This window comes from Acipenser ruthenus, chromosome 45 (genome assembly GCF_902713425.1).
Source record: "Acipenser ruthenus chromosome 45, fAciRut3.2 maternal haplotype, whole genome shotgun sequence".
NCBI classification, from domain to species: domain Eukaryota; kingdom Metazoa; phylum Chordata; class Actinopteri; order Acipenseriformes; family Acipenseridae; genus Acipenser; species Acipenser ruthenus.
The window spans coordinates 1462202-1534290 of NC_081233.1; the positions used below are offsets into that span (position 1 = coordinate 1462202).

At 40.2% G+C, this 72089-nt stretch overlaps 3 protein-coding genes and 1 long non-coding RNA gene across 7 annotated transcripts in view; 3 read left to right on the plus strand and 1 right to left on the minus strand.

The window, feature by feature from the left end:
• The first annotated feature begins 6282 nt into the window (after window positions 1-6282).
• On the plus strand, window positions 6283-7445 carry LOC131720908 (uncharacterized). Its single transcript, XR_009319757.1, has 3 exons — window positions 6283-6300; window positions 7206-7277; window positions 7432-7445. It is a non-coding gene; the product is annotated as an uncharacterized LOC131720908 (long non-coding RNA).
• Window positions 7446-18865: 11420 nt separating this feature from the next.
• LOC131720906 (phospholipase A and acyltransferase 4-like) lies at window positions 18866-40384 on the plus strand. Of its 2 annotated transcripts, XM_059013345.1 has the most exons (6): window positions 18866-18971; window positions 19465-19507; window positions 38748-38791; window positions 38982-39090; window positions 39331-39578; window positions 40117-40384. In XM_059013345.1, the coding sequence occupies exons 3-6, from the start codon at window positions 38774-38776 to the stop codon at window positions 40192-40194; spliced, it is 453 nt and encodes a 150-aa protein (XP_058869328.1). In that variant the 5' UTR covers window positions 18866-18971; window positions 19465-19507; window positions 38748-38773; the 3' UTR covers window positions 40195-40384. The 2 variants fall into 2 exon arrangements, with proteins under 2 accessions (XP_058869328.1, XP_058869329.1); XM_059013346.1 differs by lacking the exons at window positions 18866-18971; window positions 19465-19507 and adding an exon at window positions 38226-38524.
• A 1832-nt stretch (window positions 40385-42216) lies between these two features.
• LOC131696735 (zinc finger protein 135-like) lies at window positions 42217-50330 on the minus strand. Of its 3 annotated transcripts, none has more exons than XM_059013340.1 (4): window positions 50261-50330; window positions 48298-48555; window positions 47179-47601; window positions 42217-43373 (listed from the first exon to the last, which is right to left on the minus strand). In XM_059013340.1, exons 3-4 carry the CDS (start codon window positions 47234-47236, stop codon window positions 42274-42276), a joined length of 1158 nt encoding a protein of 385 aa, XP_058869323.1. In that variant the 5' UTR covers window positions 47237-47601; window positions 48298-48555; window positions 50261-50330; the 3' UTR covers window positions 42217-42273. The 3 variants fall into 3 exon arrangements, with proteins under 3 accessions (XP_058869323.1, XP_058869324.1, XP_058869325.1); XM_059013341.1 differs by having other exon boundaries at window positions 50289-50315; XM_059013342.1 differs by lacking the exon at window positions 50261-50330 and adding an exon at window positions 48632-48868.
• A 9352-nt stretch (window positions 50331-59682) lies between these two features.
• Window positions 59683-72089, plus strand: part of LOC131720903 (uncharacterized) — a 20821-nt gene continuing 8414 nt past the window's right edge. Inside the window, exons 1-3 of the mRNA XM_059013337.1 lie at window positions 59683-59789; window positions 61379-61420; window positions 65959-66141. Of these exons, the coding sequence (XP_058869320.1) occupies window positions 59720-59789; window positions 61379-61420; window positions 65959-66141 (295 nt within the window). The 5' untranslated portion in view covers window positions 59683-59719. The remainder of the gene's footprint in view (window positions 59790-61378; window positions 61421-65958; window positions 66142-72089) is intronic.

Below are 72089 nucleotides of genomic sequence, written 5' to 3' on the forward strand. Positions count from 1 at the left end.
ATTCTAAAGGTTTCTTGCAATCATCTAGAGGTATTGGGGGTAATTCTAAAGGTTTTCTTGCAATCATCTAGAGGTATTGGGGGTAATTCTAAAGGTTTTCTTGTGTTCATCTAGAGGTATTGGGGTAATTCTAAAGGTTTTCTTGTGTTCATCTAGAGGTATTGGGGGTAATTCTAAAGGTTTTCTTGTGTTCATCTAGAGGTATTGGGGGTAATTCTAAAGGTTTTCTTGTGTACATCTAGAGGTATTGGGGTAATTCTAAAGGTTTTCTTGCAATCATCTAGAGGTATTGGGGGTAATTTCTAAAGGTTTTCTTGCAATCATCTAGAGGTATTGGGGGTAATTCTAAAGGTTTTCTTGTGTTCATCTAGAGGTATTGGGGTAATTCTAAAGGTTTTCTTGTGTTCATCTAGAGGTATTGGGGTAATTCTAAAGTTTTCTTGTGTACATCTAGAGGTATTGGGGGTAATTCTAAAGGTTTTCTTGCAATCATCTAGAGGTATTGGGGGTAATTCTAAAGGTTTTCTTGCAATCATCTAGAGGTATTGGGGGTAATTCTAAAGGTTTTCTTGTGTTCATCTAGAGGTATTGGGGTAATTCTAAAGGTTTTCTTGTGTTCATCTAGAGGTATTGGGGGTAATTCTAAAGGTTTTCTTGTGTTCATCTAGAGGTATTGGGGTAATTCTAAAGGTTTTCTTGTGTACATCAAGAGGTATTGGGGGTAATTCTAAAGGTTTTCTTGCAATCATCTAGAGGTATTGGGGGTAATTCTAAAGGTTTTCTTGTGTTCATCTAGAGGTATTGGGGGTAATTCTAAAGGTTTTCTTGTGTACATCTAGAGGTATTGGGGGTAATTCTAAAGGTTTTCTTGCGTTCATCTAGAGGTATTGGGGGTAATTCTAAAGGTTTTCTTGTGTTCATCTAGAGGTATTGGGGGTAATTCTAAGGTTTTCTTGCAATCATCTAGAGGTATTGGGGGTAATTCTAAAGGTTTTCTTGTGTTCATCTAGAGGTATTGGGGTAATTCTAAAGGTTTTCTTGTGTACATCTAGAGGTATTGGGGGTAATTCTAAAGGTTTTCTTGCAATCATCTAGAGGTATTGGGGTAATTCTAAAGGTTTTCTTGCATTCATCTAGAGGTATTGGGGGTAATTCTAAAGATTTTCTTGTGTTCATCTAGAGGTATTGGGGTAATTCTAAAGGTTTTCTTGCGTTCTTCTAGAGGTATTGGGGGTAATTCTAAAGGTTTTCTTGTGTACATCTAGAGGTATTGGGGTAATTCTAAGGTTTTCTTGTGTACATCAAGAGGTATTGGGGGTAATTCTAAAGGTTTTCTTGCGTTCATCTAGAGGTATTGGGGGTAATTCTAAAGGTTTTCTTGTGTTCATCTAGAGGTATTGGGGGTAATTCTAAAGGTTTTCTTGTGTTCATCTAGAGGTATTGGGGGTAATTCTAAAGGTTTTTCTTGTGTACATCTAGAGGTATTGGGGGTAATTCTAAAGGTTTTCTTGCAATCATCTAGAGGTATTGGGGTAATTCTAAAGGTTTTCTTGCGTTCATCTAGAGGTATTGGGGTAATTCTAAAGGTTTTCTTGTGTTCATCTAGAGGTATTGGGGTAATTCTAAAGGTTTTCTTGTGTTCATCTAGAGGTATTGGGGTAATTCTAAAGGTTTTCTTGTGTTCATCTAGAGGTATTGGGGGTAATTCTAAAGGTTTTCTTGTGTTCATCTAGAGGTATTGGGGGTAATTCTAAAGGTTTTCTTGCAATCATCTAGAGGTATTGGGGGTAATTCTAAAGGTTTTCTTGTGTACATCTAGAGGTATTGGGGTAATTCTAAAGGTTTTCTTGTGTTCATCTAGAGGTATTGGGGTAATTCTAAAGGTTTTCTTGTGTACATCAAGAGGTATTGGGGTAATTCTAAAGGTTTTCTTGTGTTCATCTAGAGGTATTGGGGGTAATTCTAAAGGTTTTCTTGTGTTCATCTAGAGGTATTGGGTAATTCTAAAGGTTTTCTTGTGTACATCAAGAGGTATTGGGGTAATTCTAAAGGTTTTCTTGTGTTCATCTAGAGGTATTGGGGTAATTCTAAAGGTTTTCTTGTGTTCATCTAGAGGTATTGGGGTAATTCTAAAGGTTTCTTGTGTTCATCTAGAGGTATTGGGGGTAATTCTAAAGGTTTTCTTGTGTTCATCTAGAGTTATTGGGGGTAATTCTAAAGGTTTTCTTGTGTACATCAAGAGGTATTGGGGTAATTCTAAAGGTTTTCTTGTGTTCATCTAGAGGTATTGGGGGTAATTCTAAAGGTTTTCTTGTGTTCATCTAGAGGTATTGGGGTAATTCTAAAGGTTTTCTTGTGTTCATCTGAGTTATTGGGGGTAATTCTAAAGGTTTTCTTGTGTACATCAAGAGGTATTGGGGTAATTCTAAAGGTTTTCTTGTGTTCATCTAGAGGTATTGGGGGTAATTCTAAAGGTTTTCTTGTGTTCATCTAGAGGTATTGGGGTAATTCTAAAGGTTTTCTTGTGTTCATCTAGAGGTATTGGGGTAATTCTAAAGGTTTTCTTGTGTACATCTAGAGGTATTGGGGGTAATTCTAAAGGTTTTCTTGCAATCATCTAGAGGTATTCGGGGTAATTCTAAAGGTTTTCTTGCATTCATCTAGAGGTATTCGGGGTAATTCTAAAGGTTTTCTTGCGTTCATCTAGAGGTATTGGGGGTAATTCTAAAGGTTTTCTTGCGTTCATCTAGAGGTATTGGGGGTAATTCTAAAGATTTTCTTGTGTTCATCTAGAGGTATTGGGGGTAATTCTAAAGGTTTTCTTGCGTTCATCTAGAGGTATTGGGGGTAATTCTAAATGTTTTCTTGTGTACATCTAGAGGTATTGGGGTAATTCTAAAGGTTTTCTTGTGTACATCAAGAGGTATTGGGGGTAATTCTAAAGGTTTTCTTGTGTTCATCTAGAGGTATTGGGGTAATTCTAAAGGTTTTCTTGTGTTCATCTAGAGGTATTGGGGGTAATTCTAAAGGTTTTCTTGTGTTCATCTAGAGGTATTGGGGTAATTCTAAAGGTTTTCTTGTGTTCATCTAGAGGTATTGGGGGTAATTCTAAAGGTTTTCTTGTGTACATCTAGAAGTATTGGGGGTAATTCTAAAGGTTTTCTTGCAATCATCTAGAGGTATTCGGGGTAATTCTAAAGGTTTTCTTGCATTCATCTAGAGGTATTCGGGGTAATTCTAAAGGTTTTCTTGCGTACATCTAGAGGTATTGGGGGTAATTCTAAAGGTTTTCTTGCGTTCATCTAGAGGTATTGGGGGTAATTCTAAAGATTTTCTTGTGTTCATCTAGAGGTATTGGGGGTAATTCTAAAGGTTTTCTTGCGTTCATCTAGAGGTATTGGGGTAATTCTAAATGTTTTCTTGTGTACATCTAGAGGTATTGGGGTAATTCTAAAGGTTTTCTTGTGTTCATCTTGAGGTATTGGGGTAATTCTAAAGGTTTTCTTGTGTTCATCTAGAGGTATTGGGGTAATTCTAAAGGTTTTCTTGCAATCATCTAGAGGTATTGGGGTAATTCTAAAGGTTTTCTTGTGTTCATCTAGAGGTATTGGGGTAATTCTAAAGGTTTTCTTGCGTTCATCTAGAGGTATTGGGGTAATTCTAAAGGTTTTCTTGCGTTCATCTAGAGGTATTGGGGGTAATTCTAAAGGTTTTCTTGTGTTCATCTAGAGGTATTGGGGGTAATTCTAAAGGTTTTCTTGTGTTCATCTAGAGGTATTGGGGGAAATTCTAAAGGTTTTCTTGCGTTCATCTAGAGGTATTGGGGTAATTCTAAAGGTTTTCTTGTGTTCATCTAGAGGTATTGGGGGTAATTCTAAAGGTTTTCTTGCGTTCATCTAGAGGTATTGGGGGTAATTCTAAAGGTTTTCTTGCGTTCATCTAGAGGTATTGGGGGTAATTCTAAAGGTTTTCTTGTGTTCATCTAGAGGTATTGGGGTAATTCTAAAGGTTTTCTTGTGTACATCTAGAGGTATTGGGGGTAATTCTAAAGGTTTTCTTGCGTTCATCTAGAGGTATTGGGGGTAATTCTAAAGGTTTTCTTGCGTTCATCTAGAGGTATTGGGGGTAATTCTAAAGGTTTTCTTGTGTTCATCTAGAGGTATTGGGGGTAATTCTAAAGGTTTTCTTGTGTACATCTAGAGGTATTGGGGGTAATTCTAAAGGTTTTCTTGCAATCATCTAGAGGTATTGGGGTAATTCTAAAGGTTTTCTTGCGTTCATCTAGAGGTATTGGGGTAATTCTAAAGGTTTTCTTGTGTTCATCTAGAGGTATTGGGGGTAATTCTAAAGGTTTTCTTGCGTTCATCTAGAGGTATTGGGGTAATTCTAAAGGTTTTCTTGTGTTCATCAAGAGGTATTGGGGGTAATTCTAAAGGTTTTCTTGCGTTCATCTAGAGGTATTGGGGTAATTCTAAAGGTTTTCTTGCGTTCATCTAGAGGTATTGGGGTAATTCTAAAGGTTTTCTTGCGTTCATCTAGAGGTATTGGGGGTAATTCTAAAGGTTTTCTTGCGTTCATCTAGAGGTATTGGGGGTAATTCTAAAGGTTTTCTTGCGTTCATCTAGAGGTATTGGGGGTAATTCTAAAGGTTTTCTTGTGTTCATCTAGAGGTATTGGGGGTAATTCTAAAGGTTTTCTTGTGTTCATCTAGAGGTATTGGGGTAATTCTAAAGGTTTTCTTGTGTTCATCTAGAGGTATTGGGGTAATTCTAAAGGTTTTCTTGTGTTCATCTAGAGGTATTGGGGTAATTCTAAAGGTTTTCTTGCGTTCATCTAGAGGTTTTTTTAGGGGGACGTCTGGCAACACAGCAGAAAATACGCTGCGCATGCCTGAAGAAAAATTAAAATACTGTAGCTCCTAAATTACTTTATCGATTTCTTCGGTTCCAGAAAAAGGCAATGAGTCCCTGCCTGCCAAATACGGGGTTTAAAAACACAGCCGTTTTTTTTTAGCGGTTCATCAAGGTCACTATCATCTGAAATTTGAAGTTTTTTTGTTTTCTTTAGGTACTCTCTTTTTAGGAGGGGGCATTTCCGTTAGGTCATTAAGTTTTCTTCTTAGCTAGCCTTCTTTTCCTAAAATAAAAATAAAATAAATAAAACCCTGCATTATGTCCAGATATTTGGGGATTATATTTATTTGTCATTAAAATACTGCACTTTGACCATACAAATTAAGATGGACAGCCAACACTGAATCAAAACCGAAGTTAAATTAAATCTGGTTTAATTTATTTTGTGGGTTTGGGGATTTTATTGTAAAGCACAGCACACAGTAAATAGTTCTTACAAATGCGAGTCGTCAAGTGTGACGAGTTCTTAGCGCCCTCAGCACCACCTACCATGTTATAACAGTATGAACGAAGTACAACAAATAATAAAATAAACCTTCATTTCAAATACACTGTGATTATATATATATATATATATATATATATATATATATATATATATATATATATATATATATATATATATATATATATATATATATATATCAAATACCGTGTAAAGACTTTTTTTTAAAAAAAACATACTTACCAGTCATAATGATCTGTGCTTCATGGACAGGTCATCCACCTTTTGGAGGTTTGTTCGTGTCCCTCCACTCTGCTCTGAAGCTTCGAGTAGTCTCTTCGACATCATCAGCAATGCTGAATAAATCAAAATTTCGAATCCAAGCAGTTGGAATCACGCTGTAAGAGTCTTTGTCGACCCCGCTTTCCCACTTCACCAACGCGTGCATCACCACCATACTACCTTCACCTTCTCGTCCGTTTTTAAATTTTCTGCGCGGTTTCTTTCCCCCAACAGGTCACTGCACAAAAAACAGTCCCGCTCTGCATTCTGGTACTTGGCGTTCTTAATAACACCAACAGGGTGTAATCGCATAGACCACTGAAGTATAAAGTACTACATATCCCAGCAGTCACAGTTTTTTTCCTTCTTCTGAAACTGCAAGCGCACTGCATAAAGTTTTGCAAATGAAGAGATTTGGATGATGAGTTTACAATCTTATAAACAGTATTTAAGTAAACCTAGATATGCAATTCCAAAAAGAACAGCATCGAGATGGAGAAACAGGTAAAACAATAATAATAAGATGTTTATGCTTTTTAAAATATTTTAATTACGGTATGTCATTATTGCCTTTTGATTTACATTTACAGAAAAAGAACGGCGGGAAACATGGACTACCCAGCAAGAAGCACCAAAGTTACTAAAATATCAGATTCTCAGGTAAGCTTCATGCAGCCATACACGTACAATTATAAAATCAAAACATAGACCTTGTTTACCTACAACTGAGTTTGAGTGTTAGCAGTGTGGAGTAGTGGTTAGGGCTCTTGACTCTTGACCGGAGGGTTGTGGGTTCAATCCCCGATGGCGGACACTGCTGTTGTACCCTTGAGCAAGGTACTTTACCTAGATTGCTCCAGTAAAAACCCAACTGTATAAATGGGTAATTGTATGTAAAATAATGTGATATCTGTATAATGTGATATCTTGTAACAATTGTAAGTCGCCCTGGATAAGGGCGTCTGCTAAGAAATAAATAATAATAATTCTATTTAAGAGAAAAAAAATTCTGAACTAATAATCTGTGAACATTCAATTATCTCTATAATTTTAATAAATACATTTATTTTACTATTTTACGGTGGAACATTATATTTTTATTCAGCTCAAATGATTTCACATACCATCAATTGTTCTGTTAATAAATGTGCTAAAAAAAATTCGGATGGATAGGCCCCTACATATGAAGATTAAGTTAAAGGCTAGAGTGATCAGTGTTCTTCACTTCCAGTCCTGGAGTGCCACAATCCAGCTCTTTGTAACTCATCAACAACAAAAGACCTGGGAAAAGGTTTAAATGGCTTCAGTTAAGCCAATTAGGTAATTAAGAGCTCAACGGGAACAAAAACCAGCAGGCATAGGGGTACTTTAGGACCACAGTCACTGACGTAACTGACAATGTTGTTGTAACGAAAATCAGCAGACACAGTGGGCCTCCTCCAGGACCAAGGTTGAGAAGAACTGGTCTTGAAGACAACAATAACAATCGACCTCAAGGGCTAGTGATATTCGAGGTGATGCTAAACCAGTCCTGAATGTTTAAATATAATGTTATTTTCTTGTAGTGTGCCGTTGCTGTTAAGGCAACCAGTTAAGTGGAGCCATCAGAAATAGAAGCTGACGAAAGACATCAACATGTAAGTTTAGTTGTAAATTTAAAGTGTGTGTGAAAAGTATTTTGTATATGGAGATTAACCCATAGTTTCATAGATAAAGTAGTTGTGGACTAGTGATATTCAGGATATTCAAAACAAGTCCTGAATGCTCAAATTGAACGCTTCTTTTTTGTAGCTGTTTCGTTGCTGTTAATGCAGCCAGTGATGTGGAGCCATCAGATACAGAAGCTGACGAAAGACAACATGTAAGTTTCCTAAATTAAAATGGTGTCTCAAAATACTTATTTAGCACTTTCAACTGTTTCTTTGTGATTCCTAAAATTACTTTCCATCTACAGTAGTAAGGATATACACTAGAAATTGTTTGCCTTTTGAAACAGTAATGTCAGGATCTTTGCAAAATCCACACCCGGGTACCTATTGCAAACTAGGATACATCAGAAAGTGAGGATAATTCACACCTGAAGTTAAATTAAAAAGGAAAGTATGTTTCAAGGGAAAATTATGGTATTACATGTTATGATTACCCTTTCAGCCAAATAGAAATAATACATTTCTTTTGAAAATGATTGTGAATTTGTTACAACTTTCAATAAAGTTTAATTTTTCAATCAAAGTTTGAATTATCTTGTGTGTATATATATATGTATCTTGTGTGTGTATGTATTTAAGACTTTATTGTTCTTGTTTTTAGAGAAGCATACCTTTAGAGCTTAAAGATGCTGGAGTTGAAGAAAGCATTACAGACAGTCACGTAAGCGATAGGTAGCTTGTCTCTGCATATTAACATCATAAAACATCTAACAGTTCTGCAAATTTTTGAAACCATTTTTGTGCCTTCCGTCTTCATAGGGTACTTCTTGTTATCATGATAGTCTGACTTTACTTTTTTTATATATAAATAAAACACCACATTTTTACACCTTAATTGTATTCTTAACAGTAATACTACTTTTGCTTGTTTCCAGGTACCTTCAGACATTCTCAAAATCACAGAATCATCTCTTGAACAGAACCAACTCCTACTTCTTGCCCTGAAAGCTAAACATCAATTAACCAGTGAAGCTTTAACCGTCATTATGAAAGTTATAAATGTAATATGTGTAGAAAATGTGATTGCAACTTCAAAATACTTATTTGAGAAGCAGATTTCAGATGTTAAAGAAGTCATTCGTGTTTGTTATATATGTAAGAACTGTGGCTCTAATTTAGATAGCTGTGTTACATCAGGAATTTGCAGTGTTTGTGATGAAGTATGGACATCAAAAGATTGTATTGAAAAAGGGATTTTTTTCTTTTACATTCCACTAAGACACCAACTTCAGAATCTTTTAAATGACTTAGCTGTGCACAACAGTTTTTTAAGAAGTGTCTGCAGTGAAACTGATGTGCTTTCAGATAAACATGATGGAGTACTATATAAACGGTTGTTAGTTGATCAAGGCAGCCAAGAAGGACCACTTGACCGATTATCTTTGAGTTTTAATTGCGATGGAGTGCCAGTCTTCAAGTCTTCTTCACCAGTGTTGTGTTCTTTAAATGAGCTAACGCCCACTGAAAGACTGAAGAACATATTAATGGCTTCCTTGTGGTTTGGGAAGTGCAAGCCTGACATGAATGTGTATTTAGAGCCTTTTGTAGAAGAGTGTTGTAGTTTATGGTCAGATGAGTTCAATGGGTAGATCCACTTAGTGGTAATGACCGTATATCAAAGATATACACAACTTGTGCAGTCTGTGATTCTGTAGCTCGACCTCTAATGCACAATATGATGCAGTTTAATGGGTACCAGGGGTGTGGATTTTGCAAAAATCCTGGTGTCACTGTTTCAAAAGGTAGAGGATTTGTCCGTGTATATCCTTATCAGAGAGAATCTACTTTGAGGAACTACATAGAAACAGTTGAATGTGCTGAACAAGCACTAGACTCTCAACAACCAATCTGTGGTGTGAAAGGTCCAAGTGTTCTGTACAACATACCAAAATTTGATATTGTGGAGAACTTTGTACCAGACTACATGCATTGTGTGCTTCTAGGTGTAGTGAGACAAATGATGGCCCTATGGTTGGATTCACAGTATCACACAGAAAGATATTACTTGGCAGCTCACATAGACAACCTAGATTTTAGACTTCTATCTATTAAACCTCCTTGTAACATATCTCGGGTGCCACGTTCAGTAACATTGCGTAAATATTGGAAAGCCCATGAATGGTATGCATGGTTGATTTTTTATAGTGTTCCAGTACTTAAAGGAATTCAACCTCAAAAGTACTTTAATCATTGGTGTTTACTAGTAGAGGCAGTTTCAATTATGCTTGGTAAAAGCATTTTTACGAACCAGCTTGACTACTGTGGTGATGTACTAGTTCGGTTTGTTTTTTTACTCGAAAAACTCTATGGAGTTCAGCATGTGAGCTACAATGTACATTTACTGTTACATCTGGTGAAAAGTGTCAAAGACTGGGGTCCATTATGGGCACATTCAGCTTTTTTATATGAATTCTACAATGGCTGTTTACTCAAGATGATTAAAGGAACACAGGGAGTGCCTTTGCAAATTTGTAAGAAATTTCTGATTGAAAAGGCTTTGCCTTTGCATGCTACTGAAATGGCTGGGACACCTAAAGGGGAGTTACTCAACTACTTCATAGGCACAAACAGAAAGATTAAGCTTGCTGAGGAAATTGAAGGTGGAGCTGCTTTGGGACGATCTTGTCAGAGAGTTCTTAAAAGGGAGCATTATCTTGCACTGCACAGCTTTGTTAATGAAGTGGATCCAACAATAATTGCAACTTATAATGACAGAATTGTTATTGGAAAAGAAATTGTTCACACAAAACTATACAGAAAGGCAAAGAAGAGAAACAGCTATACTGTTATATTGAAAGATTCTTCTTTTTTCTCAATAGAAACATTTGTAATTTTGGATCTTGGCTGCGGCAGAAAATGCTATGCATTAGGAAGGTTCTTTCAGAACAGGAATTTTAAAATATGTTCTGATAATGCATTAAACATAGGATTAAGTCACATTTTCCCAGTTTCTCCTGAGTTGGGCCATCTTGTTGCAGTGGAGAGTTGTGTTATACAGCAGAAGTGTGTTTTTGTATATATACCTGGCCAAACTGTTGCTTTTGTTTGCAAACAGCCAAACCGTTTTGAACTGTGCAGATAGGTTTCGACTAGTTTCAATTTGTGTCATTTCATGAAAATATGTTCAAACTGGAGATATAATAAAATATAATTATACATCTGATCAGAGGTGGAAATAACACCCCTAATGCATACCTGTTTGGTCCATTTTAGGTTTTACTGACTGCAGGTCCTTGTATAAACTGTACTGAAGAAGCAGAAAAAACAAGAGTCTGCAGCTCATAAAACACAAAATGGCTCCAACTGCTGTGCAGTGGGAGTCTTATTTCCATCTTTGTCATCTAGATGAATGAAACAGTAACAATCCAAAATACAGTAACTGTTCACACTGCATAACCCAGGTATTTCTGCCACACCTGACAGGGTTATAGAATGTTCTTTTTTTGCAAATGTGTTGCAGTAAATTATGTGCAGCATTTTCTATTCTCAAGGATTACTGTTATGTAACAATTGCAATGGGGGATGCAGTCTGTGGTGAAAGCAGCAGGGCTTCTTTTGTGTAGAGGAAAATGTGAGTTACAAAAAGTCAGGTTTGAAAAAGTACTTGCTCTGTAAACATGTCTAAAAATTGACAAATTAAAGAATAAACCAAATAACGTATTTGAACAAAATTATATTAGGTGGTTTTAGTTTAGATAAATTAGCAGACATTTATAATTAGAGTTAAAGACTAGAGTAAACAGGTTGAAAATATGCCCCAAAAGATTGGAGCAACTGATAGAAAATCTCATAGTTATTGAGGATTGATCTTTAGTAAAATGTTAACATTAAATTATGTTGGTGTTAAGGTAGCTTTAATTGTGTCTTGTGTAACTAAGGTATCTTGTATCTTATGTAACCTGTATGTATTTGATATATGCTTTTTAGATTAGCAGATGTGATTTTACACGAGTTATGAAAATGTGGTGTGTGATAAAAATACTGATACTTTCATTTACTTAATAAACATCAAAAATATTGTAATTTTCTTATTTTCATTGTTTTTATTTGGAATAAGTGCAATAACTCACATTTTTGTAAATAAATGTGTAGAATATATTTATGGCATACAAATCAAGTTACATCATATTTTTAAACATATATGTTCACAGTTTGCTTTTTTTTTTTACATAAATATACGGATATGTGCTGCATATAGGTAACATATAAAACAGTGTACAATGACTATATTTATAATATTGAAAATATGTGTTCTTTCCGTATGGGCAGAGAGCAAATAATAGTTATTAGTTCCCAACATACCCTCCGCATTTAAACTAAACAACCCTGCTTTCATTCCTGCTGGGGACCAAGTCTGCTTAAAATAAATGCTTCCAATTCCAATGCTGTACTACAAAGCGACTTGGATCTGAATCATTTCAGCACAGTTCAGAGTAATAGTAACACTAAGAAGAAAGAAGTGTGTCTCCTTCTTAACTATATAACCCGATGCTATTGGAGTTTACATTCAAACCATCCGCCAGTTGCAAAAGCATGTCTCTTGTTTCTCACTCATTATATTCCAACTCGAGATTAACTACCAAATAATAATCTTACCATTAGGGACAATGGCTGCTTTTTCATATTTTACAGCATAATTTAAGGTTGCTCATATTAGAGTGAATTTATCTAGATAGACCTCCCTCCACACTTAAATTATTCACCTGCGTAGTTAGTGTAGCGGCAGAGGAAGAAGTAAATACAAAATAAACACAATATTCTAATATTCTAAGTGTCCATTAATTATACTTTAGAAGTATAGTAAAGCTAAGTAAAAAAAAACAGCAGTGTGAGTGTCTCTTGTCTTGGGTTACTTATCTGCTGATCGTGGCAACATAGCTGAATGAGTCCAACTCCAGTCCAACACAAAAGTCTGCTATTTAAAAAACAAACGTCAGGGAGAAAATCTTCGGCTATACCCCCTCAGGTTGTCAGTTCTTTTCCATCCCCCGAACACATTTTTCAGCTTCATGTGGTGAAATGAAGAACCTCTTCGTGCCTTGTACTCCACCCTGAGTTTAGCCGGGTACATCAATGCATATTTCAGTCCCTTTTCGTTAAGCTTCCTCAATGCTGAAATCTGGAAAGAGAAAGATCCTTTTGCCGTTGTAGTAAAGCTCACCTATCTCTCTGGCTAAGTGGAGGATTCTCTCTTTGTCTCTGAAATTTAAAAGTTTCATGATGATGGATCTCGGTCTATCCGCATTCGCTGGCTTGGGCGCTCTCTCTATAATGAGGGGATCTTTAAAGTGGTCTTGTCCCACCAGCTGAGGTATTAGTTAGGCAACGAAATCTACTGTGTCTCGCCCCTCGGAGCCTTCCGGAAGACTGACAAGGCGAATGTTTGATCTTCTTCTTCTGTTCTCCTATTTTGTCTTTAAGAGACGATATTTCTTTCTCCAGACGTGTAATTCAGCCTGCAGCGTCTTGTAGGTTGTCTTCGTTGGAGTTTACTCTGTTTTCAACGTCCGCTACCTGTTCTGCCAGAGTTGAAAGCGAGCCTTGTATGTGTGTCAGTTTAATTTGTATGTCTGCTGTTTTGGTGTCAATATGTTGGAATAAATCTGATTTCGATTGTTTAATTGCTTTCCACAGCGCTTCTAGAGTTATCCGATCCTGCTCTTCCATGGTAGTTTTCAGCGGGGATGATGCGGCCTGTACATGCGCTGGAGAACGAGATTTATTTTTTGCTGTGGATCTTTTATTTCTTCGCAAATTGCAGTGTGCCATGAAACTTTATGCTACTCATGTTATATTACACCATTTAAACAGTGGATGTCGAGTATAATTGTAGAATTAATTCAGACAAGGATCCCCAACAACAGAGCTCACAGAAACATGTCCTTCATGGTCGGCTGCATCACGTGACCCCCACCCCCTCCGCTTTGCAATATTTATAGTTAAGAATAAACACGCTCATTAACATTTAAACGTGAAATGGGGTTTCCATGTCAAACTGGGTGTGGAATTTCTCATGTGTTTCTTCATTCACATGAGTAAATGAGATTTACCCTATCCCTCTCTTTGGTCGTTTTTTTCAACCACAAACCTGATTTACACGAGGAATTCTCCCAAACGTGCCCGCGCATCGCCATTTCACGTGTAAATTGACCCGCACTGAAACCCCTTGACTATCACTGCTTTGGAAACCAGAGACAAGTGATCAGAAAGCAGACTTAACTCTCGCCTGGCATTCTGTGTTAGAAAGTGGTTACAAATTAAAAACTCAAAGCAAGATCAGTGACTTTCTTAAACCAGCTTCCTCCGCCCCTGAACAATGGATATAATATACTGGTAGGTGTGTAATGTCACTTTGTTGGCTGTCGGCACAGGGATATATTGTCATGCGTACTAATCTGTGTTTTTCACTTATTCTGGCACACTTCGGTCCCTATCTGCACGAATTAAAGTGTGTCTGCTGTGTTTACATGAGATATAAGCAAGATCTGCATGTATAAAGTGAATGGGGGGGGGGGGTTTGACAATGCAAACATTTGTGATCAAAAGTAAATTGAGCTTGGTATACCCTGTATTCTGTATCGCTACTGAAACCAATATATTTAAAGTGGTAAAAAATACATCTTTCTACGCATCCTAATAAAGAGCAACTTGGAAAAGAGCTGGGATGGTCCTTTCTTGAGAGGTTTTTACTTCATAATGAACTCTTTCTAAAAAAAAAAACAAGTTTATTTAAAGGGGGATTTGGGGTTTTCCTAAACATAGCTTTAATTAAAGTTGTATTCTCTTGCTGTTTAAAAATGTGATTAAAAGTGTGATTTAATATAGATTCATTTTTTTAATCGCACGATTAATCGAGATAATTTTTTTATCGTTTGACAGCATTCATCACTTTAAGAAATGGCCGTCTGAGAGTAAAAACTACATGTCCCAGGATCCTCCATGGCAGAGACAGGATGGGCGGGGACTCCTGGGTATATAAGGAAGCAAGCTGAGAGAGTCAAGGCAGTTCGTGGGATGTTGCTTCAGGGAACAGACTCCAGATCGCTTGGATTAATACTGGAATACCAAAACCTGTTACAAGCTTGAAAGGGGTGTGTGATTCAGGACTGCCGTTGTCTATGGAATTACGTTTATAGTTAAATCTGTGGGTGAGTAAAATCGCCGAGGTTAATTTGCTAAAGTAGGGGAAAATCAAACAAATAATTATATTACCAGCCAAATAGGGAACCTGAGAGTGAGGGGTAAGCCTGAAGACATGTGACTCTGTAATTTATTATAAAAGTAACCACACACTCGTGAGAAACGTAAAAAACAAACAACATACAAAAAAAAACTTTATTTGTTGAACACTATTTCTGTGGGGAAACCAGAAATTCCGCCCTCTTCACACCCGGGAGTTTTTGATCGGACATCTCGGCCATGTAGGAAGCGTCTGACCTTTTGGAGCGGTTCCACCCAAAGTGTCCTGATACTCACCTGGGGGCAAACCGCTCGGACCTGAAGTAAAAGGAATGAAGAGGGAACTGAAATAGGGAAAAGCAAGAAAAGAACTGAATGACTGAAGCACACGTGGCGCGACTGAGTCTCCACTCACCTTACACAAATCCATACTACCCTGTTGGTGAATGGGGGAAATACTTGACTACAGACTCAAGCCGTGTTTGTTTGTTTGTTTGTTTGTTTGTTTGTTTGTTTCTCTGTGTAGTGAGGGACAAAGAAGAAAGTCAGTTAGGCCCGGAAAAGAGCTAGGCATGTTATTTTAGTTTGTTTGAGGGCCTCCGCCACCTTCACCGGCAGGACACTACACGCCTCCGCCACCTCCACCGCCAGGAGCAGAGCAGCAGGAGCTGCCTCTGCCTCCGCCACCTCCACCGCCAGGAGCAGAGCAGCAGGAGCTGCCTCTGCCTCCGCCACCTCCACCAGCAGAGGGTGAATGCTTGCTGGGTCACTGTCCACCAGCAGAGGAGGAATGCCTGCTGGGTCCCTGTCTACCAGCAGACGGTGAATGCCTGCTGGGTCCCTGTCCACCAGCAGAGGAGGAAAGCCTGCTGGTACCACTTCCCCCACCAGCAGAGGATGAATGCCTGCTGGTACCACTTCCCCCACCAGCAGAGGATGAATACCTGCTGGTATCACTTTCCCCACCATCACGAGGAGAGGAGCGGGAGCTGCCTCTGCCTCCATCACCATCAGGGGGAGAGGAGCAGGAGCTGCCTCTCCCTTCACCAGAAGGACCAGGACTAGATGCTGGTGGTCCTCAGCAGCCCTTGCATAGGCTGCTGAGGAAAGCATGGGGAAGAACCGCCTGGCCGCAGTGGCCGAGAAGAGGGCCAAAACCTGCACCCCAGCTTGTCCTGACTCCCTGCCTCGCTTCGCCCAAGGATGCCTGCCTCGCTTCGCCCAAGGATGCCTGCCTGGCATCTGCTGGGGTTGCCAGCCGCTCTGCATCGCCTGGGGTTGTCAGCCGCTCCGCATCGCCTGGGGTTGCCAGCCGCATCGCATCGCCTGGGGTTGCCAGCCGCATCGCATCGCCTGGGGTTGCCAGCCACTCCGCATCGCCTGGGGTCACTGGAACTGCTTCGCCAGGGGTTGCAGTCAGCTCTGCTTGGCCGCAGGGGTCAGTGTGGCTGGAGCCCCACCAGAGGGAGCTGCTGGCTATGAAAAAGGGGGGAGAGGTCAGGAGTCCACCTTCCCCCACAGCAGTTTTGCTGCAGGAGTTCTGGGGGCTGGAGTCCCCCCAGAGGGAGCTGCCGGCTATAAAGGGGGGAGAGGTCAGGAGACCACCTTCCCCCACAGCAGTTTCGCTGCCGGAGATCTTGGGGGAGGTCTGGAGACCACCAACCCCAGCAGCTTTTCCGCTGCTGGACTTGCCCCGGCTGAAGGAGTCAGTCTGGGAGCTGTCAGCACGTCTGCTGACAGCCGCACCATTGGCAGCATTTCCGCGGCCAGTGGTACAGTGGGAGGAGAGATTTGCCCCACTGTCAGCACGTCTGCTGACAGCATGGCCAGTAGCAGCCTGGCTACTGGCAACATTGCCGCCCATCAACCCCTTAAAGTCCCTGTTCTTGGCCCAGGACTTTGAGCGAGACTTTTGGGATTTTAGGGGGGGAGGTGGCCATTGAGGCCATGTGTGCTTTGCACAGGGGGGGGGGGGGGTATATGTGACGAAGTGCCTGCCCCTGTGTGTATTTTCTGTTATATGTTGCGTGTTGTGTGTTAATGTTGATATACAGTCATTGGTACACGGGATATAAACAGGTCTGTGTAACACGAGTGTTTAAAATGTATATTTGTATTTTGTCACGAGGATTGCACAGCACTTCACGTGCAGGTAAAAAGTAATAATATGTGAGCACGGGGAATTGCACTTTATTAATTCACGTGCAGTTGTACCGCGACTCCAATTGAATGATTGATTAGCAGTCGAGTCTCGGTACAGCTGCATAAAAGCAGCATGTTTTCACCCTCTCAGGGTTGTGTGTTCGGTGAGTGGAGAACGGGATTGGAGATGGAGGTAATTGTGATAATTGTAAGAAAAATAGAAGCTCACCGTGTTTGTCTGTGTAGTCCGTTTTGTTTGTCTATTTATTTTGGCGAATGTGCCGTGTCCTGTTTTTGTATTGTTACAACCGTTTATTTTCTGTCTGTCTGTTCATTCATTAAATGCTGATTGAGACCATTCGCTCAGCTCCATCAAACTCCACCTCTCTCTTTGTTTATTTTCCTGTATCTGGTCGGACGTCACCCACTCCGTCCGTCTTTGTGACACGTGTATATAGTTCATTTTGGTATTTTTCAGTTAGCTTTAGCTGAAAAACGTTTGGGGAAATACAAATGTAATAACATAACTGTAAACATATATGTAAATGCTTTTAACTTAATGTACAGTAAAGTGTTTTGAGCTTGAGAGTGTTTTGAAAGTACTTGAGAGTGTTTTGAGCATAGAAGTAGAGTGTTATGAACGGGACCTGAGTGTTTTGAAAGTGACTAGTAGAGTGTTACGAACGTGACCTGAGTGTTTTGAAAGTGACTAGTAGAGTGCTATGAACATGACCTGAGTGTTTTGAAAGTGACTAGTAGAGTGCTATGAACGTGACCTGACTGTTTTGAAAGTGACTAGTAGAGTGTTACGAACGTGAACTGAGTGTTTTGAAAGTGACTAGTAGAGTGTTACGAACGTGAACTGAGTGTTTTGAAAGTGACTAGTAGTTTTGAGCGTACTACACCTGTACTAGATCAAAATACACAGCAGCGATCCTCGTGCAGTCCGTCAACATTCTGTTGGAGTCTATCAGCATTTAGAACTGGGCAGACACATGGCAAATGACATTTAATAGAGAAAAGTGTAATGTACTGCACACAGGCAATAAAAATGTGCATTATAAATATCATATGGGAGATACTGAAATTGAAGAAGGAATCTATGATAAAGACCTAGGAGTTTATGTTGACTCAGAAATGTCTTCATCTAGACAATGTGGGGAAGCTATAAAAAAAGGCCAACAAGATCTGATTGAAGCATTCAAAATTCTAAGAGGTATTAACAGTGTCAACCCAGAGGACTTTTTCGACCTGAAAAAAGAAACAAGGACCAGGGGTCACAAATGGAGATTAGATAAAGGGGCATTCAGAACAGAAAATAGGAGGCACTTTTTTACACAGAGAATTGTGAGGGTCTGGAACCAACTCCCCAGTAATGTTGTTGAAGCTGACACCCTGGGATCCTTCAAGAAGCTCCTTGATGAGATTCTGGGATCAATCAGCTACTAACAACCAAACGAGCAAGATGGACCGAATGACTGGGGAGCGTCTCATAGGACCTGTCCCAGGCCCCAAAATTCCTGGCTGCGGCCCTGATTAAGATAACCGGCAACTGTTGGTGAGTGCTGCCTTATCTGGGGAGTATTGCAGCCACTTAATCACATTCTGCAGAATATGTTGCATAACCTCTTTGACAGAGGAACTCCACCTCAAAGTTCCTGAAAAGGAAAGCTAAAGTTTTGAAAGCACTGAAATTAAGAAAAAAAGAAAGAAATGTTTGCTGTGGGTGTTTGTGTTCTATTCTTTCATTTTACAATTACAATTATTTTAAAGATGGCAAGTGACCAACCAACCTCGTTCACATTATTGGCCTTTCAGAAACACTTTTGCATCAATGTTCTGCAACCAACTAATGTGTAGAATTGACACATGTGGTGCTAGTAACTCAGTTATGCAAACTGAAATCTTTTAAAAAACAATAAACACATTAATTTAAAAAAAAAATCTAATTTATTCAGTGACGAAACATAAAACAGAGCCTCGTACCAGCCGCAATGCAAACACAGTTATGAGGGGGAACAAAGTTAGGAAGGTGATTTTAATTCAACAGTTTTATTTTTTAAACATAGTTAAGACAATGGCGATACCTGTTGTTGAAATGAGGGAGGATACATTGTAATTACTAGCACTGCCCCCCCCCCTGTATTGGTAGATGGGTGTATTTTGCAGATCTACACGCCCACATGAGAGGATTATTTAAGGAAGCACACATTCCCTGGCAGTCATCTGTTTAACTAGCTGTTAACAGGTAGCATATCTCTTCTGAAGAAACTACAGCAACTTGTTGCTCGCAATTGTCCTGTAAGTATTCTTGATACTGCAGATTTTATTGTATGTGATGATGGAATGTTTCTGCTTTAGAAAATATTTTGAGCATTTAATATCCAGGTGTGTGTTGAATTGCTTTGTAGCACAATGCAGGATATGTGAATACGTTTGTTACTAATTCTAATTGATTCATGGCAGTCGTACAAGTTTTGTTACAGTAATCAGAGCTCTTCTAGTCATTGTAAAGAACAAAGGGTACAGCAATAGTCCAAATACATGACTGAACAATAATTCAGTGAATGTCTGTGTTACCATGAAATATTAACATCCTTCTACTAAAGAGACAGAGACGGAGGTATAGACAGCAGTCCAAGACAGAGATAAAGAGAGACAGACAGAGGTATAGACAGCAGTCCAGTCATGAAAGACCAGCAGAGTGTACACTCCTCAGGATGCTCCACACAGCACAGTGAAGTCATTTAAGAGTCAGCTGAACCTTCACTAATGCTCTTGTTTTCCCTACCAGCTTGTGCAGCTCCGAATCAGGAATTCCAAAAGCCACCCAACAGGTAAGTTGATTAAATGTCTTCATTTATTCCTGTAACACTGTAAAGGTTATTTTAAAGACAAACGGACTAAGAAATGTAGAGAACTAGAGGGGGAGTCGTATGGATGATGTGAATTGGAGAGGAGGGTTGTTCTGCCACGGCTGGACACTGTCTCGCGGTGGTGCACAGGGCTGAATGGTTTCAGATCTGAAGCCAGCCTCTCCCTCTATAGTCAGGAGATCGACTCCTGGAAAGAGCTTCTCTGGCATGATACTGGCTGGTGTAAAAGGGAAACACTGTTCAGAGAGTGGAGGCTGGAGGGAACCTGCATTATCCTCTGGGCCTCTTCACTGACACTAAGGGAGTCTTTGTGAAGTGGTGCAATAATTCAAACTGGGAGGGGAGAAAATAGAAAAATAATTGGTCACAGTAAATTAAAAAAAAATCTTCTGGATTCCTTCAAAAGTAAAATACTCAAACATACATGAAAAGGGATCAGATCCTATACAATATAATGTATCGCTTATCAAATAATTGTAAATAACTAAAAGAAATGGAGATGGTATAAAAATCTTATTATTAACACTAAAGACACACCTTGCGATCGACACCAGACTTCTTTGTTAATGTTATCTGCATGCTTTTAAGATGAAGGGTTTTAAGTCATGAATGATCCAATAGTACATGGTATATTACAGTCATGTGAACATTGCTGCTTTATTTTCCATTAGCCTACCATGCCTTCCATCTATTAATGCTATTAAACAAGTTTTTAATTAAAATGCTGAGAAGGAATTGTGTGAGCAGGTCCAGTTCTTTCTACGTGTTCTTGATTCATTATCAGCACTGTTGGCAGTATAGCTTGAGCTAATGAATTCTACCCTACACTGAATTAAAACTGTTATCAGTGTTCTGCGTTTTTAGAAAAGCAAACACATCATTGAAACAAAATAAACTATTTTAAAACACTTCTGCCTTTAAACTGAGTTTATATATCATCATAAATAAACAAGATAGAGGAATGGAAAACTGTTGAAAATGTAGCATTTGAAAACGGATGGCTCCCTTTGAAAGAGGGGCCACAGACATGACTCTAGGAAGTTCAACCCGGCTTCTAGGCCATGGGATCATTGATATATGACCCTGAGAAGGGTCATTTTTGGAAATTTTTCACATTTTGGACCCACCGTACCAATTTTCAAGTCTCGGGGACCCCCGAAACCCGAGATATAGCACCCTGAAAAATGTCTATGGGGAAATCCCATTATAAAACACCTTTGGGGCGAAGCCCGCCATCTGGCGCCGGGGTTGCGTAGGAACCCGTGGTCGGCGATTTTCTTTAGCTGAGAGTCATGTGCACATGAAGAGATGGCTCCCTACTTCGTTGCCCCAGGGGTCGTGGAGATATGAGGTACGATAAGAGACCACCCCCTCCCTATGGCAAATCCCATTATAAAAACACCATCGGGGTAAGGCTCGGCAAATGGCGGTCTTGGGTCGTACGAACTTAAAGGAACCCAATTTCTTTAGCTAAGACTGTTGTGCATCTAAAGAGAGTACTAGCGAGTTCATTGGCGAGGATTTGTGTGAAAAATGTGCATTATATATGCAACCTGAAACATGCACATATTATAGTGTATTCATGCAACAGGAGCACCGATTAAGTCCATGTGAAGTGTTTTGGGATCACAATCTTGAGGTTTTATCTTGAGGTAAACATTTTCAATGTCACACAATTATACGGAGATGGGAAGTAAATGTTACCGTAAAAAAAAAAAATCTCCATTGCACACTATTGTGTATTATTCATACTAACTTTGCCGAATATAAAGCAAATACGAATGTTTCCAAAGAGATACCAAATACTTGTCTTTTTAATTCTGTGCATCCAAATACTTGTAATTAAAATAAAAGGTTTAAGAATTAAAGCTACTGTTTGTTATTCTGTCCTAAACCAGCAGTTTGTACCTAAACTGTTGTGACATTAAATTATTTATTAAATAAATATGGGGGGGGGGGGGGGGGGTCATCAGATTATTCTCCATTTTATTGTAACTGAGGTACCGTTCAGTTGAATGAAAATTGTAAAGGGGTACCTGAGCTGAAACCTCCAGGTAGAAGGGGTACAGTTTCAAAATAAGATTGAAACACTCTGGCCTAGAGTATAAACTATCAGGAATAGATAAGGGAAATGTTGACTAATACAATACAATAAGATTTATTTGAAGTTGTTGAAAGTCTCTTAAACCCAGAAGCTCTGATAAACCCCTACGCAGATCTATATACTGATGGGCATTATATAAGCAAATGAAATGTCTTTTTTTTTGTTTGTTTGTTTTGGAATACAATGTTCCTTCTCAAAAGTGTTTTAATATTAGCCTTTAATAAAGGAAAACGTCTGCTTTAATTCATGTTCATGTATATTTCAAGTTTCTTCATTGTAATAAGAAATACTTTAACATTTACATTTTATTTATGTTTCTTCACAAGAAAAAAAGTTTTCTTGGAAGAGTAAAACATACATTAGCTTTGATTCATGTACTCAGGGTTACTCTCAAATGAATTCACGATCCAGTTTATGGTAAACTGCGCATGCATGACTTAGAAACTCGGTTGTCAGCTGAGCAGAATATCCCAAAAACTGGGCTGAATTCGAAAATACAGAATTTGGGACGTTATCAGAGCGGCCCGGAATTTGAGACATTATCTGCAAACCAAATCGGCCCAGAATTTGGGACATTATCAAAAGCAAAGCGGCCCGGAATTTGGGATGTAAATGAAAACAGGGGCAGCCTATATTTAAAAGTGTGATTACATTTGAAATAAACTAATGTATCCTGTAACAAAACTGCAATAGTGTATATATTTGGTATTAAAATACATTGCGCAAACGATTATAGGTAAATGCTGTTTGAAAGAACAGTGTACACCACTACAGAAAAAAACAATTCTTATATTCGTGCACAACATGATAATTCATATAAAGTAATAACCCATAGTTTGTTATATTAGTAGAGAAAAATACGATGTTATATTTTAATTGAAAGGTAGTGGAAAGCAGATCTTCGATCTTCGCGCAATCCCCTCGCTAAATTTGTGCCTCGCAGAAAAAATAGGGCTTTGGCACAAAATGAGAGATATTCCAAAATGGCACAAAGCAGTTGAGCGACATTGGAATATAGCATATTTTTTAACAATTCGCAAATGTCTGCAGTCTCGCTTTGCTGTTGTGTGCAGTTGCTATATTGGTAGTGAATGCGCAGGCAGTTTTGCGAGGCACAAACAGATTTGCAACGCAGCTCTCGCTATTCCTTATCCAATGCTGCCATCGTGTGGCCCTTTAGTAGAACAGCCGGTTCAATACAACTACTGTGTTTTATTGTTAAGATGTCACAGAAACGCGAGACGGCATTCTTTCCATGTAACTCGCTGAAGAGGCGCCTCTGTTATTTTTTATAATCCACGGATCCCCTTGTGATGCTGATATTAAAGAAGACGAGGTTCAGCGGTACAGTCGGGTGTTTTTTTAAGCGTCGTGTTTCAGGGCTGTACAGACGTTCTGTCTCGTTATCCGTGTGCGCTTCAGCTTTATTTGGATGATTGCCTTTACCTTGTTTTAATTTCCCGTTCCTCTCCAGTTTGTGAGATACGAATGTACCAGCTTTACATCATTTTTTTGGAACATATTCTCATTTTGTTGATAATTAATGAACATTTCTGTACTGTGGTTGTTGTCGAGAGTCATTGAAAACGAGTCATTTTGTGTTTGAATTGAAAGTGATGTTCTCGAGCAATCGAATTTTCCTCTAGAGGAATGATCACTTTTTGACGTCACTGCTGTGTTATTATGCGTTTTTTTGGAATGGCTCGGGATGCAAATCTAGCCTTCATCCATGTATTATATATACAGGCTCCCTTGAGAAAGACATGTACAACATATCGAAACGCTGGGCAGCTGGCTCTGTGAGATATATATATATATATATATATATATATATATATATATATATATATATATATATATATATATATATATATATATATATGAACACAGCTCAGTTGTCCTTTTGAAATGACTCAAATTAACCTTAACCTCTGTGCAAAAACAGACATTTCAGATACATTCTTAAAATACAGCAAAATGAATATTTACAGGATAACCAGGAGAGTACTGTGTGTATAAATAATACAGTTTTGTGTAATTGCACTTATTTGAAATCATTCTCATGCATTTATCATGCTTGCTACGTGTTCTTACTGGACTCATATCAGCAAATAGTTACTATCAGGTTTAGCTGCTCTTATCGAATTCGCTCTTATAATTTACTCTGTGTGCTTTGTTTTGCTCTTTCTTGAATTGCTCTTATTGTTCTTTTATAACTGCTCTTGTATTGTGGTGTTCTCTAATGTGATATTTTCTAATGAGATGCTTTGTACTGTGAGAACTTGTAACAAGTGTAAGTCGCCCTGGATAAGGATGTCTAGAAAGAAAGAAAGAATAAAGTAATTGTTGAATATCACAATTATGAGAAAACAGGTAGAACTCATCTAATACAGAATAAAGACAATCCATGTGTATGAGATTAGAAAGAAACAGTGATTAATACATATCCAATAATATGAGAAAACAGGTAGAACTCATCTAATACAGAATAAAGACAATCCATGTGTATGAGATTAGAAACAGTGATTAATACATATACAATAACATGAGAAAACAGGTAGAACACATCTAATACAGAATAAAGACAATCCATGTGTATGAGATTAGAAAGAAACAGTGATTAATACATATCCAATAATATGAGAAAACAGGTAGAACTCATCTAATACAGAATAAAGACAATCCATGTGTATGAGATTAGAAAGAAACAGTGATTAATACATATCCAATAACATGAGAAAACAGGTAGAACACATCTAATACAGAATAAAGACAATCCATGTGTATGAGATTAGAAAGAAACAGTGATTAATACATATCCAATAATATGAGAAAACAGGTAGAACACATCTAATACAGAATAAAGACAATCCATGTGTATGAGATTAGAAAGAAACAGTGATTAATACATATACAATAATATGAGAAAACAGGTAGAACACATCTAATACAGAATAAAGACAATCCATGTGTATGAGATTAGAAACAGTGATTAATACATATACAATAACATGAGAAAACAGGTAGAACTCATCTAATACAGAATAAAGACAATCCATGTGAATGAGATTAGAAAGAAACAGTGATTAATACATATACAATAACATGAGAAAACAGGTAGAACACATCTAATACAGAATAAAGACAATCCATGTGTATGAGATTAGAAAGAAAGAAACAGTGATTAATACATATACAATAACATGAGCAAACAGGTAGAACACATCTAATACAGAATAAAGACAATCCATGTGAATGAGATTAGAAGGAAACAGTGATTAATACATATACAATAACATGAGCAAACAGACAGTACACATCTAATACAGAATAAAGACAATCCATGTGTATGAGATTAGAAACAGTGATTAATACATATACAATAACATGAGAAAACAGGTAGAACTCATCTAATACAGAATAAAGACAATCCATGTGTATGAGATTAGAAACAGTGATTAATACATATACAATAACATGAGAAAACAGGTAGAACACATCTAATACAGAATAAAGACAATCCATGTGTATGAGATTAGAAACAGTGATTAATACATATAAAATAACATGAGAAAACAGGTAGAACACATCTAATACAGAATAAAGACAATCCATGTGAATGAGATTAGAAAGAAACAGTGATTAATACATATACAATAACATGAGAAAACAGACAGTACACATCTAATACAGAATAAAGACAATCCATGTGTATGAGATTAGAAAGAAACAGTGATTAATACATATCCAATAATATGAGAAAACAGACAGTGCATATCTAATACAGAATAAAGACAATCCATGTGTATGAGATTAGAAACAGTGATTAATACATATACAATAACATGAGCAAACAGGTAGAACACATCTAATACAGAATAAAGACAATCCATGTGTATGAGATTAGAAACAGTGATTAATACATATACAATAACATGAGAAAACAGGTAGAACACATCTAATACAGAATAAAGACAATCCATGTGTATGAGATTAGAAACAGTGATTAATACATATACAATAATAATACTATTTATTTTAAAGAGGTAAACCACCTGTTCATTTTACAAAACTAGAACCACACAGCTGAGTGATACACTGTATTTCAAGCCCTCTTCAGCGCTCTCAGTGTGTTTATTTTTTCATGTTGTAACATTAACATGATGTTTTGTCCTTTTTTAAATCAATAGCAGTTAATTAAAGGCTGGAGGAAGCGCTTTGATAACGCGTCCCCTCGAGTCTCACAGAGCAGCGCACTCCTTGGCGTGTCTCATTGCTGGTGACTCTTCTGCTGCTGTGGACGCGGCTCTGTTGCCTGGTTTAGTTCGCAGCGCAGTCTGAGGAAGATTCTAAATCTGTGCCGCTGGACAGCAGGGAGGAATACTGTCCTGGATAAAGAATAGGAGACAATCATACAGTTTAAGAGAAACTAAATAAAAGCATGGGGTAGAAATAGCAGAGGTTACTGCCTGGAAGTTTACTCGTAAAGAATGACCTTTCTGCGACCCTGTGCTGTATTTACCAAAAACAAGTTCACACGCACTGAACCTCCAAGACTAACGAAGAGAAAGCTGAGAAACTGCGCGCATGACTACACCATTGTGGATCTGTTTGTGACAACAGCGCTCAACTTGAATTAACCTGATATACTTCTAAAAAACATTACCAGGGGTATAGCGTTAGTGTTTGAACATTTCGTTCTGAAGAAGAGGGCAGAAAATATAAATATTGACACACAAAACACAGACTATTTATCTGCGAAAAACTCGCTGCATCGGTGCTGCTTCAGTCACAGCGTCACGGCTGATAATATAACTCCCGTCGCGGTCAACTATCACGGTAGAGCCCTCATCGCCGGGCACTCTCTCAAATATCTTTTTTTAATTTTTTTTTTAATTATAATCTGCAAATTCTTAGACAAGACGGATAATTACTCACAATAAATAGCACTGGTGTACACACACAGAAGCAGCTATGAGAAATAAAGACATGAACCATTTCTTTCCATTAAATATATTGGTTAATTGTGGGCTCTAGTTGTTAACATCACTGAGCCCCTTGTGCCTGTGGATTGCAACCACAATGTGGAAACATATAGAGAATGTATGGGAATGGCCAATGAACACTGATTTCTAATACTGGACCCTGTCTTAATACTGTATTACATTCTGAATATGAATATAGCTGAGTTATTAACTGTAGATAATACTTATAATACCAGATACACATTTAGCATTAAAAAGCAATCCATGTGATTTCTTTAACAGCCAGTCAGTCTGCCCGGACTGCACCTGAACCATCTTAAAAACACGAAGCCTCCAATAAGCTCATTTGTAAAAGTTAGTAAAGAATTGCGCTATACAATATAACAAAGCTAAATTTGAACTCCTAGCTGGTGCAACGAGAGGGAGAGATGGCGGGGTAGAGAAGGAGTCTCCTCCATTTGCATGTTGGAAATGCCTCGTTTGGCTTTGGGATAGAAAAATGCGTTGTGGGACCGGCCGATATTTCCACATGAACATTGGATCGGGGTTTGGTTTGGTCACAATTCCGAGATACTGGCCAATACTCATCAAGGGTTTAATATCAATTCGAAATTACCGACACTTTTTACATATTAAATAAAATACAAATTCAAGTTAACACACATACGTTTTGTCACTTTTCATTCATTTATATGCACTGTACGGTTTGTTTGATAGGACACACTGCTCAGCTGACTGTGGCGAAAACTGCCTTTGTGATCCAGCACATGCTGAAGTAAAATGTTGAACAGTCTTTATGACAGTTTACTGCATAGCAGTACAAGCACATTTATTCTTTTTAGAAAGTGTTGCTAATTGCGAATTGGTGTAAAACGATTTATGAATACTGATCACTATCTCAGAAGTCTGCTATTAAAATTGAACTTTTTGGCCTAAATGCAAAGCGTTATTTTTGGTGCAAACCTAACACGGTGCATCAACCAAAGAACACCATCCCTACTGTGAAGCATGGTGGTGGCAGCATCATGTTATGGGGATGTTTCTCATCAGCAGGGACTGGGGCACTTGTCAGGATTGAAGGGAAAAATGAATGGAGCAAAGTACAGAGAAGTCCTTGAGGAAAACCTGTTGCCCTCTGTAAGAAAGCTGAAACTGGGATGGAAGTTCATCTTTCAGCATGACAATGACCCAAAGCATACAGCCAAAGCTACACTGGAGTGGCTAAGGAACAAAAAGGTAAATGTCCTTGAGTGGCCCAGTCAGAGCCCCGACCTAAATCCAATCGAAAATTTGTGGCATGACCTGAAGATTGCTGTTCATCAACAATCCCCAAGGAACTTGACAGAGCTTGGACAGTTTTGTAAAGAAGAATGGTCAAATCTAGGTGTGTGCAAAGTTGGTAGACCTATCCCAACAGACTCACAGCTGTAATTGCTGCCAAAGGTGCTTCCACCAAGTATTAACTCAGGGGGGTGGAGACTTAACCAATTATGATCTTTCAGTTTTGTATTTGATATATATACCAGCAGAGACACTGCAGCATTGGCCCTCCAGGAACTGAGTTTGATTGATTTTAATTATTTTAATGTAATTTAGTTTAAAGTAATTACTAGAAACTAAAAGTTAATGTTAAAGTAGCTACAACTTGTGTGCAATTTTTATTGATATTCCAGTTTGTTTACATTTACTCAAGTAAGATAGAGACTGTCTTTAAGACATTCATGAATGGAAGGAAGTGTGGAAGGTCACAGAAGCAGAGTTGAGAAAGTAGAAGGCGTGTAAAATCAGGATTCAAGAAGAAAGTTTCTTTCCACACATTGCTCCAACCTACCTGCTGCTGAGTAGAAATCAGAACATCGTTTAAATGTAAAGAGATACCGCTTGCTTTATTGAAAAGATTCAAACTGGGACTGTGCCAAAACCAAGTTGTAATCGAAAGAAGAGAATGGACTGGTGCAAGTTTCTTTAAGGGTGCATGTGGCAAAGTGCCCCGCCCCTGTGTGCATTTGTGTGTTCTTTGTTGTATGTATGGTGAGTATGTTAATGTTGGTGTATAGATTGGTACACGGGATATAAACGGGTCTGTGTTTCACGTGTGTTTAAATTGTATATTTGTATTTAGGCACGGGATTGCACATCACGCACGTGCATTTAAAATATAATATGTGAACACGGGGTTTCACGTAATGAATTCACGTGCTGGGATTCAAGTGAGTAATTAATTAGTAATTGAATCCCAGCACAACAGTATATATAGATGCACGTTTCTGTCACTCGGGGTTGGGTGTTCGGAAGAGGAGAACGGGAGAGAGAGAGAGAGAAGGAGAAGGAGAAAGAAAAGCAAAGTAAAATCGTAAACGTAAAGTGTTTGTTCTCACCGTGTTTGTTTGTCTCTCCGTGCACCGTTTGTTTAGTGTTAGTCCGTTTTGTCTGTCTGTTTATTTTGGCTACAAGTGCCGTGTCCTGTGTTTTTGTTACAACCTTTTTATTTTCTGTTCTGTTTATTAAATGCTGAGTGCGATCACGCGCTCAGCTATACCAAAACCCCAAGTCTCTCTGTATTCCTTCCTGCTTCTGGTCTGACGCCACCCACTCTGGCCGTCTTTGTGACAGTGCAATATAAAATACCAGCAGAGCTGCTATACAGAGTGTTGTGCACAGCAGAGCTGCTATAGTGTTCTACACAGCAGAGCTGCTATACAGAGTGTTGTGCACAGCAGAGCTGCGATAGTGTTCTACACAGCAGAGCTGCTATACAGAGTGTTGTGCACAGCAGAGCTGCGATAGTGTTCTACACAGCAGAGCTGCTATACAGAGTGTTGTGCACAGCAGAGCTGCGATAGTGTTCTACACAGCAGAGCTCCTATAGAGCATGTGCACAGCAGAGCTGCTATACAACTTGTTAGGCACAGCCAGTATAGCAGTTCTGTGTACATCGGTGGTTCTCAATCCTGGTCCTGGGGACCCCCTGCTGTGTGTCTGCTGGTTTTTCTTCCAACTGATGAGCTGCTCTCAATTACTTAAACCCTTAATTCAATAAAAATATAGAATGGGCCAGGAACAAAAACACAGACACTGCAGGTATGGTGTAATTGCGCTTGCACCATTTTATTTTGAACAACAAAAATAAACTATTCAAACAAAAACAAAGCAGCCACACAAAATAGTCACGATCACTAAACCATATAGGTCAGGCTGGGTAATCGCCTTCACTGTTCCTATATTTTTTAAACTCCTCGCGCTCTCGCTTGCTCCGTCCTCTCCTCCTTTACACGTTCCCACCTCTGCCATTGCTCCCGGCCTTTCTCGAGAAGGTCCGGTCGGAGAAGGCGTCAGTTCTCCTAGTGGCCCAGGAGAATCTGGTTTTCATCCCTGTGCCAGCTATTGAACGTCCCGTCCTGGGAGATCCCGCTTCACCAGGATCTTCTCAGTCAGGCGAGAGGAACACTGACACCCGGAGCCGGGCAGGCTCCAGCTATGGGTCTGGCCCCTGAAAGGGACCGCTGGTCAGCCTTAGGGCTGTCTGACACAGTCATGGGTACGTTGCAGAATGCTAGGGTGCATTCCACTAGGTCATTCTATGCCTATAACTGGAAATGTTTTCAAGATTGGTGCCGACTAATGGTCATGATCCAATCTCCTATCCCATGACTGCCATCTTGCAGTTTCTGAAGGTTTACCTAGCGGCTATTTCTGCTTGCCATGCCCCCATTGACTCAGTGTCCCCGGGCACGCATTTTTTGGCTACCTGGTTTCTCCGAGGCGCTCAGCAATTGCACCCTCCTAGGAGGGCCACTCTCCCCGAAAGGAGCCTTGAGATTGTACTGGAGGCTCTCACGCAGGCCCAGTTTGAGCCTATATACTCCATCGAGTTGAAGCACCTGTCCATGAAGACAGCCTTCCTCCTTGCTATCACCTCTGCAAAGCAGGTTAGTGAGCTGCAGGCGATGTCTGTGCATAGCTCCTGTATGCATATTTGGGATGATGATAGCAGAGTGTCACTGCGTGCAAACTCTGCTTTTCTCCCCAAGGTGTTACAGCCTTCCACCTGAATCAGTCCGTGGAAATGGAGTCCTTTCATCCTCCATCGTTTGTGTCGGAGGAGGATAAGAAGTTGAACCTTCTCTGCCCAGTTCAGGCATTGAGATGTTATGTGGATAGGATGAGAGCGCTGCGTCAGTCTGACCAGCTCTTCTTCTGCCATGGATCACGGACCCTGGGACAGCCAAGCAGCGGCTGTCGCATTGGATTGCGGACACAGTCTCGACTGCGTATGATGGTGCTGGCTTACCCCCACCTGGGCGGATAGCCGCACATTCCACGAGAGGTGTGGCTACGTCATGGGCCCTCTTCCGAGGTGCCTCCATGGCTGAGATTTGTGATGCGGCTAGCTGGGCTACCGTCTGAATGTGGTCGATCCCTCATTGCCCTCTGTGGCCACTAGGGTCCTTGAGATTGCACGCTCATGTTGCTGACCTTGGTCAGGCAGGACCTGGCGCCCTCATATGCTGCCGTTCTTTTCTCCCTCGCTATGGCTCTAGTACACGTTTCCCATATCGATGTTTGGTGGCCATCTTTGAATTGAAAGGGAACGTCATTTTACCTACCGTAAACCTGGTTCCCTGAAAGAGACGATGGCCACCAACTGCGAGGTCGCATCGGTCGACATCACGGTTTCAACGCGAAAGAGAACGAACCTCCCCGGCGTGACGGTTAAGTACCCTCGGGAGGCGGGACCGAGGGGGTCACTGGGGGGAGGGGGCCTATTGGCAGCTTTGATAGACCTCAGTGACACCTACCAATAGGCAGGAGTGTATCCCATAACAATGTTTGGAACCTGAGTGTACTCCACGGCGCTTTCAAATTAGACTTTACATGTAGAACCTACACAAACTACTCCACATTGATAAAGTTAAAAAATATCATATATAAAAAAGAATAGCATATAAATAAGACTTGCAGAGAAAAACAGATTAATCTTAGTTGCATAAGTATTCAACCCCTTTTCTACTGCAGCCCCAAATCAGCTCAGGTGCAAATGATTTGTTTGAAAGGTCACAAAATTAATGAAATGTTTTCAGCCGGTGTGTACTCAAAAGTGGTTTAACATGTACATAATTTCCCTCGGGTATATAAAGACTTAAGCTGGAACTCACATAGTGATCCAACAAAGCAACGATAAAGACCAAAACAAGTCAGTGATAAAGTGGTAGAGAAGCACAGAGCAGGAGAAGGGTACAAGAACATTTCAAAGACGCTGATTATTCCTCTCAGCACAATGAAGTCCATCATTAAGAAGTGGAAGATGCATCATACCACCCAGATCAGGTCGCCCTCCCAAAACTGAGCAGCTGGGAAAGCAGGAAACTGGTTTGGTATGTCACTCTGAAGCCAACGACCTTGAGAGATCTGCAAAGTTCTGAGTCTCAGATGGGAGTCAGTGTTCACACATCAACAATAAGATGGTCCCTACACAAAGCTGGCCTGTATGGACGGGTGGCAAGAAAGAAGCCATTACTCAAAAAGCATCATCTTAAAGCACTATGGAGTTTGTGAAAAAGCATGGAGATGATACTGCAGACATGTGGATAAAGGTTTTGTGGTCAGACGAGACAGTTTGAACTTTTCAGTCTAAATTCCAAACGTTAAGTCTGGTGCAAGGCCAACACTGCACATCACCCAGTCAACACCATCCCAACTGTCAAGCATGGTGGTGGCAGCATCATGTTATGGGGATTCTTCTCTTCAGCAGGGATGGGGAAGCTTGTCAGGATAGAGGGGAGAATGTATGGTGCAAAGTACAGGCAAATCCTTGAGGAAAACCTGTTTGAGTCAGCCAAGACTCTGAAACTAGGGAAGAAATTCACATTTCAGCAGGACAATGACGCAAAGTGGTTGAACAACAAGAGAATTCAATGTTCTGGATGGGCCAGTCAAAGTCCTGACTTAAACCCAATCTAAAATTTATGGAGAGACTTGAAGATTGCAGTCCATCTATGATCCCCAACAAACTCATCAGAACTGGAGCCATTTTCCCCCACATGAGCCAAATCTTACACTCTAGACATGCGGTTATTACAACAATTCTGCAGTTCAAAACCATCTTGCTACATGGTGTATGCCAATTACTAACAGATTTCCACATTTAAGTCAAGCAGTGTCTCACCAAGCAAGTACAGTAATTGAATTTAAGAATTCAATAGGCCTGTGTGATTAAGGACTCAATTGGCTCAAAAAAGACAAAGGCTCTGTGGGTCAGATTTACAAATTTGCTTTTTGAAATGAGTACCTAGTCAGAAGACTTATCCGTATTTTGTTTTCTGAGTTTGTGTCTTAGTTCAGAGATTTTTCTGTTGATTGTTGAACCAATCTGACTTTGTTGCATTTGGAATACACACACAAAGCATAAGTTGTTTGCAGATTAGCATCATTAATAGATGGTTAGCCAAACATCTAAACACTGGATTTTAAAACTAAAAACCATGCCTAAATGAAGCAAGATACTAAAACTACATCATCTCCAATCCCACAGTACCATACATTACTTCATGCAAGCCTTTGTTCACAAAATTTGGGGGGTGGGGGCTGACACCTCTGCAAATGGTCCATCAACAAGAGATCAGTTTGTATAGCCACGATTGGCGATACATGTTAAAAACAGTACCTTTTTAAATAAAAATCAGGATTACCGTATACAGCATGATCTTTAGTAGAGTCAAGCGCATCTTCTCTCCCCATCTTGCTGCTGCTTGTTACAGCCTCCACGAAGATTGCTTCTGACAAGCGTCTCAACGTCAAACACAGCCAGCGTTAGAGAGCGCACAAATGAAGAACAGGAAGTTGCTTTATTTGTTAGAGTCCAAGACAATTCCTCAACAAAAACATTGCTTCCTGGATGGATTTCCACCTGTAAAAATAAAAATAGAAAAAAAAAATGAACCTGAAGTAAAACCCATTTTAATCAACACACTGTTAGAACAACCCTTCCACGCAAATGTGGTAGACTAAAATTTCAAGAATCACAGAATGCTCCTCCGAATTACCTGTCAATTTGCATACTGAATGTCAAACTTACAGCTAAACCTTAAGGACAAAAGCATTTTATCCCACCTCAGAAATACAAATTTGGCAGTATAGTGAAGCTGCAACATTGGCAGTGTTTATATCCAAGTGGAATTTGCTCGAAGGGTCACATAAACTGAAGGTGGTCTGCCTGAATTGCAATAGTGCAGTTACATAGACAATCCTATCCTTTTCTGGGAGTGCAATACTATACGAAATGCACTCAGTACATTTTAAGTGCAATAATAGTAATAAGTTGAATTTTTCCATGTGCTCATCTGGTCATATCTGCCCATTCTTTATCAGACTTTACTAAAACTGTAGTGTAGTTTCAAGTCACACTTTTTCCAGGGTGGATTAATATATGGAACACAATGTATGAGGACAATAGATTTTGCAAAGTGTATTGAAACTGAAATTGAGGTAGAAATTAAAACAAATGTCAGTTATTTCAGTCTTCAAATTTAATTTGTCACAATGAAGATTAAACAGATAAGTTTTACCTTTCCAGCAGCTTTCATGGGAGGAGGCAGCACAGGTGCTGATAAGTGTGGAGTAGTGGTTAGGGCTCTGGACTCTTGACCGGAGGGTTGTGGGTTCAATCCCCAGTGGGGGACACTGCTGTTGTACCCTTGAGCAAGGTACTTTACCTAGATTGCTCCAGTAAAAACCCAACTGTATAAATGGGTGATTGTATGTAAAATAATGTGATATCTATATAATGTGAAATAATGTATAATGTGATATCTTGTAACAATTGTAAGTCGCCCTGGATAAGGGCGTCTGCTAAGAAATAAATAATAATAATAATAATAATAATAATACAGATATTGAAGCAGCTGAGGCTTCTGTTGAATTCCCAGTGGAACGGTTAGGCGTTCCATAACGTGACTAAATCAGAATCAGGAATAGATTTGCACACATGATTTCTGTTCAAGCACTCGAGTTTTTGGAGTATTGCTAAAAAAGTAAGAAAAAAAAAACAATTTCATGAACAGATAGAAATCCACTTTTTTTTTTTTTTTTTTTTTACCAAAGTTCATATACAGTTTTGAAATTGGGCCCCCATGTTCCCTGCTTTAATCTGCAAAGTTTCTCTTAGGGGGCCACCTTACTTAATTGTAATTGTGCTATTTTAAATGAGACATCTTTACAGAATGAGAAACCGCACATACATCTTTTCACAAGTTTATTAAAGTTCATTAAACTATTAGTATAATATTTAAATGAGCATTTCAAGGGTATGCTTGTATATGTCAGATGAACTACAGACATTCTAGAAGATAGAGTAAGTTACTTTCTATATCTTATATTGTGACTAATGCAATCTTGGCAACGGCAGTGTTAATTACTTGTATAAAAAGGTGTAATAATGCTAGAGGGCTCAACTTGTTCTTGCATTTCTACTTACCTTGTGCTTGAGTGAATTGTTTTCTTCCTCCAGTTTTTCAACTATTCCACGGCCATTGTTCAACAACATTTCAAAATAAAAATTAAACCACATTTCAACATTTTGTAAACAAAAACATTACATACAAAATGCAAACTTGCAATTCACAAATTACTATCACTACAAAACAATTCTACAGCTAAATGTAAGCAATCATATTTCACTCATGACATTGGCATGTCTCCCCATACTTTACAGTATTGGCTTTTCAGCAAACGTCAGAGCAATAGAGAATCAATTAGCTTTAGGTATGTTCCCAGGTCATTAATGAAAAATAAAAGTTCTCACTTAACATACCTGACTAAATAAAGGTTAAATAAAATAAACACAAATAACGTTATAATCATAATAAAACCTAAAAACAGGAAATGTCTCACTTTGCGCTGAAACCAAAACAGAAGGGTACAGCCCATGCTTTTCAAAATGTACTTAGTTTAATGCTCTAACTCAATGTTACACAAGGCACAGTCGCCATCAGCTACCATTTGGAAATCATTTGTGTAAAGTTACCTGGATTGGTTCGGAGTCACTTGACAAATCATCCATGTATCTTATTCCGCATTATGAATCTTTAGAGGCTGGCGTTTTGTTCTCAGTTCGGTCCTCCTCATTTACTTTCAGGTCAGATTCTTTTGGTGTACACGCACACAAAAGTAAAAAAACAAACATAAAACGGCTGCAAATGTTCTTTCAGTGCAAGTAATAAATTAGCTTGAAAAAAACCTCACACAATGTATCATTAATGAAAGACATACCTGACATTGTGGACCTCGCAGTCACACAGGACTGCCTCCACGCGGGGTTTTCTTCCCTGACCTCCATTCTCCTACATAACTTCTCGAATCTATGTCTCCATTTTCTTCAAATGTGTCTTCATCAAAATCCCTAACATTATAATTAAATCGGTGAGCCATGTATTTTTATATGTTACAAGTTCAAAAATGTATTATTCATATATAAAAATTCTTTCATATATACATTTCATATATTAAACATATTTCCTTTCCGTATGGGCAGCGAGTTGACTTAGTAGAGCACAGTAAAAAATAGGTTCAGTCGCTGAATACAGTTAGCATCTCGTCTCATGAAACAAAAATAGACAATAACAAAACAGCAAATTCTACAACAAATGCATACAAACACACAATACTGACTCACCAAAGGAGCGGAGCTGAGAGCGCCGACAAGAAGCAGAAAAAACAAAGGGGCGGTACAGTGTGGGGCACATTGTAATTATTTATTTGAAATGCTTCGACACTATTGTATAGTACTGTAGATTATATGTGTTTACATGATATACATTTGCATTGGGATTATTTTGTGTTTCAGTGATGTGATCATCAGAAATACTGTAACGGCAGATAAGTAGCCTGCAGAATGTGCGCATTGCAGAAAGAGATTATTATTAAAACATGACGAGACATCTCTTAGGCTTTATTACAGTAATAACTTTGCAAGTTCGTTGCAATTGACCCAATGAGACCTCCCCCCGCAAGCACCGACCAAATTGTTTGGTGTTGTATGTAGTCTAAACATTGAATTCAATATATATATTAAAAAAGAAAAATAAATGAAAATGCAATGCACAGATTGAACCCGGCACCTCCAGCACAGCGCAGATCCGCTATACAAGTGAGCCGCGACCCCTTATGAGTGAATCAATAATCTTGTGTTGCATCACCTACCAGTCCTGACCCCTACCCCATGCATGCTACAGCTTACTAATATGTAGCATTGGCTACTAAAAACATACTTTGAGACAAGTATACATATGTTATATATCACATAAATATATATATATTACTCATATTAAATATTGCATTTCCGTTCCATGTGGGTAATACATATTTACTGTACGGCTTTAAATATATTATCAATTATTTCATGATAGTTTTAATAAATTCTCTCAACTGTAATTGTAATATTTTGGCGTTAGATCATTTTTTCGCTGTGGAAGTGATTTGATCAGTGTGGGGGTATTGTTTTCAGTATTGTTATAATATCACGAAACTCATTACAACGCTACACGAATATATTGTAATGGCATCCCTTGTATATATATATATGTAAAAAATTATATACAAGTAAATATGTCTTTTTATATGTAAAATATAGGTACGTGGATTTGCGATTATGAATTGTTCAGTTACAAAAATACATTTTGGGGGTTTTCACATTTGTTCCACTTAGTACGGTACTATAAATCGTTAGTCTATAGAAAGGATTAGACTACTTTAGTCTCGTACTTAGTATCCTCTAGAGCAGGGGTGCACAATTCCGGTCCTGGAGGGCCGGATCCCTCCTGGCTTTTGTTCCAACTGTGTTCTAAATTACTTAATTAGACCAATAATTGGTAATAATTGGTCCAATTAAGTAATTTAGGGCAAGGTTGGAACAAAAGCCAGGAGGGACACCGGCCCTCCAGGACCGGAATTGTGCACCCCTGCTCTAGAGGGCAGCAGCAGTTATTTTTTGGGTTCGTTGCAATTCAGACCTTTTTTTAGTAGCTGGGGACTAACTTCAGCGGCCAAGTTGGTTGCAATTGGTATTTAACTTGCGTACTCGTTCAGTAGGGAGCTGCGTACTGACCACGGGATCATCCCCCGTTAGAAACTATGCAATGGCAACAGATCCGTGTTCTTAAACTTCTCCATTACATTATGCCCTATACAGAAATCAGTGTATCAGTAACTGTTTATAACAGTAACCTTTAAACCATGCCAGCCTTGTTTCATCCATGGCTTTCAGCGTTGCAGTCACAGTACTGCGTTTCTGTCTTCAGCCAGACTACAGACCACTTATAATACTGTTTGTATCAGAACCACATTTCAATTGGCTGCTAACCCACGATTCCAAGATTTTTGCCGGAATTGACAGTCAGCTGTATCCAACACAGATCAGTGCGCTTCAGCGTGAGATTGTGCTCTGTACACGATACAACTTAATAGCCCATTAACTAACTAATTATAGGAAACGTAGCGAGCTGTATCAGCGATTTATTTGTGATGATTGAACCATGTTTTCTTTGGAAGCCTTTATACTTGCTAGCACGCTAGTTATTGTCTTAATTGGATCAGTTGAACAATTTTCCCAGCTCTCTGGGTGATTTATAGAAGCATCGAAACCTGCTGGACACGTTTTATTTTCTCCATTTGTCAGTTTCAGCATGAACTTGAGCAAAACCTACATTGTTGTGTAACGAAACTGATCAAAAACATTTGTCATTCTCCTTTGGTTTCCTTTGTATTTCTGCAGTCAGACTGTATGCAAATACGTTCCCAAGGGGCAATAACTTCCCCAAAAGCAGGGCATATATAAAAGACTGACGTTATGTTACAAACATAACAGTGCTTCAGGAAAGAAGGAATTACACTGGGGTGAGTTTATGATGATGATGATGATGATGTCATTAACTGCATTAGAAAGAAACTGAACTGTAATACTAACAAAGTACATGTGGCTTTGACAGCTAGTGTGAATCACCCCCTAATCGCTTCTGGAGAGACATTTAGGTAGAGAGTTGCACTTCCTATTTTGTTTGAACAAATTCTGTCATAAAAACTAAAACCAAAACTTGAATTTCTGTTCGTTTCTATTCAGTTAATCTACAGAGAGACGCTGCCAAGATGTCTAAGGAAAACCCGGTAAGTAATGGTACTATGCTTTCTTGAAATACAGGAATTGTGTTCAAATATACAACTATCAACTATCTTTGTCTCCAACTTTTAGTTGATCTTGTTTAGCTCTTCGTGGTCACACAATGCATTATCCACACTTTGTATTCGGTGTGTCTTATCTTTTCTCATAACCATAGCTGTTTATTTTTTCCCCCAGAAATTTAATGTGGGAGACATAATCTCCTTTAGCCGTGGACTCTATCATCACTGGGGGGTTTATTACGGACAGGAACATGGAAAACATTACGTTGTCAACGTTTCAGGAGGTAGAACGTGTGTTTTGGTTTGTTTGTCTTCAGCTATATGATCTAAATAGCAGTATGCTGTGTTTTATATTGATTTTTCTCATTTCTTTTATGGCATAATTGATATATTTGTTATATTTACATGTTTAAACTTGTTGGGAATCATTAGAACTTGAATATCCTAGATGCTTTCTCCCAGTGTCTATTGATTTTTTTCTCATAATGTAATGCTCATATACCAACATTACAATTATTATATAGGAGAGTCCAACAGCAAGCCTTTGGCCATTACTTCTAAATTGGTGAAGGAAGAACTTAACAAGGTGGCTGGAAAAAGTGCCTACTCTGTGTACAAAGAACTGGACAAACATAATGAACCAAGAAGTCCTGAGCAGATGAAAGCAGACATGGACAAAATGATTGGTACCAAAATAAAGTATGATCCCTTTGGAAAGAACTGTCAACACTTTGCTACACAAATACGGTACGGCAAGGAAATATCTCCCGAGGTAATATTTGTTTATGTTTTTATGTATTTATTTTTAGATAATGTATTAATGCCTGTCATGGTCAATAAGCAGAATAATGTATTATTTAACTCCCGAAACTAATTATGCCCCCATATAGCCGTATTTACCCAATGAAGGTTCTACATTTTATAAGGTTTCTGCAAATACAACAAAATGCCTTTTTGTTTTTTCAATACTGTAACACATGAATGCCTTGTTATGGGACATGAATATCTGTCTATTTACTAAACCACTCTGCAGGGATATACTGTATAATTTAAGCCTTAACTTGAAACATGACCTTTTTACTGACTGTATATTTCCATAACATGTATTCTATGTCATGACCGTCGATCTGATCTGAATTTAGATTCACTTGGATTTACAATTGGAAACTTCCAGGCCTTTAGATGTTCAAAATAGTCAGAAACAAAGCTAGCAAACAAGCACGTGGCAGGTGCTGAAGTCATTTTAACTGCAGTTTGGATTTCATTTTAACTGCAGTTTGGATTCATCATTTTCTATTTTCTTTCTGTAGGGGGAAAGTGCAGCCAAATCCGTGGGCAAAAACCTGTCAAATTTCCGTGCAGAAATGGACCCTTTTTCTGCCAAGTAACAGCTTATTCACCTGATGAATTTCTTCATCTTTTGTGGTGTTCCTTGCCTTTCTGATAAAGGGCACAATTTCTCTTTACAAAGTACAATAGAAAATGCTTGTTAAAATATTCTTACTTCTTTAATTATGGTGAGCAAAATGAATCTATTGTTGTAAAAATGAAATCAATAAAAATTCAAGTTGCATCAAATTCCTTTCACTGTAGTCATTTAACAGTAGAACCGCCATGCAGGTCAGTTTGACCCATTTTGCATTTAAAATGTTAAATACTCTTCCGCTGTAAATCGTATGTGTGTGTCCGTGTGACAGGGCGCTCGTCTCCCGTGTGTGGGTAACCACTGTTTAAGCATCACAGACATGGGAAGGTGGAGTTAAACGCCAGCACAGGCACGCAGGATTTATTCACAAAACAGAAAGTAAACAAAAGGGTCATGTGATGTTGCCAGCCATGGTAACACACAGAGAACACATACAGCAAGCTGTGCAAAAGGAAAAATAAAACACAGTATAAAAACTACAAATAAAAGGTACACACAGGGCGAGTGCTAGCCTTATAAACGAGGCGTCCCGCTCCAGGAACCGGCTACACTACATAACCCTCGCTGTACATTACATGGGATTACTATCCCCTAAACTAATCTACTAATGAGCCGGTGTTCAGATGACGACTCCTGCTGCTTCACACGGCCTTGCAGTTGCAGGGTTGCGTAGCTCCCGTTCCTGCAGAGCAGATGCTCTCTTCCTGAGTATACGCAGCTCCCCTCTGAAGTATGGCATTGCAGTCGCCCAGAGCGATCGCCACTGGATGTTTTTAAACTGACGGACACTCGGTCAAGACTCGCCCACCTGCCGCTTGAGGAACAGCACAGCCAATCACTTGCTGTCAACCAAACCTTCCCCTCTCCTTCCCCTCAACCAAACCTAGCAGGCAGCAAGTCTCAATGGAGCGCCCGTCTGTAAACAATAATCTAATCACAGAAAATCAACTCCCACAATGATACACAATAAACCCACTTCCACATACAAATTACACCAACACTAAATTCCCCATTGTGCAGGGCAATCGTGCTGCCACAGCCAGTTTTTGACTTTTCCTAAATATATGAATGAACCCTTTGAGTAGTAAGTTTTAGAATGTTTGGATGGGCCCACTGGAGTGAGTTTTTTTTTTAATTTCTCATATTTACACTCCTCACATCGACACATCTGTTGGTAGGCCTATTAGCAATTTATTACACAATGAAAATATGTAAACAACTATTTCTTATAGTAAATAAACAAAACAAATAAAGATGAATCGTTATTTTGTCATAGCGAAAGGTTTTGACAAAAGTAACAGGTACTCAATAAACAACGATCAGGATCAACAACACGTCCGGGTAAACACGTGGTGAGGGTGAAGGCAGTGAGGAAAATGTAGCTCAGTGATCCCTGTCACATTGTCTGAGCTTGGGCCACTCGAGGAAGGTAAATATTCTTCACTGATATTTTCACTAACGCCTGATTCAGTAGAAGAATTTAAATCGGAATTCAGTATAATTTCTCGTACTTCTTTCCCACAGAGCATTTCCCACCGTTTTCCAGACATTGTGGACATTTTTTGACTGGGTTTGGTGTGTGTAATTCTGTCGGTATCTGGCAGATGACGCAAGAGACCATTACAAGGTGTTACAGACACCTAGTGTTACAATATCAGATTATCAGCAGTTTTGTAGACCCAGTAATTGTAGTTCAAAATTCAAATTCAAAAGCTCAAAATTTGCATAACGTACCAGTACATTCATACTCCCTGGGGACCATTAATTCAATGACGTACCGGTACATTCGTACTACTCAAAGGGTTAAAGATTTTTGGCAGGGTCTGTCTCCACAGCTCAGGCACCCACACTAGGCAGCTCTGTGACAATGAAACAGAAGCTGGCTCTTCTGACCAAAACAGACCAAAATTATTTCATACGGAACATCACTGAAATCTAAAGGTGTTTTTTTTTGGTTTCTCTCTTGCATTCACTCGTGTCTTACAAGGTGTCGTGACTTATAGAAACTCTTCCCACAGTCAGAGCAGCAATGCATTTTTTATCATGTGTGAATTCGCTGGTGTTTTACAAAGTCTCTTGAATCACTGTAACTCTTCCCACAATCAGAACAGTGATACGGTTTCACTCCTGTGTGAGTTCGCTGGTGTGTTTTAAGGTGTCCTGACTGATTAAACCTCGTCCCACAATCAGAACAGCCATATGGTTTCTCTCCTGTGTGAAGTCGTTTGTGAACAACAAGGTATCCCGACGAACTGAAACCCTTCCCACAATCAGAACAGTGATATGGTTTCTCTCCTGTGTGAACACGCTGGTGTTTTACAAGATCTCCTGACTGAATGAAACTCTTCTTACAGTCTGAGCAGTGATATGGTTTGTCTCCTGTGTGAATTCGCTGGTGTGATACAAGGTTTGTTGATGAACTGAACGTCTTCCCACAGTCACAGCGATATGGTTTCTCTCCTGTGTGTGTTCGCTGGTGTGTTTTAAGGTGTCCTGACTGATTAAACCTCATCCCACAGTCTGAACACTGATATGGTTTCTCTCCAGTGTGAATTCGATGGTGTATTACAAGGGCTGCTGAATGACTAAACCTCTTCCCACAGTCAGAACAGTGATATGGTTTCTCTCCTGTGTGAATTCGCTGGTGAGATGCAAGGTTTCCTGACCGACTGAAACTCTGCCCACAGTCAGAGCGATATGGTTTCTCTCCTGTGAGTGTTCGCTGGTGTGTTTTAAGGTGTCCTGACTGATTAAACCTCATCCCACAGTCAGAACACTGATACGGTTTCTCTCCTGTGTGAACACGGCAGTGTTTTACAAGATCTCCCAAGTGACTGAACCCTTTCCCACATTCAGAACAGCGATACGGTTTTTCTCCTGTATGAATTTGCTGGTGTATTACAAGGGTTGCTGAATGACTAAACCTCTTCCCACAGTCAGAGCAGTGAAATGGTTTCTCTCCTGTGTGAGTTCGCTGGTGTGTTGCAAGGTTTTCTGACCAACTGAAACTCTTCCCACAGTCAGAGCAGAGATACGGTTTCTTTCCTCTGCGCGTTCGCTGGAGTATTCTAAAACCTCCTGACTTGGTGACACCATTCCCACAGTCACTGCTCGCCCTTGCTTTAGCTGCTATTCTGGAACCTGGAAAATACAAACAGGAGAGAAAGTCAGGCTGTTTCAAGTAGGGAATGCTGCAATTGTATCTTCCTCATTTTGTTGTTTCATAACCTTTTTCTACATTGGGTTATTAGCAAACACAGAACTGTAGCGTAGTCTCCACCAGGGAGGTTGCAATTACAGCAGGCGGATTTCTGGAGCCAGCATTATACTTCAGCCAATAGGAAAGCCATGAGTAAAAGAAATCAGGAAATGTACAGATTATCATCTCTTTTGTTCCAGATTGTACCCGTTTTGTCATAAGAAATGGTTGAAAGCTATATATTGTTGAACTTGTCTTTCAGTATGTTTAAATAGGTTTCTAGTTTACAACAAACACAAACTTCTGTAACCACAATATACAAAGAATAAAACAAAAGCAATAAATACATAAATAAATAAAACACATGTAGGCAAAAACATGAGCTAAATAAAGACACTAAAATGCAATCTCTCACTTAACTACCACCAAACAATTACACATGAATGATACAGGGTTCCCCCCCAGGAATTTTCAGTCTCCAGGGTGGCAGGCTAAAGCAGCTGGGTGGCAGAATGTTATAACCCCCCCCCCCCCCCCCCCCCGATCTTGTCAAGCATCAAGCAAATAGGCACAACTGGAATGGTGCTGGGGCCAGGATTAACACAACTGTTGTTTCTAACTTGGCTTCTTTTTATGAATACCTTCACAGATATTAGGAGAGTAAGCAGAAGTTCAATTTTAACAGCTCATTTTAAATGCCCTTGGTCGACATTTGCCAGTGTAGCAATGAGAGGTATTATATTGATTTGTATGGCACTGCTGAGATAATAGATAACATTTTGTTTTGAGACACAGGTAATAAGTACTATTGTGTGGGTAGTGAGTAATAAGTACAGCCCACACAACAGAGAGCTGCATATGAGGCCCACCATGTTAAACAGGTTGAGAACCAACTAACTGATCTTCAAACAAGCATACCTACATTTTAACAAGCATACTTTCAACTGTCAAAATAAAGCAGAACATGGCCCAGACCAAACCAAAACCTGCACAATCTGCTAATCACACTTTAAAAAACAAACTGCTATAAATGCTGTTAAACACTGTTTCTATAAAGTGAGATGAGCAGCTTACGCAGGTTTTGATTTGGTCTGGGCCGATGTCTCTTAGGATATTTAGGCAATGGATATCAATGTTGACAGAATTCAATTTTTTTTCACTGTTTTGAATCCTTAGCTTGCCTTCCGATTAATATTGAACCCTTGGGATAGTAAATACTTGGAATTTTAGTAAATTTTACCACTTGTTCGTTTTTGTAAGCTAGGTATCCTAAACATTACGACTCGTCATCCAGTCACTGTGCTCCACACATCACTTCCAACTCTTAACTTAAAGAATAATTCCAGCGTACAGACTTCCCAATCTTCAGAAAACAATAAGCTTGTCTTTACTTACATCCAATAATAGTCAGACGAGTGGAGAACCCTTAAAATACAGCAATATGTCTCGTGCCAGGAACTCCATCCAAGCACAAATGAATATTCTTCAGTGTAACTATTTTCTTATCATTATGTCTTTATATCCTTTAAGAATGTAAAAGGACCGAAGGATAGTGTCACTTTTATGATTTCTATGTATACAGTCTTGTTATTAATCTATATACGTATCAAACGGTATCAACGGTCAAAAACTGTATTCGCTCCTCCGCTTACAAAAACTCATTTACTTTCAAAACCGAATTCTAAAATAGCGTCATTAGCTATAAACAAAACTACCACTTGAGGGCGCAGTGCATAGAAAAGGAGCACATACCAATCTAGAAACAGTAATAATAATAATAATAATAATAATAATAATAATAATAATAATAATAATTACACATATCTAAATAAACTCAAATAAGAATACATTCTTTTTTATAATCAAAATACAAAATTCTAATTCGTTAGAATTTTTTTTTTTTATTATTAGTCATGTCTGCTTTACTGCGGAACGGCCCTTCAGTGCGATTCTAAAACTCAGATGTACAAGACTAGCGATCCCCTTTTTATTAGCAGTGACCCAGTTCTGTTTAAGAAAGCTCGATATCCCACATGGCGCTGCGCTGCTCACGTAAATGTCACAAACGCATTAGACGCCACATAAGCAAACAGACAATGCAAATCCCCTGTGTATTAATGAGAAGTCTATGTGCAAGTGCAGAATGCATTTCAAATGTGATCATACTCGGAAAGGTTTGCTTTAATAATAGAGGATGTTCAAAATATCAAGGTGGCTCGCAAAAAACAGCAAACCTAAAACTCACAGGCCTACAGAGGGGAAAAAGGGACGTACTTTCCATTGCTCAACTGGTGCAGGAGGTGGGTTCACTTCAGAAAACATAGCAAACCACCAGCACTGGGCAGGGCAGTGGGTTGCTGAGGATTGAAAAGCTCTCTGAAACAGCCCAATCCAGGAGATATCCTTCAGAAGCTTTGAAGTCACTGATTAAAACCAAAACAACTGCATTAATGACTGTTGACAATGTGACTGTTTAAGCTCTTCATTCAAGTATTCCAGTGAAATTGTGTCTGTTCATTAGGAACAACATTACAGAACGATAATTTCCAATCCAAAGATGACCATTCTGTGGCAACCTACACACACATTCAAGGTCTGTTCACATTCATAAGTCTGTTATTGCTAAACCAACAAAAAATAAACATGAATCTCTTCAGTTAAAAATCAAGGAAACAAACCCAGCGACAGTATTTTATCTCCTTTCAATGGTCTCATCACTGTGCCACATCAAATTTATAACGAGTTCACTTGTCACTCAGTACTATGCTTCAGCTCATTCTGTGGTATTTCGGCTTGGGGTCGTTTGCATTTGGAAGGACAATTTCTCTCGATAAAATTAACTCTCATGCAAACGGCACTGTAGGGAAGTCATTAGCAAAAGAGAGCAAGTTAAAAGGGACCCCGTTTTTCACTTTCTGCATGTAAACATGGCCATGGTCTCACTTCACAGGTGTTCATATTCTAATTGTTCTGATTATCTTTTACAATTCACATGTCAATGCTTTTAGTCACAAAGAACAGTGACCTTTCTTCACTTCTAAAGCAGTGGTTCACAGCCTGGTCCTGGGGACCCCTTGTGTCTGCTGGGTTTTGTTCCAACTGAGCTCTCAGTTACTTAAATGAACACTCAAGTGAACTTACAATTTGGTCGATCACATTTTTAAACTATTTTTCAGCTCATAAGTAGTTGATTAGATTTCAAGTTCTATTCATTTTCATACAGAACCTGAAATATCCATCTCTTTCAAATCATTCAACAGCTTTGATAAGGCAAATAGTTGAACTGAGTGTTTTTTGTTAAATTCGATTATGGTTAGTCAATAAAAAAGGTTTCTACCTGCAGTGACCGGACCAAGAAGTGATTAAACAGGACTCCGTTTCCATTGACTTACATCACACTATAGGGCAGCAGGGCTCTGGACTGTTCACTGGAGGGTTGTGGGTTCAATCCGAGATGGGGGACACTGCTATTGTACCCTTGAACAAGGTACTTTACATAGATTGCTCAAGTAAAAACCCAGCAGTACAAAAAGGGTAATTGTATGTAAAAATAATGTAAGGGCATCTAAGAAAATAACAGTAATCATACTGGGGACAATGTAATTGAATGATAATGGGAGTGCGACATTAACAGGAGTGATATTAAGTAGCTTGTAGCATAACCCATCTGCTCCCTGCCTCTCAGTCCTGCTGTGGATAATATGACACAGTAGAATGACGTCATCACAGCTACTCAGAGTTACTCACCTGCTGGACTGCACTCTGAATGGGAGCTCCCCCCGTCTTCCTTTCCACATCCTCGCATGCTGTTGGGAGAGCTGGCTCCCGCTCCAGCGCCCTGCACTCTCAGGCAGATTCTCTTCAGCACCACGCTACACGCCCGCAGGCGTACAGGACCCAGCGCAGGGGGGGGCTGCTTTCAAGGAAACGGGTTCTTCTGTCTGGCAGATCTCCAATTCACTGTGTTCAGCTTTAATCCCAGCACACCCCTCTGGCTTGATGCCACTGCATGGCATGATCTCACAGAGCTCCTGTTTAATGGGGAGGGAAGCCAGTGCAGATAACAGTGCAATGGGGACCACTTCAAGTTCAGGGAGCTCCTCTTTAAATCAGGTCAGATTCAGTCTTCACACTGTCCATGGCATCACACATGCTTCTGCTTAGTGGCTGCTGCAAGAAGAAAATGAAAAATGATTCAAAATGCTATGAAAGCTGTTTAAAAAGAGCGGCTATCTGGGTTTTTAAAAAGATGAAGTTCTCAGTCCCTGCATGTTGTTGCTGAGTAACATTCATGCAATTTTCACCCCCAGTGTTAATATCCAGACAAGTTTTCATACTTCAAAAAAAGGAAAAGAAATTAAAGGTGCCCTGATAAGATTGCCTTGGCCAATACCGAGAGCCGATTCGAGTTTTGATTTTTTGTGTTTTACCTCATTAGACAAACAGACAGAAAGACACAGAGAGAACACAGACAAGCAGCAAGACAGACAGAATGCAAACTTAAAAAAATGTACTGTAGAAGAGATTTGATTTTAGCATTATTTAAAAAGATTGCAATTATGGAGAGCAATGACAAACCTGCCAGAGAAATGAAGTGCTTACATGTGATAAATAATATCCATCACCTATAAATGAGGCATTGAAGTAAAGAAATGGGATCCTCAAACACCAGGTCCTTTCCAGGCTGGAGCCGGCTTGAAAACGGATTTCTCACAGAGGAGAGACTATTCATTTTTTGATGAGGACGGCACTTAAGAAACACATCTCTGCATGTTAACAGCACAAAGGAAAGAAGCAAAGTTTGTGGGTTTGACATCATTACCAGGTTAATTGGCATCTACACAATACAATATATTTCATACATACCATTTCCAGCACCTCTTCTTTAATGGGACCTGGTCCTGCTGTCTGGGGGATCTCCAGTTCATTGCTCTCATCTTTAATACCAGGCACCTCTGACTTGATGCTGTCACATGGCATCTCCGGTTTCATGGGGAGGGAAGGCAATCCGGAGAAAACCAGTCTAATGGGGACGAGTTCAAGCTCAGGGAGCTCCTCTTTAATGGGGACAGATTCCATCTTCACACTATCCCTGGCATCAGACACGGGGGTTCTGCTGAGTAGCTGCAGCAAAAAAATAATAATGAAATGAGTAAAATTAATCAAATCAAAGACATTTAAGGGATTCACAAAATCTTACTAGCAGGGTGTCTTTAGTATTGAAGGAAGTGAGAACTGAACTTGTGTTGCAGGTAAAGGTAACAGAGGTTCAGCAGCAACTCTGTGCTCCCTATGTGGTGGAAGTAGTCAATAACCATATTAAGTGGCACCATTCTCTCAAGTAGCCAATCAGAATGCAGTATTTTGAACTTTAACTGGCTACTCTTTTAAACCAATCATATTTGTATTTTACCGGAAGTGCCGCCCCTTTTAACAATCCTAGACCATACCACCGCCATCTTGACTTGTAATTTGATGAGGATGCATCTTTGTTAGTGTTTTGAGAAGAGAGATTCATCTTGGTTTGTAATTGGATGAGAATGCATCTTTATTAGTTTTTTGAGAAGGGGGATTCATCTTGGTTTGTAATTGGATGAGAATGCATCTTTGTTAGTGTTCTGAGAAGGGGGTTTGTAATTTGATAAATCAATAGAGAATAATTTATCACTTACAGTGACAAAAAAAACTGGAAATACAAGCAGATGAAGAGATGTTGACAAAGTTAAAAAAACATGTTATTGTAGGAAATTAATATATATACACACACACACACACACATATATACACACACATTATATATGCCAAGCACAGACTACAATACAATAACATTTACAGTTTAAAATAGCATATATGCTTTCATTACTACCACTAAAAGGATCGCTTGTAACGTTACACTGGAACAATCAACCTTTGAGCACCAGGCCAACCCGGTATTCCCAGAATAAGAACAGGTTTCTACCAAAGACCCTTTAAATAATACTGTATAAAGTAGATGGCAGGAAGGCAGTTTGACAGCAGTAATAGGATTGCTAGGCTCGCTGGTTGCAAACAGTTTAATTTCTGTTGCACGCACAAGCATACACACGAATGGAACACTCAATAAGCACCAAGAAGCGCCAGTAACCATGGAGACTAATACTAGACCAGAGCGCAATAGGAGAGGGTTGAAATTAACCACTAAGATTGTGGCACAGGTAAGAACAAAAGAAAAAGAAAAAAACATATTTGCTAAATGACTTCAGCCACGCTACATACAGTAATGCGTATATGCAATCAATAAGGCAATAGCGTTTGAAAACAAATCCAATGCCTCGAATATAACAGTCTCGTACCCTGCTCATCAAAAAACAGGCCAACACAGAAAATAAACGTATTGTTAAGATACAAAAAAATAACCAAACGTATTTGTAATCCACAAAAAAAACAGGAAGCAAAATAAAACAAAAAATATCCCAGGAATCCAAAACACTGCTGTTCTTGAACCATCCAATAAATAATAATAATAATAATAATAATAATAATAATAATAATAATAATAATAATAATAATAATAAGCAATCAGCTTGATCTCCCCGGCCTGCGTGCTGGTCTGTAGGGGATCCAGTAGAACACGAGAGAAAGGAAAAGCCGGGATCGAGCAGCAGAGAAAACCAACAAAACACCAACAGGAAATATTCAAGAGCTAAACAGCAAGGGAGGAGAAGCAACAGCAAAGCTACTCTGTACTACAGAACGATTTTAAAACTGTACATGAAAACAAAAGCTAGTAAAAAGCATTACGCTTTCTAACTATGTAGTTTTACAATAAACAGAACTCGGTAAAGCCAACCTGAACACTTAAATATCCAGCAGCAAACCTTCAGCCATGAGCAACAGAGAGCAACCTCCCTGCAGGAAAAGATGCCATCCCATAGAGCATCAGTGCAGGGTTTAAAAAGGTCAAGGGCCTCCAAACTCATTTAAAGGGGCAACGTTTCCCCAAACCAGCACTTAAAAGGGAAACGCTAAACAGAACTTTTTGACTTAAATTGTCATTATTTTTATGCTTATTAATGGACCACTTAATTAATATTTACTTTTGTGTGACAGGCGTCAGATAGTGTTCAATCTGTATGTGATTTTATTGGAAAGTGTTTCTTATTAACATAAAATTTCGCATTTAAAAAAAAAAAAAAACGCGTTTATCGTTTACTGATTTGAATAAATAATGACATATTTTGAGCTCCGACACAATACTTTGCAGCCCTGTTTTTTAAATAAAAACAAATCTGTATAAACTAAGCTCTTTAAATACTTCTTGAAAAGTTATGTTAACAGTTCAGTGCGTGCGTTTGTTGGTACCCTTACAGCTCATTGAAATAATGCTTCATTCCTCCTGAAAAGTGATGAAATTAAAAGCTATTTTATCATGTATACTTGCATGCCTTTGGTATGTCACAGAATAAAGCAAAGAAGCTGTGAAAAGAGATGAATTATTGCTTATTCTACAAAGATATTCTAAAATGGCCTGGACACATTTGTTGGTACCCCTTAGAAAAGATAATAAATAATTGGATTATAGTGATTTTTCAAACTAATTAGTTTCTTTAATTAGTATCACACATGTCTCCAATCTTGTAATCAGTCATTCAGCCTATTTAAATGGAGAAAAGTAGTCACTGTGCTGTTTGGTATCATTGTGTGCACCACACTGAACATGGACCAGAGAAAGCAAAGGAGAGAGTTGTCTGAGGAGATCAGAAAGAAAATAATAGACAAGCATGGTAAAGGTAAAGGCTACAAGACCATCTCCAAGCAGCTTGATGTTCCTGTGACAACAGTTGCAAATATTATTAAGAAGTTTAAGGTCCATGGAACTGTAGCCAACCTCCCTGGGCACGGCCGCAAGAGGAAAATCGACCCCATATTGAACAGAAGGATAGTGCGAATGGTAGAAAAAGAACCAAGGATAACTGCCAAAGAGATACAAGCTGAACTCCAAGGTGAAGGTACGTCAGTTTCTGATCGCACCATCCGTCGCTTTTTGAGCGAAAGTGGGCTCCATGGAAGAAGACCCAGGAGGACTCCACTTTTGACAGAAAAACATAAAAAAGCCAGACTGGAATTTGCTAAAATGCATATTGACAAGCCACAATCCTTCTGGGAGAATGTCCTTTGGACAGATGAGTCAAAACTGGAGCTTTTTGGCAAGTCACATCAGCTCTATGTTCACAGACAAAAAAATGAAGCTTTCAAAGAAAAGAACAACATACCTACAGTGAAACATGGAGGAGGCTCGGTTATGTTTTGGGGCTGCTTTGCTGCGGCTGGCACAGGGTGCCTTGAATCTGTGCAGGGCACAATGAAATCTCAAGACTATCAAGGCATTCTGGAGTGAAACGTACTGCCCAGTGTCAGAAAGCTCTGTCTCAGTCGCAGGTCATGGGTCCTCCAACAGGATAATGACCCAAAACACACAGCTAAAAGCACCCAAGAATGGATAAGAACAAAACATTGGACTATTCTGAAGTGGCCTTCTATGAGTCTTGATCTGAATCCTATCGAACATCTATGGAAAGAGCTGAAACTTGCAGTCTGGAGAAGGCACCCATCAAACCTGAGACAGCTGGAGCAGTTTGCTCAGGAAGAGTGGGCCAAACTACCTGTTAACAGGTGCAGAAGTCTCATTGAGAGCTACAGAAAACGTTTGCCTCTAAAGGTTGTGCAACAAAATATTAGGTTAGCGGTCCCATCATTTTTGTCCATGCCATTTTCATTTGTTTTCTTATTTACAATATTATGTTGAATAAAAAATCAAAAGCAAAGTCTGATTTCTATTAATTATGGAATAAATAATGGAGGATGCCAATTACTTTTGTCAGTTTCAAGTTATTTCAGAGAAAATTGTGCATTCTTCGTTTTTTGTGGAGGGGTACCAACAAATTTGAGCACGTCTGTATACACTGTGCTGTTGCTTATGTTTCTAATTATCAGCTGTATTCATATTGAAGATGTCGGTGATATACAGTACAGTTCTGTTTACTGCAGTAGTTTTCTGCGTGTATCAGTGTATATGTTTATATACATCATACTACAATTATGGCCACTTTGATAAACGTCCACATATAGTATATCAAATTAGGGGATTCAATATGTGATTCATATATGAGTCAAGTAAAGAAAATACATAACACTGTAAATATAGATATTTTACAGATGTCATGCAAGAAATATCTGCAAAAAAATAAATGTATACATAAAAGTTGTTCATATATCTTGTATTTTGAATATGAAACATCCATCTATCTGTCCATTATCATTCCGCTTCTCCTGGTGAGGGTCACGGCAATATGAAACATCCATCTATCTGTCCATTATCATTCCGCTTCTCCTGGTGAGGGCCACAGCAATATGAAACATCCATCTATCTGTCCGTTATCATTCCGCTTCTCCTGGTGAGGGTCACGGCAATATGAAACATCCATCTATCTGTCCATTATCATTCCTCTTCTCCTGGTGAGGGCCACGGCAATATGAAACATCCATCTATCTGTCCATTATCATTCCGCTTCTCCTGGTGAGGGTCACGGCAATATGAAACATGTTTTTTCATATACAAGTATATTAATCTTTATTTTAACTTTATGGTTTGCTATAAAATATTTATAATAATAGATATATGTTGCATTATATTAAACTATTAAAATGAGATAGAAGGTTATATTGTGCTGGAAAATGCTTCACTGAACACAATTACAAATTAAACATTACTCAAATAATGACGGAAACACAAATATTCTCATCTGTGTTGTTATTGAATAGAATCGTTCATTTGACAAGTTCTCATCAGGTTGCATTTCAAATTAAAACACAAATGAAAAGACTTCCAGTTTGTACTTGTCTTGTACAGTGTGCTGTATGGTAGCCCTCAATAGGATATATATATATATATATATATATATATATATATATATATATATATATATATATATATATATATTGTTTTGTACAGTATAGCAGTAGTAGCACGCAAGACATTACAGATTTGGAGATTCCATGTGTAAAATTGTAGAAGTAACTTAAAATCTTTATGAATTAAACTATTTTAAATGTCTAATTAAGCACATTGTTAATTGACAGCTCAGTTGGAACAATGTCCCCACAATTTTAGTAAGTTATTTCAACAGATGATTGAATCAGGTGCATACAACTAGGATTTGCTTGTGGGTTTTGATCAGTTGTTTTAGAGTGCTGGATCTAAATACAGTATGTCATATATCTAGATATGACCAAAACCCGATCTTCACATGATCCCTCCGGGGATGTCTGAGAAATATCTTGGCACCAAGATAGACCCATGGGTTGGTACGGTGAAGCCTGACATAGTGGAACAACTTGGAGACTGGATCCAGAACATCGATAATGTGCCACTGAAGCCTGACCAAAAAGTGACGATACTCAACGTCTTTGCAATACCGCGACTGATATACGTGACGGACCACACAAACTGCCGAGTGATCATCCTGAAAAGCATGGACCGGGCCATTCGAACGGCAGTGAAAAAATGGCTCCACCTCCCTAATTCTACCTGCAATGGGCTATTATACTACAGATGTAGAGATGGCGGGTTGGGCATCATGAAATTGGAAAGTCTTATTCCATCAATACAGGTCAGAAGATTGCAACGATGTGCGAGCTCCACTGATGCAGTAACTCGCAGTGTTGTCCAATCTGAGAGGGGGCGAGCTGAATTCAGTAAAGCGTGGTTCAAAGCAGGAGGAACTGTCGATACAGTTCCTAGTCTGGTCACACCAATTGCATCTATCAGCAAGCCCTGGAGCCAGGAAGGAATCCCGGGCTTTTTGGTACGGAAACCAAAACGCATCTTTCCTACACCTACCATAGGGCCTGAGACTGAATACCAGGCCTGGTGTACACGACCTGTGCAGGGGGTGGGAATACGCTGCTTTGGAAGAGACAAAATAAGAAATGCATGGTTGGTAACCACCAAGGGTTCAAACAGCGGCACTACCCTACCCGCAAGAGTCTTAACACAGTGCACAGCTATCATGGTGGATGTAACATTAAGATCTGAGTACTCAGATGACAGGCTCGCTGAGGCTGCTGAGGGAAAAATCCGATACTACACTCCTCTCCGCGAACAAGTTTTGGCCCTGACTGACACACATGAAGCTTCTACAGCCTCCCGATTGGAGCGAGAGGGAAGTGGCCTTCTTTCAATAACAGGTTGTTGTTGGAACTCGGCATGTCCGAGGTTGCGCCGGTGAGGCTGGCTCGGTTGTTTAGCCGCAGGACTTTTCTATATTCTTTGGACATATTGGGGGTATTCAGTGGTGACGGCTGATTGGACGGGACAAGGCGCTATAATCCCAGCCCGTTCGAATAATAATAATAATAATAGTAATAATAATAATAATAATAATAATAATAATAATAATAATAATAATAATACATCAAAACAAAATAAGCTGCACAGGGGCGGAGGGATACCCCGATATAAAATAAACAAATATTAAACAGCAGGGCTTTGCCCTGCTCCCTTTTTATGTGCAGGGCTTTCTACCGCCCTGCCACATATCCCCCCACTTGTGCACAGCACACCTGGCCCCAACGGCAACCTCCCCCCTTAGTTCAAAAGTCCCGGTTCTCAGTCCCGGCCCAGGAACAGGGGCAACAATGGGCCAAGGGTGGTAGCCATGGTGGGACCTCCTCCCACCTCAATAGCTGTAGTGGCCAGGCTGACCGCAGACAGGCCGGCTCCTCCAGCCAAGGAAATCTTGGCAGCCACCTGGCTGCCCGTGGGGGTGGTCTAACCTCCCCTCTTCTTCGTGGCCGGCAGCTCCCTCTTCCAGGGCCCCAACCCCTATTTCCGGCAGCGAAACTGCTGCGGGGGGAGCTGGTCTCCTGACCTCCCTCTCCTTCTTCATGGCTGGCAGCTCCCCTTTGTTGGGCTCAGGCCATAGTACTTCCTGCTGCAATGCAGGACTGGCAGCGACCCCAGGCAAAGCAGAGCAGACGGCGACACCAGGCGAAGCAGAGCTGTCGGCGACCCCAGGTGAAGCAGAGCCAGCGGCGACCCCAGGCGAAGCAGGAACACAGGCGACCCCAGGCGAAGCAGGAACACAGGCGACCCCAGGTGAAGCAGAAATACAAGCGACCCCAGGCGAAGCAGGAACACATGTGACCGCAGGCGAAGCGAGACCTTCAGCAACCCCGGGCGACGCGAGACCTTCAGCAACCCCAGGTGATGCGAGACCTTCAGCAACCCCAGGCGAAGCGGGACCTTCATCAACCCCAGGCAAAGGAGGACCTTCATCAACCCCAGGCAATGCAGAGCAGCAGGCAACCCCAGGCGATGCAGAGCAGCAGGCAACCCCAGGCGATGCAGAGCAGCAGACAACCCCAGGTGATGCAGAGCAGCAGGCAATCCCAGGTGATGCAGAGCAGCAGGCAAACCCAGGTGATGCAGAGCAGCAGGCAACCCCAGGCGATGCAGAGCAGCAGGCAATCCCAGGTGATGCAGAGCAGCAGGCAAACCCAGGTGATGCAGAGCAGCAGGCAACCCCAGGCGATGCAGAGCAGCAGGCAATCCCAGGTGATGCAGAGCAGCAGGCAAACCCAGGTGATGCAGAGCAGCAGGCAAACCCAGGTGATGCAGAGCAGCAGGCAAACCCAGGTGATGCAGAGCAGCAGGCAACCCCAGGCGATGCAGAGCAGCAGGCAAACCCAGGCGATGCAGAGCAGCAGGCAAACCCAGGTGATGCAGAGCAGCAGGCAAACCCAGGTGATGCAGAGCAGCAGGCAAACCCAGGTGATGCAGATGTTGCATCCCTGAGTGGAACGGACGTGGCATCCCCGGGCGGAGCGGGTATGGCATCCCCGGGCGATGGCAAACTCAGTTGCAGCTCCTCTCCCTTGGGTGGTGGAGGTGGGAGTGGCAAGCAGTCCTCCCATGGCGGTGGAGGAAGGAGCAGCAAACACTCCTCCCATGGTGGAGGAGGTGGGAACTGCAAGCAGTCTCCCTCTGGCGGCAAAGGTGGGAGCAGTGTGTAGTCTCCTGGCGATGGAGGCAAGAGCAGCGGGTAGTTGCCTGGCGGTGGAGGCGAGAGCAGCGGGTAGCCTCCCTCTGTTGCAGGGGACTGGTGCGGCTCTCCCTCCTTAGCAGGGGACTGGTGCGGCTCTCCCTCAGGCTCTCCCTCAGTTACAGGGGGCTGGTGCGGCTCTCCCTCAGTTACAGGGGGCTGGTGCGGCTCTCCCTCAGTTACAGGGGGCTGGTGCGGCTCTCCCTCAGTTACAGGGGGCTGGTGCGGCTCTCCCTCAGTTACAGGGGGCTGGTGCGGCTCTCCCTCAGTTACAGGGGGCTGGTGCGGCTCTCCCTTAGTTGCAGGGGACAGCGGTGGGACCTCTCCCTCTGGCACTGGAGATGTCTCCCCTCCTTCTGGCACTGGAGACGGAACCAGCAGGCTTTCTTCTTCTTCTGCTGATGGAGGAGGCTCCAGCTCCTCTGGTGGTGGAGGTGGGAGCAGTAGGTAGACTCCCTCGGGTGGTGGACACGGGAACAGGCAGCCCTTCCCTGGTGGTGAAGACAGGAGTGTCAAGCAATCCTCCTCCAGCCCTAGGAGGGTGCAGGTCGTCCCTCCTTCCGCCCAGTGCTCCCTCTCCTCCTCCTCCAGGAGGGTGGGGCAGCTGACCACCCAGTGGCCCCATTTCTCACATGCAGGGCACTGGTTCTCGGCCTCCAGAAAACTGAGGCAGGAATCCCAGCTGCCCTCCGGTCATCCCTTCTCCTTCCCAGGCCAGGGGCAGTTGATGGAATGGCCCCTCGCCTCGCACAGCGAGCACCAACTCGATGCCTCCACCAGGCGGAAGAATTCGTCCCAGTGGTCCCTCCTGGGCGCTGGACGTTGGGGAGGTTGTTGCTGCTGTCGCTGCTGTTGCCTTCTGCCCATCCTCCTCTTTCCTCCCATCCTCTCCTTGTCCTCCACTCACAAAATATATATATATAAAAAAATTGCCTGCAGTACCCTTTCTGGCCTGAGTCGGAGGCGGTGGTGGATCCCACGAGGACACCACGTGTGACAAGGTGGCTGGTGGTGACGTCAGGCCAGAGTCAGGAACAAAAACACAAACAAAGGTACTGCAGGGCAAAAAGACTCTGCGTGCGCCGTTTTTATTAGAAACAAAAATAAAATCAAAGATTTAAACAAAAACAAAACAGTGCTCATCGAGCGAAAATAAACAAGCAAACAAAAACTATCACGAACACAAACAAAACTATATAGGTCAGGCTGGGCTGATTGCCTTCACTGATCCTACTTTTAATTCTCTCTTACTTTCTTTCTCTCTCACTCACGTTCCTCCTCTCGAACACCCACCTTGATTGCCGAGAGCTGCAGGCTTTTTATACAGGTGACCATCTCCCGATTAGCAGCAATTAATCAATGAATTAATTAATTCGGGAGATGGTCACCTTCTGCACGAGGTTTTTAATTAACACTGGCAGAGGACGAGCCGCCAACCCGCCTCTGCCAGAACACACACAGCTTTCACCGTCATTCAAATAAACCAATCATAATAATAATAATAATAATAATAATAATACATCAAAACAAAATAAGCTGCACAGGAGCGGAGGGATACCCCGATCTAAAATAAACAAATATTAAACAGCAGGGCTTTGCCCTGCTCCCTTTTTATGTGCAGGGCTTTCTACCACCCTGACACAGAGCCCAAATGTTAGATCAACTGCTCACATTCAACAGCTTTGCATGATACTGAACGGTTTGATCCACAATGGTACGTGAGGAAAACCAAGAGAACAGCCTATTCTGTAGCCCCCGGGGTGAACCAGTGCTGGTCAGGGCTGAATTGGCAACAGATATTGCAGTACTTGGGTTCAAGGAAACTAGTGGGCTCTCGCTGTGCAAATATTAAGAGTTCACGTCAACATGTCCCCACTGTGTTTATTTAATCAAAGTGACAGAATTCCAGTAACAAAACTAGAAATTAACCATGAACTCGGTTCCAATTCTGCTTTTTCACGATGGGGTTTTCAATTGCATATTATGAAGGGTGACGGAGAGGGGTCGTGGGTGTGAGCGGGCATGCTATCAACCTGAAAACACTGCAAGTGCTACCTTGTAATATTTTGGTTTGGTAATTTTCTGGATTCATTTTTGAAAGCTTCGAAACACACTCAAAGTTAATTTTCAATCAAGTGTAAATACAACTAGCTTCCTGGTATGGACTTTGTTCCGGAGTGCATCATCCCAAAACTGGACTATTAACTAAAAAAAAATAAAAAATGATTTGTTCTTGTGAAAATGAATAACACTTCACTAAATGTCTCAAATTAGGAATTCTGACAGTTAAGGTTATGTGAGGTTCTATTTCTCGTTAAACTATAGATGGAGTAGTCTGCATAGCGACCTATTCTCCATTTAACTGTACAGGTCGCTATTCTCCATTTAACTGTACAGGTCGCTATGCAGACTACTCCATCTATAGTTTAACGAGAAATAGAACCTCACATAACCTTATTAATCTAGCAGCAATATTTGGATACCCCACACAGAGCCCCTCTCAAATAAATGAAAAGACAAAAGAATGGAAATTGGTTGTGCTCTTTTCAACACAATCTTTATTATCAACAACAACACTAAAATCCACGATACAATACAATACAAATTGCTTTTATATAGCGCTCTTCATGCAGAGCATCCCAGGGTGTTTTACTATAAAAACTCATTCAATAATAATTAATACAATTCTAAATTAAAATTGGACGAGTTCCAAAGGCAGGGAGCATAGCAACTGAAAGCACCACTTAAGATACCAACAGAAAAACCATGAAGGGCTAAGAAGGGCCTTATAAGTAGTGATCAGAATTTTAAAATCAATCCTGAATTTAACAGGAAGCCAGTGCAGTGATTTAAGAACCAGAGTAATGTGTTGCAACAACATGTGTATAGGAATGTATTGGTGACAATAAAAACTATTTCAATAATAATAAATACAATCCAAAATTACCAAAAAAAAAAGATTTTATACATCAAAATACTATCGTTGCATGGCACTGACGACTGTCTGTTTTTTTGGGGGGGTTTTTTGCCCCCATTTGCTGTTTCAGGTTTGTTTTTGTGCTTGAAAATGACCTCTGTTATCTTGTGTTATCAGCTGTTTACTCTGGGAAAAACAAACAGGTCTATATATTCCCTGATTTCAGCCCAACAGCTCCAGAGATCAGCTGAGTCTCAGTGTCTCTTTACCCAACACCAAAACCAGGAGGATGCTGAAGGGACTTGTCTTATTACTGGTCAGCGAGGTTGCTTTGTATAACCTTGTGACTTCAGTCAAAGGTAAGCGATTCTTTTAGTTATTTAAGGGCACACTTTTGTAAGCTTTTGGCCAAGCTTCTGAGGGGATAATTAATCTGTTCATGCAGGGAACTAAATGTAGATACAAACATGGGGGTTGAGATCTCCCTCCCATACCTGCACTAAAGTTGGGTGGCTTGTAAAAATGAAAACATCACCTTTTTTCGAGTATACATCTGCCAAGAGGTTTAATGTGTTGCTCGTTGTCATCTAGAAGAACTGAATAGCTTGTGGAGAAAATGACAAGAGGATATTAAAATAAACTTCTCTTAGATATGGACAAGCAAAACAATTATAATTATCCACTACTTGAAGACTATTAACTCAGATATGCCTGACATTTTTTCTCTTATAGTGCCACAATATGAAGAGGACACTAAATAAGAAACCTTATCTATAATTTCTTTTTCTTTTTCTTTTGCAACAGACCTGTGTGAGATTGAGGTTCTGCATATCATCTGGTAGATGTTATATTTAGAGATGAGGCAGAAGGCAGAACGTTCCAAGGATGGAGTCAAACAGCCAGAGATGCAAAAAAAAACATTTTATTTAAACTGGTCAGTCAGGACAAGCACCAAAACACAGGAACAAAATAATATGCAAAAATTACCAACCAATTGGTCTGGTTAATCACCTATTGGTGGCAGTTACAGAGTAACAGCACTCATTCTTAATAGGTATCCATGCAGATTTTTCCAGCTCAGACTGAAAAAAAACAACCTCTCTCCCCTTTCGAATCATTCATCTGGCCCTTATACAGTATACCTTTAGACCAGTGGTTCCCAGCCTTGATCCTGAAGGACCCCTGTGTCTTCTGGTTTTCATTCCAACTGAGCTCTCAGTTACTTAATTGAACACTTATCTGAATAATCTCTACCTGTTTATAAGCTGAAAACAATTGAAAAGGTCTAAAAAGCCAATTATTAGTTCAGTTAAGGGTTCAATTCAGGGTTCAAAGTAATTGAGAGCTCAGCTGGAACAAAAACCAGAAGAGACGGGTCCTTCAGGACCAGGTTTGGGAACCACTGCTTTAGACCAGGGGTCTGCAATCCTTGTCCTGGAGGGTCGGTGTATACTGTGGAGCAGGTTATACAGCGGTACTGTTATGGCTCCCATTTGCCCCATAATGCCAATACACTAACACTAGTATTCTCATTATAAGGCGGAACAGAAATAGCACGGTCTCTTAACCCGACTACAGCATTATAAAGGGGGAGCACTGTATATGGGTATGAACATATAAATAAGAACACATCATTTCTGTCTTTTAAAATCCATATTGTTTTCAGTTAGTCTTACTGTGACTAAAGCAATGCTTCCCTATTCATTTCAATGGGCACAACCCCGCTATTTTTAAGCAGATGCGAAAGTGCACAGAGCAGCGACGTGGTCTCCATTACCACTGCAAACAAAAGTGAAAGTGAAACTGCCTTTACAAGCATAACTCGTACTCGGGTACCTTTTATTTTACAATACAGTGTCATAACATTTCATGGTAACGGTACCTGAAATGTTAAAATGACTCATTTTTAACAGGAATTTGCTTTCTCTCCCCAACCCACCCATTTCAGGAATGCACGCTGCAACTGACAAAATTGTATCGAAACACCACTGTAAGTACATTTTTTTGTTTCCCTTAATATCAATACTGTTTTCAGTTCTGTTTCAATTTAATGTGATTGTTTGATTTAGGAGATTAAGTACTAATGAGAAAGCACAGGTAGCTTTTTCACAACATGAGATATAATGTGGACTACAGGTGTAGTCATTATGATTTCCCCCGAAAATGCGATTCTGTGCGTTTTACGGTACATCGTCACTGCATTGGGGCTTGTTAAGCGTCTTTCTAACCACTAGAGGGCAATACCTAGTTAGAAACTGCTTTGACAGAGATTAATAACAGGGTCGAGGTCACGTGCTAAAACTAACGAATAACAGAAGGGCAACGCGAACTTCTAGTAAACTTTTGTGGCCAAAATAAATAAACTGTACAGTAGCATATATCAATAAGTTAAAGCATGCTTTTTCTTAAGAAATGGACACATGCATTATGCACGTGAAGGTGGTTTTACGTTTTCCTAGTTATTATAAAAGTAAGTTGTCATTTTTTGTTTTTAAGAAAACAAAAATATACGGTAGGCTACTAAAACCATTCCACAAATATTTGCTTATATCAGTAATAGCTAATAAAACAAAACTCAGGGGTAGCCTACAGTTTGACACGTAAAAACAGAATTTGATTTATATTTTCCCAGGACATTTAGCAGCTTTAACGTAAAATAAACATGACAACAAAGGGTTGTACTTACTGTTTATAAGCCACTTCTCTAGTGTGATTGTTTTAAGAACATGTTCTGTGGTAGAAAGGTAATCCTTATGCAGCAGTATTTTCTTTATGATGCAGTAGCAATATTTGACCTTGGCCAAACCAAACATGCAACGCAATTGTTTTGTTTTTACCCATTGCAGACAAACAATACAAAATCAAATATGAATCATTTATACAGCATTTTGGGATCTTGCACTGTTTACAGTTTACTTCTATCATGTGTACATGCAAAGTTATTCAACTTTAAAGTTGACAGCTTAGCTTGTATTTGAAATACAAACCAGCGCTTGGTGATTGCGTCATTCAGTACGTTTACATGCCTGCATGTAAACGTAGTTAGTGTGCGCGCGCAAGTGCTTAACTGAGATCTGAAGAAAATACAGAAAAGTATAAATAATCCAACCCACAAAAGACATTCGTTAACTTTTATTATTTAGTAAAAGACATTTAACTGACAAACACTGGTGTGTTAAAATAAATAATTTAGGTCGCTTCGGAAAAAACTTCAGTAGGCTATAATAATAGACTAATAATACATGTTTCTTTCATTTAGGCTTATAGCCGATGGTTACGCATAGTATTAGGTCCACTCTTTTGCAATACATTATTGTTTTCTTAATGTCCCGCTGGACCTCCATTTCTCTGTATTAAAGCAGGGATCACCTTTATGATGTGATCAATATACCGATTACAGCTGTCGACAGTGAGACGTCTGGCAAAATTGCTTGATTCCTTCTACTAATTATTCCTTGTTGACGGGCTTCCACTCGCTCCGTATAAATGTCTTCATAGCATGCCCCACCATTTCGATAGGATTTAGATCAAGAAAACTGGAATATCAGGTTGGCAAATTAGACACATTTAAACAATGCCTCTTTGAATAGCTGAGGCAAAGTGGCTTGCAGAGTGCAGGTGCAGTTGTAATCCAATCAGAAAACAGATTTAATTTATAATCCAGGTCTGGTGACCAAAACAATAATCCCAGGTATTGCACTGTTGTAAATAAAGGGTTTGCAGTCCCAAACAATAAACACAAAGTACAAAATGGTCACCAGTCCTGGGTGAGTGCTGTAGTGCTCGTTGTGTAAATACAGTTTATCGTGATACAAGTGCAGTGATGTCCGGGTTAGTGCTGGCCTCTAGCGACAGCTCCAGAACGTGTTAGCCGTCTACTAATATAACAGCGAGGAGTGACAGCGTGGGAGAAGTACAGTCACGGAAAAGTACAGAGCAGTTAGAAGCAGTAAGGAGAAATTGCATCATTAATTGCTTTCTTCAGAAAACACAGTAAATTGGAAAATTACTGCAGTTGAAATTCTAGCAGCTGCACGTCTTTTTCTGATAACAATCGTAAGCTCAGAGCAGCTGATTCAAATTCAACACCGTTCTGTGAGACAAGGAGGAGGGGCGGAGCTGCAAGCATCAGCATTCACAAACAAAAGCCAAGGCAGTTCATAAAGCGACAGCTTGGGAGAAGTACAGTCGTGGAAAAGTACAGAGCAGTTAGAAGCAGTTTGAAAGCAGGTTGACAGCTGCAGAAACTAAATTTACAAAAAAATGAAAGAAATTAACATGGTCTTCAAGCCAGTAATCTGTGATACCTGCATGATGTGGGAAATCCGAGCAAACCCAGCAGAGCTAAACCAAGTGTGTGTAAAGTGCAGCACGATCCATGACAGAGAAACAGGAGTGTGAGCAGCTGGCACACCCACAATTCCTGGACGTCTACACCTCTGACAAACAGAAAGCCACCAGGGAGGCAGAAGAGGGTCTAAACAGCTGGGTTCAGGTAGGCAGAGACAGAGAAAAAAACAAACGTCGTCAAACACAACAGCCAGAAATCAGTACATCAAACAAATTTGAGCCACTTCAAAATTTAGAAGATCACAACCAACATCAAGAGAACGAAAGTAACAACATCCAGGACCCCATAAACAGTGCTGGCCAGGCAGCAAAAAGAAGGGAGGTCATGATTGTTGGGGACTCCATACTGAGAAACACAGCAAGTTCAGTTCGCAGTTTGGACCCCCTTACTACAACAGTGTGCTGCCTTCCGGGAGCCTCAGTCAAGCACATCACTGAGAATGTGGACAGGCTCCTAGAACGAACAGGAGACGACCCGGTAGTAGTCGTCCACATCGGTACAAACAACATTGGAAGAGACAGACCAAGATCCCTGCAAAACAAATTCAGAGAGCTAGGAAGGAAATTAAAAGACAAGAACAAAACTGTGGTATTTTCTGGGATACTGCCAGCGCCTTGCAAAGGACAATATGGGCAGCTGGAAATACATAGGAAGGGGGGGGAGAAACCAACAAAAACCAGAAGGGAAACCACATCAAAACAAGGGCAATGACTCAGGTAAGATAGTCATTAAATGTATTTATCTAAATGCTAGAAGTCTCAAAAACAACATGTTAGAACTTGAAGCTACTGCACTGTGGCAAAGTGGTTGATAGGGTACAGCTACAGGGATGATGCAGGTGCATAATAAACAGACAGAGATTTGTAATCCAAGTGAAAAAGGGGTGCTTTATCTATAATTCCAGGTCTGGTGACCAAACAATAATCCACCGGCAATACACAACAATGTGTACTGCACGGAGTAAACAATAACGGGATTGCAGTTTCAACTAATAAACAATTATCCATCCCACAATAATACAGACACGGTCACCAGTCCTGGGTGAGTGCAGTAGTGCTCGTGGTAGGTGATGCAGTTTATTTAGTGACAATTCGTGAAGTGCCGTTCCGGCTTAATGCTGGCCCTCGGCGACAGCTCTGGAACTGTGTTAGCTGTCTGGTAACGTGCAAGACAAGACAAGACAATTACAAGACCAAATAAACAAAACACTCACGATACAGTTATCACTGGTACGCTCACGGTCCTTACAGGTTTACGTGCACAAACCAAAACAAAGAAACAGATTACGATTCTCCATCCCCTTTTATGCTGTCATACATGACCCCTTGGTAAACGCGTGCAGCAGCTTCTCCAATCTGCCGCGGCCACGTTGTTTACCCTGGGGGTAAATGCATTCTCGCACCAGAGTCTCGCCCCCTTCTTGGCTGGCCGACTTCCCTTAAACCCAGGGAACGAACTGTCAGCCCAGCCCGTCCAAGGAATTCTGCTCTCGCTGTTCGGCTCCCTCACAGGTCGGAAGGGAGATTTACAAGCAAGAATCATTATGTTTCTGTCACAACAGTCATTCTGAATATAGAGAAAGCTTCCATGCAACCCAGCGTTGCAGTACCATGTGTTAAGAATTATCACGTGATTAGAAATTATCACATAATTATGTGATAATTCCCTATCACGAAATTACTTGATAATCATCACAGCTTTGGAGACCACTGACTTAAGGCATAATAAGTACAGAACATATTCTTCCTATGTGGTTTAAATGGATAAATTGACATGTTTTTTTTTCCTCATGCAGCATTGTCAACGTTCTTCACAATTAATAGCAGTCTGGTTTCTTACTTGGTGTGGGTATTTCAGAATGCACTTAACATGCAGCGGTGCTCACAAGAAAACTCCTGTTGTAAACCTACAGACTTAAGTGACACCTGGTCATTTCAATAATACACCAAAACAAGGGAGATTCTGAAATCCACCACTGGGTGTAGGGCTTGTTCCAGTTTCCAGCCCTGATTATCACACCAGCTCTACAGTACCTGTCAGCTGTTGCTGCATTCCTGTATCTTAGACATTTCAGAGAGAGGCTTTTAATATATTTAATATTTTAGAAAATACAGCCTCTGAAAGAGGGCTCAGCTTTCCACTTGAACAGAGATGACAATGTCACTGTTGTTTTCCAGTCTGTGGTCCCCCTCCGAAGGTAACAAATGCACATGTACTGGATGACATGCTGTTATATCGTCGCGGGGAATGGATAGAGTATCAGTGCAACCCTGGGTATAAAATGACTTCAGGTTCAAACATGAACAATTGCATGGAAACTGGAACATGGCTCTACCTCCATCCTACCATGAAGTGCTCACGTAAGTACCACCCTTCAACACTATGTGTGCCATATGATGTGATTATTGTTACTTGGCATTTACCGTGTCATATACCCACCTAGCTTGTATGAGTAGCATTGATGCTTTCATAGTGCTTTACTGCACATTGATATACTTTCACCATGGAGGTATATCACGGTGAACTTGTTACTGGCCAGTGATGTTACTAAAATGTTATACTTTATTTTAAAAAACCTTCACTTATAATTGTAGTGTTAACTGCTAGGACTGAACAAAAGCATATGGCCGTATATGTGTGTTATTTTTAAATCTTAACAAGCATTACATTCTACATTGAACATTATTGTCCCGGTACTGTACAATAACATGCCACTAGCATTTAACAGAGAACAACAGTTGATTATGTTACCTTCCCTAGGAGAGAGTGTCAGGCATCACATCGATGTTCTAATGATCTGGAGGGATTAGGAGATTCCTATGCTGGTGGTATTTATACCCATCTATCAAGGAGCCTTTGTGACTTTTGATTCATTTGCTGTTAGCAATTATAGCTGCCTCCAGTAGTTTATCAAGTGTCACAGAAGACTAGTGTATGTTTTTATTTATTTATTTATTTATTATCAGAGACTAGTTTCCTGTTGCTTACAACACAGACATTTATCTTCCACTGAGAGCCTATGAGACTTTTCACACTCTAATTGCTGGTCCACTTGGTATACATGATCATACATAGTTCTCTACACCCCCCCACCTTTGATCCTTAAATGAAGATAGTAAATTAAGCATCACATATACATACATCCATAAGTACATTTACACAATCAATCCTATCCCAACTGATCACTGCTAATCACTTGTGTTTCAAGGGCGGGAGCTAGGGCTGCGTTAAGAATATGGGTTAGTGTTTAGAGGCTTAGTCTCAAGGGAATGATGATGGCCTGCGGGCCAGGAGTGCTTGTTTTGGACTGTTACTGGCCTGCGGGCCAAAGCAAAGGACTGGGTCCGGACTTTATACCGCAAGAACCTCATACCGCAGAGGTTGGCCCCATGGGTCCACGGAACCCTCTGAAAAACATAGACTCTCCGTAGTGCCAGTGCAGCAGGTCTGGTTGCTGGGTAGAGGTCTGCATTAAAGTAGATAAAGTAGACGGTCCATCGGAGAAATGAATAAGATATTTTGATGAAAATCTGTCAGGGAGATTTCCTGCAATGTATGCAAGCGAAAACACACAAAAAAGCAAAACGCAAGAGAAGGAACGTAGAATCTGACGTGGCTTAAATAGGCAGATAGCTTTGATAGACAGGAGAAAATAGGAGGAGAGCAGCTCCAGCTCCCGCCCCCAAACTCCACTTTAAAGTTAACATTGCAATAACTATTATTCAGAAAATTTAAATAAAAAATTGTCTGGCTTCAGTATAGTCATTACATAATTAATAACATTTATTTGGCTGATGCTTTTTATCCAAAGTGACTTACAATGGGTACAATTAGTTATTTTTCATAGAAATTCTGGTATCCATTTATACAGTTGGGTTTATTGAAGCAATCTGGGTAAATTACTTTGCTCAAGTGTGAAGCAGCAGTGTCCCACTTGGGATTTGAAACCACGACCCTCTGGTCAGGAGTCCAGATCCCTAACCACTACTCCACATTGCCAAATAAAAATGTATGTATAATTTGTATAATTTCATATTATACTCTAGAGTTTTATTCAGAGCTTGTAAATTTCTCTTTTTCCATCTGATAGTATTATGTGCACTTTCTTGTCAATTACGTTTTAGAGGTTCTTAAATGACATGCACACAGTCTATTTTTAATTGTATGTGTTGCAGGCTGTACAGTGTATTAACTGTATTAACATCCACTTTTTTTCTTTTTACAAGCAGTGTCTGAAAAAACAACGTGGCACCTTGTTTGCTATGGTGTTACTAAACATCTCCAGTAGTTCTGGAGTCCCCCTTCCAAGCGCTTGGTGTTGTGTTTATAAACACAGAAACTACTCGCTTGTTTTCAGATTTTTTTAAAAAAATACGGAGAAAGACAAAAAGACTCCAACAGCAGGTACTGATGCAGACCAGGGAGAAGCAAATAAAGCCCAATCAAGTAATTAAGTAACAAAAAATAAATAAACATGGACACTAGTGCTGAAACATCTGCAACAACATTCGATACAAACAGACAGAAAAAGGACACATTTCATAAACCTAAAGGGAACCAAAATGTACTCTGTGGCTGGGTTTACACACAGCTTAGAAACTCCAGATTCTCTGTCCATTGTGAGAATATTACATAGCATGCACATTTCTCATGCTGTAGGTAGTGTACAGCCAAAACATGGTACGGCTAAAAAGGATGCGTATATCTCCTTGTCACGCTAAAAAGCAGCACAAATTGATTTTTTTTTTTTTTTTTGCTTGGAAAAAAGGCCTGAAGATCTTGTTTGTAGATGTAGCTTTCTACAACACTGAAAGGCTGTACCAAGCAACTGAGATCTGCTGGAAGTAGCTCTGGCGAGCTTCTCTTTGGGCTTAGAGACCTCTTCATTCAGTATTTTCTTTGTTTTGTTTATGTGACATCATTTATTCAGCGTTTCAAAATTATTGCCAAATGATAGTCCTTTATAGTTTAGTTATTTTATAAACAAGGTTCTAAAAAAAGTTTTTTTTTAAAAAACTGAGCCTTTTGCAATAAATAAATAAATAATAAAGCCCTTTGCAAAGCACAGAAAGGTGTTTTTTTTTATCCTATCTACTTTTGTTATTTTCATGTTTAGTTATCAGATAGCTGATTGCTTAAAGCCCAGACATTTCTCCTTGGCAAGATGCAAGTCATTGCACACCAGCCTTAAGTCACATCTATCAGGGGTACCTTCCAAGGACAGAGAACAAAAATCATGTTTGTACCCCAAAATGTATTGAATTAACAGTATTCTACATGTGTGTCTGTCTGGGTTGTTTGTTTTTTCTTGGTGTTGTGTTAACTTTGGTTGAATTTCGGGGTGCATTTATGAGTTTCACTGTAATCTGATCTCCCTATCAGCTCATGACACATTCCCTTGCAGCATGGTAGACAGATCTGTAACCCGATCTCATTAACCTTTCATGCAATCTACTGCCTGCTATAAAACACTCCCATTTTTTTCTACACGGTCTAGCTTGTTTGTAGTGAGTTTGTTTGTAGTTGCTGCAATTTGTTTTGTACTATTTTCCTACCTGGTTTGACCATTTTTGCATATTGACTACCTTTCCCGGATTATTGCTACCTGTCTGGTTGATGTCTCTCTCTCTTCGGATCTCCCTTGCTAATGGATTTATGACCATTCTTTGGGATGAACCCCTTTTGCCTGGTAATGGTATCACCGATTGCACATCTCCTTCCATCCAATTTGGAAGACATCCCCCTGATGCCGACGGCCCAGCCCCGCTGTGGGAAGAGAGCTGCTCCCTGCCTGCTGACAACAGAATAAGGACTGGCCTACAGTCAGTGATTGCCTTGCCTTAGCTCTATTTAAATGCACCACGAAGCTTAGTCTGCTGAATCTGTCCTTACTTCTCGTCTGCAATCAGGTGCCCCTCCCCCGCTCCCCACTCAGCACCCGTTCCCACCATTCCATCAAAAGATCCTGTCCTGGATCTCCATGAGGTACATTCAGCATTGTAAAAGACCTATCCAGCCTATTACAAACTCCATTTCAACCAGTGGCGGCTCACGATTTTAACTGGTCACAACATGCTCCGATGACACTGCTGTACTGCAACTTTTCCACCGGTGCCTCACAGACCCTGGTTACCACGGCAATGCCCTCATTGAGTGACTGCAGGGAGTGGTAAGTTGCCATGGTGACCAGGCAGCTTCATCAGGCACTGTGAACTCTGTGCCTCAGTACTGCAATCTTCAGGCTTCCTGTTGCTGCGCTTTCACAACTGGTAGGGGCGAGTTCAACACAGTCTAAATACTGCAGACTCGTCTTGTAGCCTACGTTAACTTATTCATATACATGACTAACTGTCCTAAAACATGTATCGGACATATTTATTATTAAAATCTGAAAGAATACGCAAATCTTGTTATACATAGACAAGGATTTTCATCACAATATCTCTAGATGGCAGTATGACACCACAAGTTCTATATATATTTTAAGCCATTTGCTGTCGCTGTGAAGGTCGCACACTCCAAACTTTTCTATCCATTCCCAAGGGATTCTCGGGAGTTCCCCTCCTGCCCGGCTCCCACCCTCCTCTCCTTGCCTACTGTCCATCTGACCCTCCGAGGAATCAGACAATAGAGCAATGGAAGCTATGTGCATGACAGCATTCTTCAGATTCCTAAGATGGTATGACCCGCCTCCAACTTCCCATCATCAGGAGTTCGAGCTAGAGACCTCTATTGCACACAAGATCAGCACATCATACGATTCCTGAGATCATCAAAAACAGATCAACTTCGCTCTGGTCACTGTATTCAACTTTCTAAGATTAACTCTCCTTTTTGTCCATACAGCGCTCTGGCAAAACTCCTAGCATTCAAGAACCCCAGTTTATCGGACCCTCCATTCTAACCATCCTTCAGTCAAAAACCATCATTACAAGAAACTGGTTCTCCTCCCATCTGTCCTCCCTCATAGCTAAAGCAGGCCCGCCACAGCAATTCTTCACTCCACACTCCTTCAGAATCGGAGCAGCAACTTCCGCTGCAAGATCAGGCCTTAACCAACATGCTATAAAATCTCTAGGTCGCTGGACATCGTCAGCAGTAGAATTATATATTCGAACAGTTCCCTCAGACATTGTTGCTGCCCAACAATCCCTTGCTAGCTTGCCCGGAGTGGGGGCACCCTCTCAGCCAGGACCACCAGAGGTTTCCACCTAAAGAAATTAAAAAGAAAGGTGGTTTTTCCTCACCACTGTGCGGATGGCTTTCCTTTAGTTTGTCTAAAGTTATTTTGCTATGTCTTGTTTGTGTTTCATCCTAGAATGTCGTCAGGGCGCAGTCGTCTTTCCCCTCACAGATACAGGCTTTCTAGCGGGGAGGCCGGGGGCCACCTTTTGGGGGGGGGGGATAGTGATCACACTTCCTCTAGCCTTCTGTGGTATCCGCCATTATCAGCTCCAGGCTCTCTAGCCAGCGGGACCCCCGGCCATAAATAATTCTGTCCTGTAACAGCTCATGCTCTATAACGCTTTTATTCAACCTATCGTTACCTGTCTTTCCAATCTTATTTATATAACTGTATACTAACCATATATACTTCCTATTCAGGGTACCCCTAAAGCCGATGCCAACCTAAACATAGGTCCCTCTCTAAATCTATTCTTTTGCTCTTCAAGGGCACAATCGTGAGTCCATTCTGCCTGCTGAGACGGGTCATCTATCCTCTTCCCCCTATGGGTTTGCATCCGCATCCAAGTCGCTGCCATGGCTCTCCAGTGTGTAGGGGACTAACACTTTATGTTTTCCAGGTCTCGGGGGTCATCAGACCAGCCTTCAGTCAGCAAGGTTCCCGATCACGAGACTGAGACTTGCTTTCCTATCATTCTTTCCCCCCTTCAAATGGCACTCTTCGAGCTGCTATAAATCATTTCCCGACTAATCAATGTGAATTGTTTTTACCTTGCATTTTTTATCACTTATGTGTATTTCTCCATGGAAACTAAGCCTGTGTCTCCAGTTAAGAAAGTATGTGAAATTATTAAAATAGACATGTCATGCTATTCGTAATACTTGAATTCTCCACAATTGGTTCATATGACTAAATCCAATATACTGTCCTTAAATCTGATACATTTTTAAAGCTATTTCCTTTAGAAAATTGTTCGGAAAACACTTTCTCAATAGCTGCCTTTAAATGGCACAGTCATGACCTTTTTTTTCATGATGTTTAGGCCATACGTCCAAAAAAATGCGTTGCTATGCAGTTCTGTTTTAGGAAGAGAAACAACCCGCACAAATGCAAATGACCCAA

Excerpts from the sequence above, each read along its gene's own strand:
- LOC131720906 (XM_059013345.1), top strand. Across the intron at positions 39,091-39,330 it reads CGTTGTCAACGTTTCAGGAG|GAGAGTCCAACAGCAAGCCT; the intron begins GTAGAACGTGTG and ends ATTATTATATAG. Across the intron at positions 39,579-40,116 it reads GCAAGGAAATATCTCCCGAG|GGGGAAAGTGCAGCCAAATC; the intron begins GTAATATTTGTT and ends TTCTTTCTGTAG.
- LOC131696735 (XM_059013340.1), bottom strand. The coding sequence starts at position 47,236 with ATGCGAGGATGTGGAAAGGAAGACGGGGGGAGCTCCCATTCAGAGTGC. Across the intron at positions 43,374-47,178 it reads TTCAGAGTGCAGTCCAGCAG|GTTCCAGAATAGCAGCTAAA; the intron begins GTGAGTAACTCT and ends TGTATTTTCCAG.